Source organism: Eubalaena glacialis, chromosome 10 (assembly GCF_028564815.1).
Source record: "Eubalaena glacialis isolate mEubGla1 chromosome 10, mEubGla1.1.hap2.+ XY, whole genome shotgun sequence".
Taxonomy (NCBI): Eukaryota; Metazoa; Chordata; class Mammalia; order Artiodactyla; family Balaenidae; genus Eubalaena; species Eubalaena glacialis.
The window spans coordinates 93,267,153-93,339,241 of NC_083725.1; the positions used below are offsets into that span (position 1 = coordinate 93,267,153).

Consider the following 72,089-nt stretch of genomic DNA (forward strand, 5'->3'; position numbering starts at 1 on the left):
TCAGCAAGGAGATTCTGGGTTAGGGAAACTAAACACTCTATTTTTTTTAACTTCAAGACTCTAAAATGATGCATAATATTTATAAAATCTTTGGCATATGCATTATTGGACTCCAAAACCCGCCTTTGGATTTGCTAACTGAAGATCCTCACCTATATATCCCCTGGCACCTCAAACTCAGTATGTCCAAAAGAGAGTCACCATCTTCCTTCTCAAACATTACCTTTCCCCCAGTTTCCTCTTCTAGCCAATGGCATAAATGTGTTCCTAATAATCCAGACTTGAACCTGAAATTATAATTGACGCTTCCCCCATCAGTCCCAATAAGTCATATGCAAAATCTTGTAAATTCTGTTACTTGGTATTTCTCTCATCTACCCTATCATCTCTCCATTCCTATCTCACTACTTTACTTCAGAACTTCAATGCTTTTTGTCTGAACTATTGCCATAGCTTTTCCCCATTCTCCCCAACTCTACTTTCCTTGAGCACTGCATTTTATTTCACTGTCCAATGGCTCTTTTTGAAGCGTGAAAGTTTTAGTGCCCCTCTCCTGTTCAAAAACTGCCTCCTCCTCCCCCTTGCCAACTGTCTTACAAATTCAGGTTCTAAACTTACATTCTAGTTTATACCATTTCCTAGAACTATTCTTCAGACAAAGAATATAATGTCCCACAAACTTAGGAATGGTTCTGTACCTCTGGATCTTTGTTATAATTCCCTCAGCCTGGAACTATTCTTCCATGCCCATTCTCCAAAACCTACCAAACACTCATGGTCTAGCCTAGTGCCACCCTGACCCCCAAAGCCAGAGGTAAACTCTTCTTATTCTAACCTCCCAGAAAACTTGCCTGAATTTTTTCAACAAATATTGCTTTCATCGTATTATAATTATTTAAATATGTTTTTCTCCTATATGAGAATACAAGATCCTATAAGGCAGGTCAATGAATGTTTCATTTTGGTATCCCCATGCTATCTAAAACAGTGGGTACTCAACAAACAGAGCACTTCAATTTTTGAATGGCTTAAACTGGGAATACTAGCTACAGTATGACCTCTCCCAATATTACCTTCTTTGTTTACAGATTCAGGGACAGTAACATCACTTTTGGACGAATCACTTCTGTGTTTCTCAATCGTTCTTAACCTAAACCCTCTTTTGATACGTGCAAATCTGATATGTCACAGGCAATATGACATTCCTTTACTCAACACTTACCCTAGCATTCCAACACCTATCAATATCTAAGAACAGAACATGTGGTTAAGCTTTGCTTTCTATAACTTGTATTATGTATGACACAATAACTTAGTTTTGTCTCCCAATTATGAAAGTATTGTTTTCAGTACTGTCTGAATGTCCCTTATGTTGAAAAATCGCTATTACAGTCAGTTTTCATATACAAATATTGAACATTAATGATGATTCTTGCCTTGGCCTTGGATGGTCATAGGCTTATACATTCTCACTTAGCGTACTTGCAGAAATGTGCTCTCACCCTATTGATTTGGCCTGGTATACACTTCTGACTTTTATTTCCCTTTCATAACAGTGCAACAACAGCAGAAGTTAATCACACTGATGACTAGAGACCCTTTGTGTATTTTATGAATTAGTGATAAAGTGGAACAAATCTGTAAAATAAAGGAAAATGCCTCATCAAATTTATTCATTTATTTTGACAAGAGCAATTTTGTTTTAATTACTTATGATAGCATCTCAGTAAATGTGCTGTAGCATGTTTTCCCAAATTAATTAGGCCCCCTTTTCCCACCAAGGCCTTCTGCTTAGACAAGAAAAAGAAAAGGGAGGGAAAACCCACAAATTTAGTCATTTTTAGGACTTCAGGAGAATATATGAACATTTTTCAAAAGACAGTCTCTGTTCCTTTTGAATATATATTCTATAAGCTCATTTGGAGAGAAAATTAGGTATTGCTCTTATAAGATAAATTTGGATATGAATTGAATTTGGAGATGAATTTGCTTTTCTATTTGAAAAGTGTTTTGAAATGTGCTCTAAGAGGAAATAGTTTCAACTAAAACATTTTTACTAATTCATAGAATTTCAGGACTAAAAGCAATTGAAAAATTGTCTAATCTGATATATTAATAGATGCAATATTTTGTGTTTTACACCCCATGTATCTCCTTATGGAAGAACTGAATCCCACCACAGTTGAAATGAAGACTTTTGGTTCTGTTAAGAACATCTAATTTTTTTGGCTAGCTCCATATTAATACATTGGAGGAAGTGTAACATATCAGTTAAGAGAAAGGACCCTGAAGGCCAACTAACTGGGATCATATCCCATTTTCACCATCTCCCACCCATATGACCTTGAACAAGTTCTGAACCTCAGCTTATGATGTTTTTTAAATGCAGATAATAATAATATATTCCTCATTATATTGCTCTGAGAATAAAATGACATAATGCACATAGAGTGCTTTACACAGTGTCTGGCATATAACAAGCATTAATATACGTAAACTATTTTTAGGAAGTTGATAACCACACACTGTTGCCTTAAGGAGCAGCTTGATCCAAGCATAGAACTTAGAATATAATTTCTACTAACATGGATCCACTCACTGAGTTGGAGCAAATTAATGAAGTCTCTCAGTACCCTTATTTCTCACCCCTCAAAATGGGGTTTAGTGGCTAACCAAGAATAAAAATCTACACTAGATGAATTTAGGTCCATCATAAATGTCCAGGACTCTATCTCACAGCACTTAATCACAATATCCATTATCTTTATTTTGTGCATAGAGTAAAATACATCTTCCTAGCTGGGGAATCATAGCATTCTTTAACTCATTAAAGCCTTTCTCTGACCTTGGAAAAAGACGTTTACATGACTGAGTTTTATGTTTCAATTAACACAGTGGCACTGATTCAAATCTACTGCAAAAATTTTTTTAAGTAGCACTTTAGCAAACTCAATTAAGATGCATGGCTAAAGTTCCACACTCTATGTTTTCCATCATACTCTTGGAGCAAACAGAAGACAACCATATTATGGGTTGACCACAGGCACCAATTACATATGCATGATTAACTGCCTGGCATCAAGTTGTATTGTGAAAGCACCTTCCTGTTTACATAAAGTATTATATAATGATACTTAAAACTCTCTTTTATTTCTCTTTAAGGCAAAAAACTCCCATTTTGTTCACAAGTGGTACTGGCTTCCGGATAACTGAAAGCTGATTCTGCAAATGGATAATCCGTTTGTCTTAACTCTCATTTTCAGTGCTGCCTAAGAAACATATTCAAGGAAATTATGTATCTGTTTCTGACAAACTAAAAAAGAAAGGAATTGTATTTACATTTTAAAAGTAAGATTTAAAAACCTGAGCAAACTCAAATAACCAACACTTTATTTCAATCACTGATTTAGCACTTATTTTGACTGAATTGATGCTTTTGATTCTTTCTTCTCCCCCTTCCTCACCATAAATAATTTTGATCGACATATTCCCTTCAATTATTTTATGTTATAGACCTTGCTTACTGTCTTTGTCTGATTTTATGCCTACTTACAGCCCAAAGACAAATACACAAGATCTGGGGATTCCACAATCAATATACTTGCTCTGCAGGGAGCCCAGCGCAGGGTATTCAGGGAGAGAAATACAAAAGACATGGTCCCTGCTCTCAAAAAGGATTATCCACCATGCTACGATCTCTTCTCCCCCATGCATTAGACAATATGATTTGTATAAGGCTACATGAAACAAATTTCTCCATTTTTTCTGCCTGGTAATCTACATTCTCATCTTTTGCAATACATAAATGAGAAAACAATATTCTGTACACATATTTGAATTAGCTTTTTTATTTTCTTCAAATGCAGTGTCGTAATTATACAGCAACAGGTGCTAAATTTACAGTAGTACAACTATGATAGATTTTGCATTCTTATATTATATAGCTATGATACATACCTTCTTACAGCAGCCAGAGCCAGCCATCTAAATTTATGAAGAGGTGGACACAAAGTAGCCCAACAGATTATATACAACTCAGAAATGGGGGAGAGCTCATCCAGTTTTCTATCCTGACTTTCTACTACCAAGTTAGGAAAGCTCTTATTTGGATTTATATGGGGAACAAGAAAACAAAACAAAGCAAAACAATATACACTACCACCAATACAAGCACATATAGACTAGAATATGCACAAGTACCCAGGATATTTTATGTCACTCTAAAAATTGTAGTTTATAGTTGAGTAAATCACTAGATAATTTTGGATCTGTTTTTTCCCCACATTGGGTGTCTATGTTATGTTGAATCTCTTCTGCTCCAACAAACTGAGTGTAACGCGTGAAAGAAGCATCTTGATTGTTATTATTATTAGTGCTTTATTATACAATTCTAGGAATATAATAAAATCATGATTCAGACTCAATTAATTTAAAATGTTTGACATGACCAAGGATTAGACTAAAGCTTAACTTGTCACAATGAAGAAAGTGTTTGTAATCAAAACTGCAGAAAATATGTTTAACCCACTGAAGACAAAAGACTTTTAATGACTCCATCAATTGTTTGCAAACAGGAATTTCTAATTACAAATAAATCTTAACTAATTCACTATAACAGGCCCTCCATTACAAAGAATTTGTTAGCAAGGAGTTTGAAGAGTAATCAATCTAAGCACTGAGAAGGGACTTAAAGGAATAACATTGCATTTATTTTTAGCACAATCCAGATATTTTGCTGGAATCTCAGCCCAGTTACTCTGAGTACACAGATTAAAAAGCAATTGTAGTACTAAAAAAATAATAAAATGACATTTGAGGCAAATTGGTTTTATAATAGCTTTAACCAATATTTAAGTATTTGACAGTGGATGCTAACCAAATCACAGGGTGCAAAGATCATCTGTTGACAATGTGGTTTCAGCATAACCCAGTGCCTTATCAGCTCCGCTCCTGTGAGGATATTTCCCTTCCCATGACCAGCATGCACATCAGTAATCAATTGTGTCGCTCTTTTCCATCAAGCTCAGACCATAGCCTTGGAATCTTTCTACAGACATCTACCGAAGAAGAAATGAATGGAGTTAGTCCAAGATATGAATCTTGTTACTCCAGCCTTAGATTAAACAATGATAACCCTTTCTGAATTGCTGATAAACTTTCATACAGAGACTCAGTTAACTCTTTGTTCTAAACTGGGTGCATGAGTATTGAAATGGTTAGAGGGGTTACATGAGTAGGTCTAACTAAGCATTCTCGATGTGTATTTACCATTCAAAGTTATTGTTTACAGAACAGAGATCCAAACTCTCCCAGCTCAGACTTCTCAAATACACCATGAAATACTTCAGACACACACAGCAAGTGTCAAAGCACAGAGCTTTTTGCTACTTTATTCTAAATCTATGAATGCGTGTACCCCTCATAGCCAGGAAAAAAAAAATTATAAGAAAAAAATAAAGAGCATGTAAGTCATATATAAGTGTATTATCTGGCTTGCATAAAAACTACTTCCAGCTCAAACTTCAGTCCTGTGGAGGAAATGCCTTTCTAATCAGCTCACCTCCAGGCTCCAGGTAGCAGAGACCATTTTAACATTTTTCACCTGGGAATGCCCTTAAGCACTCAAAGTGTGTTCCAGAGGTCAGTAGCATCAGTATCACCTGGGAGCTTGTTAGAAATGCAAAATCACTGCCCCCGTTGAGACTAACTGAATCAAATTCTGCATATTAACAGGCTATCCAACAAATTTGCATGCACATTAAAGTTTTAGAAGCACTTATCTAGACTCTTAGAAGCCCAGACACAAGAGAGATGTTACAGAATTTTCATACAAATTTTCAAAAATTCTCTTTTCTAGATTCTATAAACAGTATGGACCAAATTCTGTTCTGTGGAACAAAAATCCAATGAGATTCTCTGAAAAGAAATAAAAGAGATGGCGGGGGAGCGGCGGGGGGATTATGTTTAAACATATGAAAGTCCACACATCAACCTTTTGGAAATTCACTATACACATTACCATATTGTAGGCTCTAAAAAGTACCATCACAAAGAAACTAGTTTCACTTTGTTTAACTCAATCTTTCAAAAATGACCCCTTTTTTCAACTAATAACTGCTTATGAGACCCTTTGGGAAAACCACTAGAGACCAATTTCCAGCAGCCCACAAAAGTATGCAGCACATGAAAGCCTCCTACTACTTCATCTTTAGGATCCATATTATTCAAAGATGAAGGTATAGTGAAGTCCTTTTGGTATATCTGCAAATTGAAAAAGTAAAAGAAAAATGAAAATCTTGGCTAGGGCCCCAGAATAACCTATATCAAAGTGAATTTTTGCTATGTAAGACTGTATTCACAAGCTCCTGTATATCTGCCTGGAGTCAAAGTACAGATAAAGATCTAGAGCTGGAAACTGACCCATATCAAAAAAGCAGAACATCCTAAAAACCTAATAATGAAAGATTCTGATGCTCTCAGCCTCATGCTTTAGAGTTAGTTCTTAGAGTGATCTTACTGCTCAAGATGATTCACAAATACTAAGAAGAGTTCTGTCCTTATCTATATGAGTATCTTTATAGATTCACAGTAAAAACATCATTGCTACCTGAAAACTGTAATCAATAAATTAGTCAAATGTAGGGTACTACGAACACTCAAATGAACTAGCCGTTCAGTACCACCCCAATCTATACATTTAAAGAAAGCAGAAAGAGCTTAAGACGGGGTGAAACAACACGTGAATGAGAAAGCGGGGTGATAACAGGCTAGAGAAAACCACTACCGGTCCTTATACTCCCCACCCAAGTCTTCCACCACCACACATGCCACAACCTGGTGACATGGACTCACACGTATTCTTGTCAAGTTCTCAACATTTCCATCTCTTCCAAAAGACGTTTCAAGTGGGTTCTAAAATTTCACAAAGCCCCAACCTTTTGTTGAGTTTTACTTTTATCTTCTGGACAGTTAGCCTAAGGCAAAACTTCAACCGGTTGTTAAGAGGAGCCAGAGCCTCCAGAGAAACCTACTCTTTAACCCGTGCATCACTAATCTACCCACTCAGATGAGCAACACCTGGTAATAAGATTAAAGGTACAGTCCCTTCTCTCTCCACAAACCCCTACTTGTTCCATCCCAAATGCAAAGAGAGGAACAAAATAAAACCACAGGCTTCTGCCTGGGGAGGCAGATGTTGCCCCTCTGAATCATTATCACCAAGATCTTAGAGACTGTGATTCTTCTTAAGGATGGAGGATCCCCAGCCAAGAATGGAGGACCAAGCCACATCAGCAAACAATTGTTTGATCCCAAACCAAAGTTAATGGAGCCCTTGGATATGTTTTATTATGAACCAGGAATAAACAACCATACAGCCACTTATCAGAACATTCCCCCAAATCTAAATACATCCTCCTATATCATGATTGTTATTAACAGCTATTAATAATTAAGAACTCTTAATACCTTATATTCTAATCAGATTTATCCACCTTGGGGCCAAAAGTTCAGTGCTGCAAATTAAAGGACACTAAACATTTTTTTTTGTAACTGAGATCCGAAGAGGAGGAAAGGGTCCACTTAATAGTAACAAAGGTATAGCAACCAACCAGGTTTGAGCTATACACACAACACACACACACACACACACACACACACACATATATATATGATATAATAGCCCCCAAATTGGATCCTACATCATACAAACAAACAAAAGTTCCAACTTTTGATTCAGAAAATACTATCACTCGAACATTAACTAGAGTTAAAGTATGTGAAGTATCAATATCTTGAGTCAAATTTGGTAGAGGTTACATGACTTTGGAGGTAAATACGAAAGAAAAGCCACATTTGGGACTCTCAATCTAGTTCAAGCTGTAAGTCACTAGAAGGCAGTACCTCCAAACAGCTGCTCGGTAGCCTGTGCAAAATGAGTCAGTTCTCTAAATCAGGTCTTCAGTGAAGTGCAGAGGCCAATGGAGGTTGCACTGCTATTAAGAGGGACTATGGTGCAGAGGGCACAAATGGAACCAGCTGCGTGGGCAACAGTGGCGAGGACTTCCAGCATCACACATCTAAAAGAAAAACAAATCTGACAATTGCTTTTTTTCTCTGAAAGAAAATCTTGATTCCAAGGGTCATGAATAATTCCCTTCAAGGGCTCCCCAAAAAACTCGCTTAGATCTCTGCCAACCAACCACATGAAATTACTGTAATTGGATCCATCTTACTATCAGAAGTTATTTCAGGGGAAAAATGACTTGTCTCTTAAAAACAAATAAAATTACTCTATTTATATTACATATAACTCTGAAAAGTATAAAAGCATCAGCCCAGACAGAGTGCCCTTGCAGGAAAGGATATTAATCCTTGATGATATATGAGCACAGCCAGAAGTCAGATCTAAAGAGACAAAACCGGAAAACCCAAGCACTGGATAATGCACAAGATATGGCACAGAAAGCAAGCTAGTGCGAGATCAACCAGGAGACAGAGCACAAATCACAGGGCCTGTCTCTTGACATGTCTAAACTCTCTCTCTTTTTTAAGGGCCAGCTAAGATGCCATGAAAGCACTCCAAGAAGCCCTCTCTGAACCCCCTAACATAGTTCATCTCTGACCTCCAACAGTTCCTTATCTGGACCTCTCTCGTGCCACTTATCACTTTTGCCTTGTATTACAGTTATTTATAGATAGCTCACCTCTCCTACTAGGCTGTGAGCTCTTTGAAGATGGAAACTAACATTTATAAAGCACCTGCTCTGCATGAGGTACTGTATTTGGTGTTTTCACATGCATTACTTCAGTTTAATCCTTGTAACCCCCCTGGGAGATAGGTCTCATTTTCCCACTTTTGGAAGTTTAAAGCAGTTAAGTATTTGCTCACAGTCTGACTTTTACTAAGGGCTAGAAAGAAAATAGGAACTAAAGTTGAATCCAAAGTTTATGGCTTTCCCATTATAAAAAGTTGTGTCTAATTCATCTTGATATCCCCAGCATGGTTCTTTGAACACAGGAGACGCTCAATAAACCCTTGCTTATTTGGTTAGGTAATGTCTACTGAATACAAATGAGAAGATCAGTTGTCTATCTTTCAGGTCATCTTCTAAAATGCAGCCCAGAAAATAAAACAGCATCAAAATGACTAAATTTATCCTCTATAGACTGTAAAAATTCAAACTTCAGAAAGAGTAAAAAAGAAAAATGAAATAGAGGCAGCGAGCCAGTTTCTAATTTATTTTATCCTTGGGTGAGCTTCATAAAAACCATATATACTGTACATAAGAACACACTGTTCTAATTGACTATAGCATCCTGGTACACTACACAGATGAAATGTAGGAAATTAAATGGTACTGTGAGTTTCCTAAACAGGCCATTAAATAGTCAATCTAAACAAGCAATAGCATAGCTCTAATCATGCCCACTTTTCATAAAAATCAATTGTTTACCTTTTTTAGTATGGAATTTTCTTAATTGTGGCCTGAATGAGAAGTATTCACAAAGATCATATTTTTCCCCTCTGAAGAGGAAGAATTCTGGGCTTCACAATTTCGACTGGAGCCACAGTTATACATTTTATAAGCTTCTTGGGAGCACCTTAAGTATTTTTCCCTTTAAAAAAGAAACAGTCACTGAACTAATTTTGAAGTATCCAGCTCTTTTGTTAAATGTGCCAAAAATGAAGTCCAAGAGGATAAACGGCCTTCAGATTTCAAAGTGGCTTCAAATCCCAAAGTGGCTTCAAATTCAGTCTAAAACTACTCTTTGGAATTTTATAATATGGCTTCTTAATAAAAAAAAGTAATTAATTGGCCAATGGGCACAGTTTTAAGAGATGCTGCATACAAACTGGAAAAGTCATCTGATTAGAGATCCAAGACCTGGGTTTTAGTCCCAGGTAGTATAATCCTTATCTACTACGTTTTAGTTTCCTCATCTCTAAAATGACTGATCTAATGTACCTATTAGATCTCAAGTTCTGTGATTCTACTCAACAGGTAATGGTCATGGTTTTCACTGGACCTTCCATCAGGCACAATAATGGACCCCAAATACATTCACATCCTGATTCCCAGAACTTGTGAGAAAGACTTTGTAGATGTGATTCAGTTAAAGCTTTTGAGATGGTAGATTATCCTGGATTATCCAGATGGGCCCAATGCAATCACAAGGATACTTGTAAGCGCGAGTTGAAAGGGTCAGAGTAAGAGAAGGAGATGTGAAGTGGAGGTTGGAGTGATGTGACTGCTGGCTTTGAAGATGGAAGAGGGCCAGGAGCCTAGGGATGTGGGAAACCCCTAAAAGCTGAAAAAGGCAAGGAAGTAGATTCTCCACTTGAGCCTCTAGAAAGAATGCAACTCTGCTGATACCTTGATTTTAGAAACTCTGATCTCCATAACTATAAGATAATAAATTTGTGTTGTTTCAAGACACAAATCTGTGGTAATTTTTAAAAGCAGCAATAAGAAACTAACACAGACCTGAATATGCTTCAGTACCATTTGTATCAGATATACCACAAAAATATGGAAAGATACTGTTATCTTTCTTACATTTGTCAATAGATATATTCAAAGGTGAAAATTTTCTATTGCTAATGATTATGAGGAATGGTGGAGAAATACTTAAACTATTCAATCTGACAATCATGAGACATTCATGTAAAAGCAAAGTGGAGTAATGAGGATAATAATCACAATAATAAACGAACATTGAGCATTTATTATGCACTGGGTACCATTTTAGTCACTTTGCATGTGTTATCTTGGTTGTGGCATGCTCTGATTTCTCTGACTCTCTGTCTTCTGCCTTCTCACCTGCTCCACAAAGAAAAGCAGCATTCAAAACCCGCAGGTGGGAAACCATGGAGGAGGAAGGCAAGGTAAGATTAGTTAGTACTAGATAATGTTCTTTAGAAAGAGGAACTGAGGCCATTTTTTCTGATTTAATTCAGAGGCAAAACTGATGCTACAATCAAGAAATATGAGGTCAGCCTTCTCATTAGACTCCACATCAGACCAGCCAGACACAGTCTACAATGTACCAGACAACCTCTCTTCCATTTGAGACTCAAACAGACAACACCTTGTCCAAAAGCCATCCCCCAGAAGCCAAGAGCAGAAATTTAAAAACAAATGCCTAATTGAGCTGCTTACCTGGAAATTTCCTATGAGAAGAATTACATTATTATTACTTAACTGAAGCCCATTATATTACATTTTGTGTGTGTGTGTGAGAGAGAGAGAGAGAGAGAGTGTGTGTGTGTGTGTGTGTGTGTGTATGTCAGAGAGAGAGAGGAAAGAGAGAATACACAGCAATTGATTAGGTGCTTTCTCATTTAATTCAATTACCTAGAAGAGCAAAATGCCATAAGTGAAATTTCACTGTTGCAAGAGACAGATGCTGAGAGACAACCAAAGCTGTATCTCTATGAGCAATATAATAATCAGCTGATGAAATACCAAGTTAGTGATACATGAAGAAATCATGGAGATTAACAAAGATAGACCCCCTCATTGTAAATGTCAATATCCAATTTTTAGAATCATATGCAAAGAAAATATGTCATCATTTGTGAGAATATCCCTGCTTTCACTCAAGGCTAATCAATTTCTCCCATCATCTCTCTAAATATGAAATATAAAATGCTTCTTTCCAGTAGCACCATTATTTCAAAAATAAGGTACAAAATTTAAAGAATATTAAACCTACAGTTCTAAATACATATTTGCAACAGTTTAAAATAAATAAGATCAAAGTTGTGTGCTTTCCTCTGAACAAAAATCTTCCTAAAATAACGGACTGGGTTTAGCTGACAAAATTAGTTTTCTTCCCCACTCCGCATTAGTTTTCAATAAAGGTCTGGTATAAAAGACATACCAAGTCAACAGGGAATTTAAGATTTCCATGGCACTGGATTTATAGCCCCATTCACATGTCTCACAGTGACTAACATGATTTGTTCCCAAATCTGTCTCTCTTACATGACTGTAAGCTCAAGGTGTAAGAATGAGCATCTTATTGATCTCTATGCATCTCCATAACATCAAATATTTGTTGGCCCATAATGAGTGCCTATAGGTACTCACTAAGAGTTTTTTGAATTATAAATTAATACACTAATGCCAAAGACTTTGACGGGAATACACATTAAAGTCAAGTGTATGCCTCATTGAAACTGAAGCCACAGTCTAATAAAGAGAGACCTGGGGCTTCCCTGGTGGCACAGTGGTTGAGAATCTGCCTGCCAATGCAGGGGACACGGGTTCGAGCCCTGGTCTGGGATGATCCCACATGCCGCGGAGCAACTAGGCCCGTGAGCCACAACTACTGAGCCACAACTACTGAGTCTACGCGTCTGGAGCCTGTGCTCCCAACAAGAGAGGCCGCGATAGTGAGAGGCCTGCGCACCGCGATGAAGAGTGGCCCCTGCTTGCCACAACTAGAGAAAGCCCTCTCACAGAAACGAAGACCCAACACAGCCAAAAATAAATTAATTAATTAATTTAAAAAAAAAAAAAAAAGAGAGAGACCTGTAGAAGATCATGAAAAAAACAATCAAAGATTTAAATGGGATGTCAGATGTGACCTTTTGAAGAATGTCAGTGAAGTGTTGTGGTGCTAGTTCTAAATACATCTATTTTCATATCACCACAAAAAAAGAGTATGCTTCATCCATGCCACTGACCCAGCACAGGAGTCTTCATATAGTATAGGCTCACTTCAAGTATTAGTTGAAGACTGAATTAATGAACGATTATACCATATGCTATGAGTGGGCTTTTTGAATTTTAAGATCAGTGACACTATCAAATTATAACACTTTTACAAGACCCTAAATGTCCACTAACCAAGTCTGATGTATTTTCTCCCTGATGTAAGAGTCATTGCTAATATGGTTGTAAATCAAATTAAAAATGGCAATTTTCTTTTACTAATGCTCAAAGACAACCTATGCCAGCATATCAGTACCTTTTTTCCCTACCTCTCCCACTGCCTCATTCACCCCTCCACTTAGCCAACTGGTTCACCAGGGTCCCAATCTGCAGTTGGAAGCACAAGTACAACTGCCTAATTGTTATATCATCACAACTAAGCTAAAGAATACATGATTAGTTGAACGTGAGATGGAATGAGATAGAATCCCAGGAGCCTTACACAGTCAGTGCAGTCAAAGCAACTATGAGTGGGAGGAAGGAAGTGCTTTTGGGGTAGAAGAGGAAGGTGCCTAAGGGGACTTACTTAGTTGTTTAGATATACATATGTTTAGAGTTGTGTGTGTGAGTATATATATATACAAGTATATACATACACCCACATATGTTTGTATTTTTATATACATAATCTTTACACTGATGAAGTGGTCACGTACTTTGGCAAAACATTTTAAGGAGATGCATTTGGCTGAAATTCTTTTAGGAAAGCAAACTGAACAATGCTACAAAGATCTTAAGGCAGCTTCTAAAACAGAAATCCCACTGGGACCAGTTCTAGGAGCTTTGCCAGGGTATAGGATACAGAACTCACTCTAGCAACATCTTTGAGATTTCTGGGTTAGGAAAGCAAAATTTCATAGGCAAGATGGTCAAAGCAGAGCAGAAAGAATTTCTCTTGTGGTGCTCAGTCCTTCCTTGGAGAATCTGTGGCTCGAGGGGGAATAGGAAGAAAAAGAGAGAAATGCAGACGAAAAATGAAGGAGAAAGAAAACTGGAGAGAAAGAGAAGAGAGAACAGGAACAGTGGGAGTCCCAGAGAACTTAAAAATGTGAATGTACTTAGACATTAAGTCTGGATGTTTAAAAGAAATGATCTAAAAGAAAGATTTAAAAGAACAGTCCTCCTAAACTCACGTTGCTCCTAACTTCGGTAGCTATACTGTTTGGCAGAGGCAAAATTGATCTTCAAAAATTTGCTTCAGTGGAGAGGCTGCAGCTCGCTCCATGAGTGTAACTTCCAGAAGAAGATTGTTACTTTAAAAAAAACTAATGAAAGTCTCAAAGAGTTTATATTTCAAATGGGGAACATAGAAAACTCTGCATTTCATTTATCAACTTTTATAACTGAAATCACTCTAATTGTCATGTACTGTTTCTTTGAAGCAAGGAAGTGCTCTGTCAGCGGACTGCTGGTCTACCTATATGTCAGCATGTATTTCTAGGGAAATCCTCATCATTGCTGCCATCAAAGTAACAAAAATGGCCCAGAGATAAAAGTGACCTCTGGAGAAAAAGAATACACATTCTTGATTAGAAGCACTTCGTTTCAGAAAGAAATCATTAAGAACTGATTTTTTAAAAATATTAAGTAATTCTACTGAAATATACATATCCTATATAAACTTTTAATGGTAGATTGGTTTCTTGTAGTATATAAAGAATATAACCAAGTAGTAGAGTAAATGACAAAAGATGAATGAAATTTAGGTTTAAGGACATGAAACAATTAGCGGGTGACACTAAGAACAAGATTTGGCAGGAAAAAACAAAACAAAACATCAAAACAGGGTTTAGAAAACCTAAATGTCCACCAAGAGGTGAATGGATTAAACAGAATGTGATATGTCCATACAATGAAATTGTACTCAGCAATAAAAAGAAAAAAACTAACTGCTGAATGATATATGCAACAACATAGATGAATCAAAAACATGGTGCTAAGTGAAAGCAGCCAGAAACAAGAGTCCATTTATACAAAATTCTGGAAACTGCGAAACTCATCTATAGTGACACAATGCAGGTTTCATTGGTTGCTGGAGTCATGTCTGCATCTTGATTGTAGTCGTGGATTCACAGGTGTATACATTTGTCAAAATTCATTGACTTGTACACTTGAGGTAGATACTGCTTATTGTACAAACGCTATACATATCGCAGTAGAGATGATTTTAAAAGAAAAAATAATAAATAGAAAAAACAGGTATGGGTTTAATCTTGCCATATTTTCCAAGATACATTAGCAAGCATTTAACATTTACCATAATAAAATTAATGAGTTAGATTTCCAGGGTGGGGCCTATTTCCTGAGTGCTTCACCTACTGATCAGTTCAGCTCCTTCACAACCATTGGATAAGTGAGAGTATCAAAATTCAATGGTTTCCACCATCAGAAGGGAAAAGACTGGGGTACGGAAGAGCTCATGAACAGGACAGCCAATGTAGATGAGTGCAGTGCAGCAGTAAGTGGTCCAAGAAAACAGTTTCTTGCTCCCTTCTTGCTTTTGAAATGTGATTTTTCACATTTTACAGTGATAAAAAAGAGATGTCTGAAAGTACCAGCAACATGGCAAAGGATACAGAAGCGTAAGTCTACCCAACTGTTTTTGACAAATATGCCATATCGAAAATTCTTCCAGATCCTTCAATCCTGGTCCCTGTCATCAGGGACAGGTCCCTGTTTCCTGGACATTTTTTCTTTGACTTTTTAATATTAGCAATCACATCACTGGGCAAAGAGCACACAAAAAAATGACCTATAAGCATGGTATGTGTTTCTTTATGAAAAGTTAAATAAATGTTATGAAACCAAACAGAAGGCAAATTTAGAAAGTAACTTTTGATTACTACTGTCTTCTTTCATTAAATATGCACTTATAATTTTTGTGATCTTCCTCTAGAAATCCCTGAAAAATGAAGTATTAAATGAAGTCACTCACACCAAGTAGTGGATATGCCTATTTTCTGGCAAAAAAAAAAAAAAAAAAGTGTTTAGAAAACCTTATTTATTATTATTGTTATGATTCAAAATTTAATCTATATACATCCAGAGAACACTACAAGGGCTCTGCTGCCTTAGGTATATGGAAACGTGACTGCTGCAAGAAATTTCATTGATGGAAGCATCCAAAGAAAAGAATTGCCTTTAATTATTAAAGAATCCTAATGTTACCCAAAGCATTTACTTTGCCATCTAATGGCTATTTGGAAATGAAAAGGCAATTTTCAGCTGTAAAATTTAAATATGGCAAAGGAAGCATCTAAAATCTTTTATGGATAGGAACAAGGAATTTAGACCTTTCAGCCAAAGGGAAAAAGATGTAACCATATACATGTCTATACACCGCAGCAAGGGAGAGAATTATTATTATATGACTACTATTATTATAGCAACTATTATTATATGACTATGGATAGTGATGAGAACTTTTCTATAATACATGGATTTATCTGTTCCACCAACAGTACCTTCCAAAGTCCCTGTAACATTATTTAATAATTTGCTGATAGATTAGACTATCATACGCATTTGGAAAGACATCTTAATACCATAGGGAGAGGAAACAATATAGTAATTCTTAAGTCATTTCCTCACAGGTACATTAGAAAAAATATTAGCTTCCTTGTTCTATGACTGCCAGACATCTACTATAACATGGCAAGAGAAGTACCAAGTTTAACATAATTATTATTGATATCAGTAATTAGCCAATAAGAATGCTCTGAAATCACTTGAAAATTTGTTACAAGATTGATACTTTACTCAATAGATATCAAATTGAGCACATTACACTATCAGATGTTTCACTGGCGGCTGACAGAACTGATCCAGCGTTTGATGAAATTCACGTGTGCTGCATGTAAAACGACAGATCCAAAGTTGGACATGCCTTATCAGATTTCACAAGAAATAAGCTTTAAATTCACAGTAGAAACCAATGTTCTTGGCTCAAAATTCAAGGCACAAATAAGCAGCACACGTTAATGCAAAGATTTATTTTTTCAAATAATTATTTTAAACAACTGCTAAAAAGCACTGAGTCACAAGCAAACATAACAAAATGATGTAAACATGCTTAACGTGAAAGTCTTGTCTATGTCTAGTCAGTGGAGGCTACAGTTTAGCCAATAACACTATGTGCAGGCTACTAGACTGGGAAAGAATACCAAAAGAAGTAATCAATCCTTTATCTCTTGAAGCTTATAATTCTCTCAGGAAGGAATTTTTTTAAAAAACCTAATAGAGATAAAAAATAACTTTAAAGCACTTGTTATAAACGACTTCCTTCACAAGCACATATAACCCAGAGTCCATAATGTCCCAAGGTGCACTAGGCAGAAGAGAGTTTGAAAAGTAAACTAAATTAAAATATTCTTTTTTCCATGCATTCTCTCTATAGACAAGGACAGCTGTCTCTAAAATATTTGTTCTGGGATAGATTTTTTTTGTTTGTTTTTTTTGTTTTTGGCTGTGCCACATGGCTTGCGGGATCTTAGTTCCCCAACCAGGGATCGAACCTGAGACCCAGCAGTGAAAGTGCTGAGTCCTAACCACTGGACTGCAAGGGAATTCCCATGTTCTGGGATAGATTCTTTATCAAAAGAAACTTGGTTACGTGCTGTTGTCATCAACTGAAAAAATGACCACAAATATTTCATAACTTCTCTAATGACAAAGAGAACTCTGTTTCCCTACCCCTTGAATCTGGGCTTGGCCATGTAACTTGTTTGGCTAACGGGATGTTAGCAAAGAAGATGCAAGCAGAGGCTTGAGAAGTTCTTACCTCATGTTTGCCCTCTTTTGCCACTTTTGGAACCCAGCTGCCATGTGAAGAAGCACAGACTATTCCGCTAAATGCTGGAGGCACATGGATTGATCACCCCCATTAATCTGAAGTTTGTGTTTGAGGCCATCTGGGATCAATCAGCCAGGAGTAGTCCACTCAGCTGACTGTAGTCACATGTGGGATCTCTGGTGATACCAAAATAAAAACCAACCAGCTGAACCCAACCCAAATTGCCAACCTACAAAATCATGCCTAATAACTCTGTTCTTTTAAGCCACTAAGTTTTGGCCTGATACACGGAAAATGTTAACTGATCTACATATTAACATGTAAACCAATTTATGATTAAAACCTTTAAGCACTGGACAAACTCCTGCTGGTATTTATCCATCCTTTCTATGAGTCTGGTTTCCTCAGATCCTGATGCAAATGGGTAGACTAAGGCATAGAAAAAGTAAATAGATCTAAAATACCCGAAGCCAAAGTTGGTGTCAGAACTAGAAACAGAATCCAGAAATGCTAGAACTCAAAATGCTAGAACTGCAGGATCACCTAAGGTCTGGTCTCGTGACCAGGAATGATATTTAAAATATATATACAACTGATAAAGCATGAACAATTAAGATAGATCACAGCCTTAGCAACAGGGTTGAGTTTTAGAGGTCCCCTGATATGCCAGGAGTTTGCCCATTCATTCATGGATCTTGAAGAGATTTAAGGGGAGGGGCCAAGATCTTGGGGCACTTGGTAAGCTCCACAGAGTCCACTGGATACCAATCAGTACAGACAAATTTCAACATTTAAACAACTGGTACAGCCAGGCCAGTGCACAGAAGTCATCCCCAAACACAACTAAATTTCCAAAAATAGAAGCATTATTCATAATTTCACTGTTTCACTTAGTGAGTTAAAATGTTCTAATCTCTTTGTTTCCTTGTTTGTTCTAGAAACTGAGATTTGGCTCCTGGCTTTATGACCTTTTTATTGGAATGACTGACCCTTAAAACCCCGTAGTTATGGTTTAAGATACCAAGACCTCTCTCTCTGAAAAGAAAGGTACAATTAGAAGAAATGCAGTAGGCAAACTGTCCACAAGATATTACAAATTGTTTCAAATCTTTAAAAAAAAAAACAACTTGTTTATTTCTACTATTTCTTCCTGAAACAAGAAGGGGTTCCAGGAATAATTGGAAACAGCTCTAATTTAATTGGATCAATTCTCCAAAAACCAGCATTTCCAAGATAAGCAGATAATAAGAAACAGTAAAGAGTTATGGGCTCAGAGTTTAAAATCAGCAAAGTTTTTCAAAAATTCCAGAAATCCTTTCAGGAGCCCTGGAAAAAGGAGATAAAAATGTGCTTTTAGCTGCCAAGGAAAAGAAAAAAAAAAAAATTATCCATTCCTCTTCCCCACCCCCCCGCCTTTTTTCATTAAAATATTGAATCCAAGAAGTTAGGCAAACAGATTATTCTTCAAGAGCAGGAATTAATATTCCCAGGAATAACCTGTATTATTTCCAGAGACAAGTACCATTAGAATATAACATTTAATCTTTATAAAATTCAGCAGTCTACACAGCTTGGTTCTCTTACTAGGAGACAGGCTGCTTAGCTTGAATATGAACAGTTTTAAACTCTTCTAAGGGACCATCCAATTCCAAGGTGAGAAGAAGTAGGCAGAGCATTTCCCATTTGTAATCTGTCCCTCAATATTGAAACATCAAGTCAGTGAAAAGTGAGATATTCAGTCAAAAAAAAAAAAAAAAAAGAGAGAGAGAGAAGAAAAGGAGTTGAAGGAAAAGAAGGAAGAAGAGAATAGAGAAAGAGGAGAAATGGAACTGGAGATAAAACCTGTCTCCTATAATTCAATATCCCATGATGAAATTACCATGAAAACATTCACAAGCCATACAGAGATTAGGAGTTCAGAAGAGTAGTTGTCTTAAGGACAGATGAAAGGCTGGAGTGATGGTAGAGTTAAGAGAGATTAGAGAGCTGAAGGCAGGCCCTTCAGGTAAGACAAAGAGAGAGAGAGATACAGTTGGGCCTTCATACTCATGGGTTCCACATCCTTGGATTCAACCAACCATGGATCAAAAATATTTGGGGGAAAAAACAAAATTCTAGAAAGTTCCAAACAGCAAAACTTGAATTTGCCACACACTGGCAACTATTTACATAGCACATGTATTGTATGTACAACTATGTACATAGCATTCACATTGTATTAGGTATTATAAGTAATCTAGAAATGATTTAAAGTATATGAGAGGGTGTGTGTAGATTACATGCAAATACTACACCATTTTATACAAGGGACTTGAGAATCCTCGGATTTCGGTATCTGACGAGAGTTCTGGAACCAATCCCCCATGGATACTAAGGGACAAATGTATAATTATCCTGATTACCATGAACCAAATGAAAAGGTACAGGAGTCTGCTTACAGTAGGAGACCAGAGAACTAACGTGAACCACTTTGTCATGAGCTGCTCAAGCAACACTTACATCTAAAACAATTTGCTATATGAATAGGCAAAGTTAAGGTCAGTGTATAGCCATTACATTATTGATAATATTTAAATGATTAATGTTTGCTAAACTGCAGAGAGCAGCAAATAAATTATTTTCAAAATTTATTTCTTGACCCACTAGATTCATTATTAATACATTATATTATATTGGAAAAGACTGTAATAGCATTTAAAATTAAAGTCCCTTTATTTAAAAACAAACAACTTCTATTGGGAAGCTAGCTTTAAAAAATAGTAAAAAAAATTTTTTTAAATATTATATTCATGAAGATATCAGTTTTATTTATAATGAAAAAATAAAGCAATCTAGAAAATATCTATCATACTGAAATGAACAAGAAAACTACGCACATTGATTTGATAGATTGTGGTACAGACACAAAATCATGGCAAAAAATAAAAGAATAATAAAAAACTATGTAGTGACACTAAGGAAAAGGCAGTGATATTATAATCAGGGAAAAACACAACTCAGATTATAAGTATATTATAATTATAATGAGGTAGGATAACAATGCATAGGAAAAAAGGAGTTAGAATAACAAAACACCTTCCCCCGCCTCACTCTGCCTGTTCTCTAGTCTACATATTGAGAATATAATAGGGTAATATTATTTTAGTTTAAAAAAATATTTAAAATAACTCCTCAAGCCTTAACTATGTCTGTTATTCTTTTTGTTATTGATCACATGTCATCATGGTTACATGTGATCATTATATTTCATTATACTCTGAAATACAAGCATGAGATAAACACACTTCAATAGTACTTTTAAAAGATATATAAAAGCATCTGCACAGCATCTACAAAAGCAATGAGTAAATACTTTGGTCAACCTCATCAACATAAAGGCACAATTCAAATGATTCCAGAACCTCTTACAATTTGCTGGAATGCATCTAGCACATCACACCCTCTTGAGTTTCCAACGTCATTAAGTAGCACAAGCCAGTCTGAAGTATGAAGCTTATCTTTCCACTAGCATGAATACAAATGATGACTTTTCTCAGTTGTTAATGAGTCTCCTTTAAAACACTTCACACAGATAAGAAGCACACATTAACCAGTTCAACCAATCAAGGAAAAACACATGTATGTTTTGATCTGGACATGGACAAACAACCTAAGTGGCCAAAACTACGAATAACACACAACTACTTCTCCCACACACTCTACTGCCACATGATCTCGATTTCAAGGATGGATTTGATAGATTCTCCTAAAAAATAAAGATTTCCTTAAATAAAATAAAATTAAATACTCTTCTCTGAGAACCTAAGAAAGAAATGAAAAATAAGCTTTCATCACAAATATGTTCATAGTACTAGTAGTGATGTGGACAGTGGCAAATTCTATGACCATGTCTGTCCATCTGCTAACCGGTAGCTGGCTGCAAAGCACACAACCTAAATTTACCACCTAGGCTTCCGTGGAAATTAACAAGTTATTAAAATGTGACGATATTAGCATGCTAATGATAGAAATTATAAGATAATAGGTTTGTGTTATAGCCACAAGCAGAAACATACCACAAAAGCAAATTCTGCTTATTCATGATTAATCTGACTTTGAACTTCTTGCTCTTGTTATCTGCCAGTCAGAAAATGAAACATCTCCTATAATTAGAATTTGTTTGCAGAGGTAGGAATGGTTTCAAAATTAAAAATGTTATTTTATTTAATAGCAAAACTCTCTATACCTCATTCACAATTTTTCATTTGACCATCCACTGACAAATAATTTTGTGCAACAATGTGATTTAAAAGACTGGAGCTATGGCAACATTCAACTTGTTAAGAATATGGGCTTTTTTTTTTTTTTTAGTGAAATTGAATCACTTAAGTTGTCTGTACTTTCCATTAAATACCCTAGAGCTGCGTACAATACCGTCCTTGAATACCTGCCATGGAACCATCTTTCTGGTGAGAGGTTTATTACAAGATGCTTTTAATACTATTCTATGGTGGCCAAGAGGTTTATTTCTCCATGGCAAACAGCCAGCTTTTGATAAATAGCATGAGCAGATTGCAATAAATACTTAGTAAAATAATGTGAGTTTCACATTTTTAAAAAGCAGAAAAACATAATTACTGAGAAATGGCTCTACATGACCAGTGAAAAGAGAAATGTCTGTTTTATGTACTAATTCTCTAGGGGTCAATCTGTACAAATTATTAGTCCTTATTTTTAAGGTAAAGTTTTATTCTAATAGGAACAAATAATTAATGATTACTTAATGCCACAGAAACCATCAGTTGATACTAGAAAAACGGAAACCAAATTTAAGATCAAGATCTAAAATAAAAGTTAAAGACAGAGTAATATATTTATATTCAAATGTGTACATAAAGAGACTTTTCTTCTGAAAACATATTGCTCATTCAGGGAAATAGGGTTTTAAATTGTCAAACTCTATTCTGAGAACACTCACACGCACCTGTTAGACTATTTAGTATGTTTTTTTTTTAAAGGCCTTAAATAGAGATAATGTTATATAATATGAATTTATTTTAAAATTTCAGAAATGTAATCTACTTAATATAATATCACATTTCTAAATTACACTCTGGTTAGGTATAGAAAAATTCTGATATATTGTAAATACAGTTGGCTTCTGTTAAAGGACTTCTGAATGAACCACACGAAACATTCTGCTATCTGTTACCTTCAGCCTCTTTCAGAAATTGTAAATAAATATATGTCTTTCCATCTCCAATATCTGATGTGTAAAAAAAAAAATTGTAAGAGTCATTTACTCCTTCACACTAAATAATGAGCAATTCAGCTATTTCGCTAAAAAAAAATCTTCAAATATTAACTATGTATTTGTTAATTTAGGCTAAATATACCTTTTTAAAGTTTGAAAATGCTTTCAGGAAAAATTGTGAAGGGAAAATCATCTTAGTTTTAAGAAATCACATAAACAATGGTTTTGTTTGCATTTAGTATGCAGAATGTCCTATTTCTAAGGCACAGGAATAGTTACAATTCGCTAAAGTAAAAAATAAAAATTCCACAAAATAATGGTTTTACGATTAAAAGTATTTCCCTGACAGAACAGATAGTACTTGAAAACTCCCCAAATTTAAAAAGAATCTAGGATGCGTTTCATACTAATGGCTTTAATGAAGCAGAACTGAATCAATGACTTCACAATGCCAGACAATCAACGTGGCTTTTTTTTTTTTCCTTCACTGACTCCACCAATTGTTTTGGCTTCAAGTTAGAAGGAGCTTCAATTAAAGATAATGGTTGTTTGGCTTGAATGAACACTGAAAGCCCGTGTCTCTAATGTATGTTCTGAAACACTCAGAAAACAAACAAGATAGTCCTTAAGACATATTTCATAGAAGTTTGAGTTGTTCTGAAGAAATTAAAGCTAGATAGAGAAAGCTAAACACGTTATTACAACCAAATTTCAAATGTGAAAGCCTTAACTCCAAGAGAAAGAAATCAAAAAAAAAAATAAAATAAAAGAGAGAGAAAGAAATCAGATAGCATCCTAAAAGCAAATAGACATCTGAGCAAACACTTACGAGATCTGAGCAATGCAGACAGAAGGCACCTCAGAAAAATCCCGAAAGTAGGCCTCAACTGCCCTCACTTAGCCTGTAATTGACACAGTTTCATTTGGCTTGCCTAGGTAGCTAGTCCACAAGAAGCACGAGCTTTTTTACGTTTATCCAAAGAAGAAACTCAGGTCTTTACTCAAGTCAAAATTTGAAAATGCACCATCAATAGCACTCATACCATTCCAAGGAGAAAGACAGATACAGATGTGTTTTAAAAAAATGTTCTAATGGAACAGAAGAACCATGGTCCTGGAAAAAATCTACTTTGGAATAAAAAATATGACTATTGTTTACTGTTTCACAGATGTTTATTATTTCAATCAAATCTTTGCTTCTCTCCTCCTCTCTGAGTTATAACTTAAACACATGCTATCAAATAGAATATAAATGCTGGGAATTAAAATAAGTAAATACTCTTTGTAGAGATGATTATTACCTCTACTGTTTGAAAGCACTGACTATTGTTATTACATGAGCAAGAATCCTAAAAATTTGGCAAGTTGAATTTGGTCCCATTTACTACGCAGTTTATACAGAAGATATTACAGAAATGGAAGCACTTTACAAACACTAGATAGAATTTATAAAAAGTATTATTAAAGCATGATAGCCTGGCAATTCACTCTCTAAGGAGAAACCAGACGCAGTCAAACATATAGATTCTAGGGGGGAGAGGGGGTAATAGTAATAATAAACAAGAATCCTGTTATTTAGAAGAATAAATCTTTCCGTAACTCAAAAATCCTTCTACGTGGATTGTGATTCTCTGAAGTGTTAGTACCTTTAGAGATTGGGAACACAGGTACAGCCCAGTCACCTGGCATGAACTTAACAAACCTCTGCTGAAAAAATAATTGGTGAAGGAAAGAAGTCAGGGCATTCTTTTTATTCTAATTTTAGTCCAGGGTGAGGAACCAACAAATTCAGTGGGTGAATTACATTTGTCCCTTTCACAACACCAAACAGTTTTATAAACGTGCAAATGTTCATCATAAAACACTGTGTTGTCTTCAAATTTCAACCCCTCTAGTCAGGGTTGAAGTTAGTCACAAAGGGACCAACCTAAAAATAGGCTGATGAGTGAAAGGACGGGAGCCTGCCTGCTCTGTCAGCTTCCGTTGCCAGCAGCAAATGGAAAGCTCAGGTGACGTCTCCTCATGTATAGACATTTCCCCTTAAGCAAATAAATGTAACAGTCAAAGCAGAGCTTCGGTAGCCTAAGGAATATCACGAGAGGCATTCAAAAAGTTGGTAAATCAACTGCTTTGTCCGGGAATGGAAATGAGCGCATCATCTCTAACAACGTGTTTGTAAAGTGAACAATTTGCCCTTGATTTTCTTCATTACATTCCTAATCACAACAGTTGCATCAGAGGAAGATTTTTGCTATTATACTTGCAGCTCATTCCACACTGGGGCTGTTTCTACACGGTAATAAAGCATCTGGGTGAAAAAATGGAAAATACACAACTAATCATCCAGCTGTTTCTAAAATCCCAGCTGTTCACTAATAGGCAGAAAATAACCTAGCATAATGACCGAACATAACAGACCCGCATTGCAGGTGATCGTAGAAGCTTTCTGGGTATGCACTGGCATGACCTGATTTATAAAATGGCAAGACATTTACCTGGATCACACAAAAAAAGCTCTCCCTGAGAAATCGGTGAACCTGGGATGGCAGAAGCCTTCCTGATCGGGGCTTTTGTTGAAGCAAAGGTGAGTTGGGCATGCAAGCATTTTACGTGGCCATCTCTGCGGTTTAAAAAGGGCAATAGAAAAAAATAAATAAATAAAAAGGGCAATAGGCTTAATAACTGAGGGGAAAGACTGAAAGGGGAAACCACAAAGGAAACCTTTGAACCCTTTATTTTGAACAAGTTTATATTTGGTTGGAACTTATATTAGAAACTTCTATTTCCTTTCCAAATCCTTTTAAGGGTACAGTAACATTTTTGAAAGTTGAATGACTTCATAATCTCTCTTTCAAAGCTTATAACACAACTACAGCTTTTCATAACTGAAACGAAAAAAAAAAAATGTTTCCAGCATGTAATTTTCAGCTTATTTTAGCAATGACAGCAGGATTTATCCCATGCTAGACTGATCTCCAACAGTGATACCACGGACAAACCGAAAAGAAACAGTAATTCCTAAACAGCCTCTCCCATCCAAAGAGTCAACTCAGTCTCTTGAGTGAATAAATATAGTTTGGTGTCACAAGACGATTCACACCTTACAATACTGTACTTTGCTTCATCTTCATCTGTCTAATCTAACCCTTTCTCCACTGTTTCTCACACTGCCTTGCAGCCTGTGAAGTATGTGGATTCTAGTAGTGAAATGACACCTCTTCTCTGTGGCTGAGCAGCAGCTAAATCAGCAAGGAGCATATGACAGCAGCAAGGAGTTCTAATTTTGTGACCGCACAGATTTTATGATTTTTCCATTCCTCTAAGAATTGCACACCGGCAATAACCAACATAAACACATCATTCAGCTCTGTGTTAGTGACATTCACTCTCAGGGCTTCAACTGGTCGCTTAATTCTGTCTTGGTTTTAATACACTACCACATTAACATTCTGTATTAGAATGAGAGGGTGAGGCAGGAGGAGGGAATTATCCCCTGTGAAATATAAGTGCCCAAATTGTAATCTTCAAGTTGTAATCTTCTGAGGATGTGAAAGAATCCCTTGCTCTGAAAGGAAAGGTGAGTTTTATCTTTAATAAGACATATAGCTTTAATTCTCAGCAACAGTTTTATGGTTTTGAATGTGAGTGCTCTCAAAGACTAAGAACGAAGGGAATTAGGGTATTGGGACATATACATACACATGCCTACTAAGTCTGGTACCAATACTAAGTGATCAATTCACTGTCCTGGATTTCCTGGATTAATACATACTAGTAGTTAACACTATCAAATGAAGCAGTTTTTAAACTGATCTAGCTATTTTTGCCATCCTATTAATGACTTCATTTAGGCATAACTCTTTGCCCCTTGCCTCCCACCCTCCCTCCCACCCCCTTATCCCCCACTTAGCTCTGATCCTCCTTATATCCTGCTGTTACTGCAAGAAAAAAAGCAGTTTACTAGCTTCTCATTGGCTGGATCAGATCTGGAGGAAACAGGTCAAGAACTCTGAGAATACTTCTAAAAACCCAGAAGGAAAATCTGTTCCTAATACTCCTGTGTCATCTAGATGGTAATATGGTATATATGCATTTCCCTATGTCATTTTTCACATATACTGAAATCAGCTTCTAGACCGATTAATAGCCAAGTTGCAAAAAAGATCATCAAACAATCCTGTCATTCTCTAATCAATCACAACCAACCCTTTCACTTGGTCTGCTAGAAGGTAAACATTTATATCCACCAATTTAAACATAATAACAAATTTAAATATAATGTGGAAAAGTCAAGGAAAAGGGAAGAAAAACAACATTATCCTCTCAAGAAATCTGAATAAATGAATCATTATTTATGGGATAAATCTCCCTCCAAATACATGGCTCTAAATATAGACTGCAATCTCCAAACCTCACATTAATTTCTTAAAGTATTTAATTAGAGATACTCCTGAAGCTAATAAGATAGTGTGGAACTTAGAGTCTCTATTTTTTTACCAAAAGTCATGTTAATCTTAGGTAAACCATCCTAAAACTAATATCCATCTCCCAGTAGTAAAGCCAATAAGACACCAATGAGGAACAGCAAATGAACAAATAAATATAAATCCTACTACAATCCCTAGAGATTCTATCTCCTCTTGATAGATTTCAGTCCAGGGGGAGCTTCATTAATTATTTCCTACCCTGCCTGATAGCAAATGAAAGCCTCATTTGGATCATGATCCTTACCAATTGAAGGAGAAAAAAAGACTCGCTCGGGTGCCATCAACACCATTAGTGTTCTCCAGGGGAATCATTCATCTATTCAGGTATGAGTGAATTAAGTTTATAAATAGAATACCATGCACCGTCCATGTAAACAAATGTGGCCCCCATCACTGAGAGAGTTCAGATAATATAGGCCTGGTCCCCAAGAGATATGGGATTTTCCAATTATTTTACAGTTTTGTATGTGAGTGCCCTCAGAGGCTGAAAGATATTAGAACATTCACCAAAAAACAAAAAAAACAATAACCTGAGACTTTTAATACTGTAACTGAACCTAAGAGAATTAAGGAAGTCACATCAAACAACAGCTACAACAAAAATGCAGAAAGATAATGGCTTCAAATCAATCTATTTCTAGAGAGCACAGAGTAGATCTATGCAGCCAAATAGTCCAGTTTCCATGTTATATGCATCCTTTATATAATGTCCATGAAAAATAAAATAAAATAAACATTTTGCAATGTTCCATAAAACATAAAAACCTTTCCTGGGAATGAATTCCACATCTCCTTATCCAACGGAATGTCTCAGAGCTTAACCCTAATACCGCTGTGGTTATATGGCATAAAAATCCAACCTAGAGTATAAAGAAAGGCTTTTCAATCCTTAAGTGTCACCATTTCCCCAAACCACATGATATTTACACACTTTCACTTCACTTCAAGAAGTCTCTTTCAGTGCCTCAGACCATTCATTTGCTTATATATCTTTTGCCAGAATAAAGGCAGAAAATGAAATATATATGTAAACATATGGATATATATTAATCTAATTATGTTAAAACAAATATAATTCTTTGGCTCAGCACTGGTACAACTTTAGTTGATATCCATAGGGACTATTTATTTAAGTGCTTTGACTGATTTAAGAGGTGACTGACCCCTCAACAGCCAGTAGCTTACTGTGGATAAAAATGCCTTCATGCTCTCTGGCTTTAAAAATATGTCCCTGGTCTAGAGAATCATGAAAAAACAATCCAAGTACATTTCCACATAATGCCAATAACTGGAAAAAACAGCATATTTTCCATGTTTATTAATTATTCCCAAAAATTACTACTAAGACCACTGCTAAAGTAAGTTGACATTTCTATCATCTTCACAGAAAATGTTCACATTGTATATTCTTTCAGTGACTTATCTCTGCTAGTGGTGAGAAGCCATGACAAAGGCTACCCCTAAATACTTTATATTTCATTTTGATGTATGTGACACATTGATTTGAACAACAGACTTGGCCTCCCAGTTAGGTTTTTCTTGGCTTTCTGGTTTCAGTATATTTGTTGATTCTTTGTACTGTATTATTTTCTTTTTATGATTTTGCATTTTCTGGACTGGCTGTTTAATGGGAGACAATGGTTCTGAGCCTTAGTAAAGCCAGCCTCAGATGAGAAACTAGTTATGAAAAAAATCTGTACAACAGATAATTTGCAGATAAGGAAGCAAAAGTTGAATGTTTGTGGATCAACTATCAAAATCATTTAGCTCCTAGTCTTCAGGATACAAATTCTCCTTCCAAGATACCAGTGACAGAAAATGGATCAAGAACTTAACTGCAGGTCAGCAACACCATGACCAGTGAATGTGGAACTATCCTTTCCTACATGACAGTAAGACTCCTTATTTAGCACATTACTTGCCTTATACATCAATCCCACCTAGTATTACTTACAGGCCTGAATGGGGATATGCTAGGGTCTCACTCAGAGCTGCATCTCATTAAATATGTGCTGTTTTTCAAATCACCCAACTCATACCCTGGGATTAATTTATTTACCCATAAATAAAGCCACCATATTTTCTTAACCTCAAATTGGGCCATATCATAGGGTCTGATATGTATTAGCATACTTCTTAAGAGGAGGATACTATGAGAAATTGGGACTGCTATGGAAACAGAAAACCAAGTCAGAAATAAAACTCATATCACAGTCCTAATCTCAATTCACATTTCAGAAGTACATATTCCCATTTACTGCAAAAATAGGTCTGCTCTCTTCAATCTTGAACACAGACCACTCCATCAACCTTCTTTCAAACAGGAATACTGATCGCCATACTAGAAAGTAGGATTGTCTTCTAACCTGTAGTGGTGGATAGATTGGTCTGGAAGACTCTGTGTTTTGAGTCAAGTTTCTTTGCAAGCAGCAAAACCAAGAGGTACCTTTTGTTCACACCAAATGTCCCTTGCAGAATTCAGAATGACTTTTGGGTCAGGAAGATTTCCTGGAACAGGCCCCTTTGTCACTGAATGACAACCCGTAATCATTCTAAACTGCATCAATAAAAAATAAATATATATATATATATATATATATATATATATAAAGAGGGATGTTACACTCTGCATCGTGCCCATGAACACCTCACATGTTAACTTAAAAATGTAAACTGAACCAAGGTGTATTTATTTCCCACTTTACCTAGGAATAGCTGCAATGTTAATGCTGAAGATGCATCACAATCCTGAAAATCAACAACAGAGAACACCCTTCCTGATTCTCTTGGGACATGGGGGTACTACTATTTATGATTCCAAAGCAATTAAAAATAATTTTCCACTGGTTAAAGTTGACTTTCTAAAATATGGGAAAATATATATATACATACTTTAACTCAGAGTATTTTCCTTAGATATTTCTTATTCATATATTGGATGCTATTTCAACATATGCTTAATGAAAAGATTTTCACAGAGCTTCAGCTATCCTGTTTAAAACAAACTGGACAAGGAAAGCAGTAGCACTTGTGAAATACTACATGTGTCTAAGCAGAAAATGAGTTCCCCAGCACAGGTCGGAACACTGCTTACTGACAAGACTGTACTTTAACAAAGCAAGAAATCAAAATGTTTACTTACCAACTTTCACCATGTGGATTCAACTGGAGACTGAGGAGTTATTTTTTATTAAGCGAATCCCTTCCCTTTAGAAGTTGCTAGAATAAATAGCTTCAAAATAAACCCCATTCATTCAGTTTAGTTTACATTCTAAAAGCTCAATCTCAAACTCCTGGTTCTGCATTTAACCTAACAGGGAGATTTTAAAACCATTTTGTTCTTACTACCTAACTATAAAATCAAGTCTGGTATGACTTGAGGTGTACTTAGAAAATATCAAGCTAATCTAGTGTTTTCTTCAACTCCACAGAATTTTGGTACTGGAAGGAATCAAGTGATAATGTAGCCCAATCACCTGATTGTACATTTAAAAACAAAAACGTGAGATCACGGAGATGAGATGATGTGCCCACAGTCAACAAGTCGGCTCTGGACCCCTAGACCAATTGTCACACCTCTGGTATCCACAAGCTCTCTTTTCACAGAAATTCAAAGGAATGTTTATCCCTCCTCTCTCCTCCACAACTGTTAGGCATAGCTGTTTCCTTTTCAAGCCTATGCAAAAGAGAACAATGCATCCACTCGTGAAAAGACTCTGATTAGGATGACCCTCAAATACTGTACTGTTGGTAACATTTATTATCATCTGAAAAGCAACTAAATGATCCCAGATCCCAAGAATTCAAATCTCTAAATGGGGTAATTTCTCTTTTATCTTACAGCCAAATGTGTATGGTGGCCTTGAAAAAGACACAGTTTCCTAAATAAGTTACAGATAGCCCCTGGAAGCATATTTCTTAGTATAAAACATTCACAAATGATACTAAAGCACTTTGCCTAGCTGTGACTTGGAAAAATACTACAAATCCACAGCTGTACTGAGGAATCTACCGTCACACATTATCTATAAGAGAAGTGTTCTATATAGAAGTGTTCCTATACAAGTCTTGAGGGCTTAAATGCTTCCTTCTCAGTGTGAAATCACGATCCAGACATGCTAAAATAAATGCACCTTGCAGGAAAAAACAAACAAACAAACAAACATTTAGTAATAATCTAATAATATTTGGTTTGGAAGCCCTTGCTGTTACTTCTTGACCCTTTTACCCTTAAGAAAACCATGTAAGATAAAGGAAAACCCCAGAGTCCCCAAATGACTATATTTCCTGGATTCTCAGAAATACCAAATTCTAATACATATCAATAAAATTTCATGTAACTTTTCAGATTTTAAAAGGAGATGTTGTGGAAACAATGAAATACATTTTCCCTTCCTAACATAGCCAAATCATTGCTATTGCTATTATAGAATAGTCAATAAACATCTAATACCAGAGAGCATTTAAACTATATTAAGATATAACCTGACCTAGTTGGGTACAGCAAAAGCTACACAGTGCCTTGTCCACAGAGCCAATTTTTTATACCATGACATGCCTGGGATTCTTCCCCAAAAAGAAGAAACTGAAGTAATTATTCAGTGGCAGGCTATCTTGTATCTGCAAATCAACTTCTGTAAGGAGCTCAAAATTAAAGAAATTACCCATTATTTTCACAATATCCTAATAAAGCAGATGTAACTCATGGGTTCTAAGTCTCTTTTTCTCCCAGAGGAAGATTAAACAATTTAGACATAGCATCAGGCATTTATACGGAACTCGGCATTTCAGAGGTTTCACACGTTCTCATTTGCCTCCCATAACAACCCTGTGATGTAACAAATGCTTTATGTGCCCTCTTTTTCACTAATGAGGAAACTGGGGTACAGAGATTAACAGAGTCACTTTCCCAAATGAACGGTGACCAACCCAAATAGTGTTACCCCTAGTCTAATGTTTGTTACATTTTTTGCTCTAAATCCAAAATATATTAAAATGTCACTTTTGAAGTCTTGTTACAAGATGGCATTTCCTTGCTCTGTCACTCTCCATTGTCCACTAGAGATCTTTGGTCTGCACTCAGTCAACAACACCCCCCCTACCCCTGGCAGTTTTTCATTCTCCAAAGGGTGTTCTTGAGAGGTGTTTCTCTAAAGTGGTTGTGAAGGGGTGAAGAGAAGGGGGTAGCTTTGGTTTTAAACCTAACATTGAATTTACTTTGAATTTTAAATATCATTCAAGGAGAGGTAAGATTTATATTATTGTCAAATGATGGCCTGGGATTAAAAGGCTTGAGAAAAGCTATTCTAGCGCTTTTTTTTTTTTTTTTTAAGTTCGCAGTTGTCAGAGTTCATTACGTGCTGAGATACCCTACATAGCATTTTTTCCCCAGACTTCAGAACAACAACTTTATAAAGAATAGAAGTTGAAATACTGGAGAATAAGGCCTCTTATGTACTCTGAGTTTGTGAACCTACATCTCATTATGACTTAACAGTGTAAGTTGGATTACTAGCTGTTACCTCACATTCTAGAACATCTTGTCATGAGTTAAATGCAGTTTTATGTGTCACTAATTCCTTTAATAAAAATGATAGGGCTTCCCTGGTGGCGCAGTGGTTGGGAATCTGCCTGCCAGTGCAGGGCACATGGGTTCGAGCCCTGGTCTGGGAGGATCCCACATGCCGCGGAGCAGCTGGGCCTGTGAGCCACAATTACTGAGCCTGCGCGTCTGGAGCCTGTGCTCCACAACAGGAGAGGCCGCGATGGTGAGAGGCCCGCGCACCACGATGAAGAGTGGCCCCCGCTTGCCACAGCTGGAGAGGGCCCTCGCACAGAAACGAAGACCCAACACAGCCATAAATAAATAAATAAATAAATATTAAAAATGTATATAGCAAAAATATGGCAAATATATATTTAAAAAAAAAAAAAGATAATGATGGTGATGTGGAAGCCAAATGTTTTGACACAATTCTTTCTTATATCAATTATAGCAAATAGAATGCTAAATTCTGAGGTGAATCCCCACATTCTGCACTTATGTCGCTACACAAATAAATAAACTTAATAAATCTAGAATTTATGTTGCACATTTAATAGAAAGCTCTTAAGCCATAATCACTGTAGCTGCTGGGCGTCTTAATTCTTCAAGAATTCTTTCAGTGCATGCATTAACTTTGGTTAAATTATTCTGGATTTAAAGGCAGAAGAATATTTAAAATAGTATGGTTTCAGAAGCATCATTGTAACAGAGCAATTTCAAAAGATTCAGTTGCTAAATTTGACTTCATAGTCCCTTTGCAGATCAGTTATTTAGATTTAAGAAGAGAAGGGAATCATGTGCTGTTATCTCTGTGGCCATTCTTCTCACACAAAGAAAATGAGAGAACAATAAAATAAGACTAAGAAATCATTCTTCCAATGATTGTCATTGAACTGTTACATTAGTAAACATTCACAGTATGAAGTCTCTCTCAATCTCCAGCATATAAAGTAGTGCAAAGGAAAAGAAAAAATAAAGAAAGGAAATTCCAGTTCTGTTATCTGTGAACAAAACTTGTTACATTTTCTCTGATTTCATTTCTTCCATTATTGTTAGGCATTTGCTGTCACATCTCCCCAAAATTAATAATAAAATATAATCAATTTCTAAAGGCCCCTGCAGCCTTTTTAAAAGTTAATTTCCAGTTAAAAATAAACTTTAATTAAATCCAAGATAAAATTGTAACCTATAGTCTATTAAATAATCCACTTTCTTTTTTTTCTACATAGTAATTCTTACAATTTTTAAAAAACAGCAGCTATGGAATCCAAAGACATGAAATGCTATTAAAGCACTGATAAATGACTGCTCAAATTCATTAGGTCTTACATAGTAAATACTTCAAAATGCCAACTTTTCCCATCACTGCACAATTACTAACAACGTTGACAATTTACTTACACATACACACACGCACGCAGCACTCACACACACACAAACACACACATACACATTCTCTCCACAGAACCATCTTTACTTTTAACATCTCCTCCAGTAAATGTGCAAAATTCTTGCATTCTAATAAAAAATATAAAGATAGATTTGCTCCTATTTAAGCCTCCCTCTTCTCCAAGATGTATCATTTGTTTGATATGTAATACAAGTTTAGTAACAATTATGCCATGTATAACCATTAAATGGCGTACTACTGTATGCATTGGATTCATTTGCATATATCATTTTCATAACTGCACTCTCTATGCATAAATATATTTGGAGATGCTGGGATTGGGGGGAGGGGCAGTGGCGGGTGGAGAACGAGATTCACACGTCGGTCTCCACAGCCTTCGCATTAGAACAGTTGTTTTTATCTGTCTCACTGTCACCCCCCTTTCCCTGACACTTCTCCTTTGCACACAGAGATTCCTTAACCCCTTCTTCCATCTCTAGATACTCTGACTTGTCCCCCAGGGAAGAAGAAGTAGAGCTTCGAAATTTCTTCAGCAAATTAGAAGGGAGGTACGGGCAACCGACTGCATTCTGTGTCAGCTGTGTCTGTTCCTCATTTTCAGTCTCTCTGTGGTAGAAATAGTTAAAGTTAGAGACAATCACTGGCACTGGCAAAGCAATGGTTAAGACACCTGCAATGGCACACAGAGACCCTACGATCTTGCCCCCCACAGTGATGGGCTTCATGTCCCCGTAGCCCACAGTTGTCATGGTCACCACGGCCCACCAAAATGCGTCTGGGATGCTTTGGAAATGGGTAGTCGGTTCATCCGCCTCCGCGAAATACACAGCACTGGAAAAGAGGATGACCCCAATGAAGAGGAAGAATATCAGAAGGCCCAGTTCCCGCATGCTGGCTCGGAGCGTGTGGCCCAGGATCTGCAGGCCCTTGGAGTGCCTGGAGAGTTTGAAGATCCGGAATACTCGGACCAGACGGATGATCCTGAGGATGGCAAAGGACATGGCCTGCTGCTGCTGACCGTTGCCACCCCCCTGCTGCTGGGCCAGATCCGTGCCCAGCGTGATGAAGTAAGGCAAAATGGAGACAATGTCAATGATGTTCATGATGTTTTTGAAGAAGAGGGCTTGGCTGGGACAAGCAAAGCAGCGAACCACAAACTCAAAGGAAAACCACACAATACAGACTGTCTCCACAATGAAGAAGGGGTCGTTGAATATCGTGTGCCCTGAGTTCTCTGGGTGGGGGGCCGAGGTGTCGTTCAACAACCCACTGTGCCCGCCTGTGCTCAGGGCCATGATAAGATCCCTGTCGTCCCTAAACTCTGGCAAGGTTTCCAGGCAGAAGATGACAATGGAGATGAGGATGACCAGGACCGAGACGATAGCTATGCCCCTCGCCGGACTGGAGCTCTCTGGATACTCAAAGAGCAGCCAGATCTGCTTTTTGAACTCGCTCTCTGGCAAGGCCCGGTCCTCCTCGTCTCTCACAAAGCCCTCGTCCTCCCGAAACTTGAGCAGGGCCTCCTCCCCCAGCTGGTAGAACTTCACCTCCTCAGTGAAGATATCAAAGGGGACGTTGACGGGCCTCTTCAGGCGGCCCCCTGACTGGTAATAATACAAGATGGCATCAAAGCTAGGCCTGTTCCTGTCAAAAAAATACTCGTTACGCAAAGGGTCGAAATACTGAGTCCTCTTCTCAGGGTCCCCCAACAAAGTCTCGGGAAACTGGGCCAGAGTTTTCATCTGGGTCTCAAAGCGCAGGCCTGAGACGTTGATCACCACGCGTTCGCAGCAGTCGCTGTAGCGGACCGAGCTGTAGCCGCCGCCGCCCCCATCGTCCTGGGGCAGCAGGTCGGTGTAGGAGCACTCATCGCCGTGGTCGTCCTCACTGTAGTAAAACCTTCCCTCCTCCTCCTCCTCTTCCTCCTCCTCCTCCTCCTCCTCCTCTTCCTCCTCCTCCTCCTCCTCCTCACTCAGATCCCGCAGGATCTTCTCCTCGGAGCCACTGGGCATCAGGTCGGAGCAGTGAGGAAAGCTGCTCTGCCGGTGGTGGACTTTCTTCTTCTCGGGCCGCTGTCGCCTCCTCCTCCTACTTCCCCGGCCGCTCTGAGGGTCTTGGGAGGTGCAGGCCCCACGCAACTGGTGGTGGTGATGGTGGGCGCCCCCTCCAGACCCCCCGCCGCCTTCCACAGCAGCTGTGGCCGCGGCGACAGCGGCCGCCGCAGCCGCCCTCGAGTGAGCCAGCCTCTCGCGCTCCCGGGCCCGGGCCTGCGCGGCATAACCGTAAGGCATGTGACTGTTGCACCCTGAGCTCTCCGCACTCACCATTGCAACCTCCATGGTGGTGGTTTGGGGAAATGGCTGGTTCCAGTTGGAGAAGAAGAAGAAGAAAGAAAAATAGGGCAGCTTCTTTTCTCACCAAATTAAGGTAAGTTTGGAACCCTTAAGCAGATTGCTTGGAAGACTAAGGATATTTTCAGTCCAACTTTGCATTTTCTGTTTTTAAATCAGCACACCCCATGCTCTCTCTTCCCAGGGATTCAGTGTTGCTCTCCAGAGCTTGGCTCCTCCAGAGAAACAGCCTGGCACTTTCAAGCCTAAGTCAGAAAATGTTGGGGTCTCCCAAACACTTATTTTGGGGGGGATGTTCAAAGCGGGAAATACGTCTAGAATGTGGTGTTGATGCTGCGAGATTTAAAGGCAGCAAGTATCCAACAGCCAGCAGTCGTGCCTAGAAAATGGAATATATTTTTCTGCCATGGAAATTGTCCAAAGCTCAGTCCATCAAATTTAAATAAAATGCAAATAAGCCTTTAAGTCTTAGCACTTGCCTTCTAGTGATGGCTTGACCCATGTTAACATGTGACTTGAAGTATGTCCAGACATTGCCACTCAAAGCCTATCAGGATGATTCTCCAGGCTTTCCCCTTAAATTCATCACTGGCTTCCTGGACCCAGGGGTAATGCCGAGCTAGCTTTAGAGGCAAAGACCTTGGGAGGTAGAGAAGGTGCAAGATGAGGTGTCAGTGGGGGCAAGCCCAGCTCTGAGGTCTCCATAGAAATCAAGGAAATGCAGAGCATCCTTCAGCTAAAATCATGCAGAAGAAGCCACTTCACCTGAAAAAGGAGGGGAAACAAGCATAGGAGAAAAATAAAAAGAAGAATCAAATAATAAAGAGTAAACTGAGCGTTTCCTTCACATATACTTTTTTCTCCTGTCCTCAAGCAAGCAAGCCATTATATAAAGCACCAAAGCGACTATAAATTTCCAAGGAGCAGTATGGGGCAGCTTGTTAAATCTCCTTCTCACTAAACATCCTTCTTTCCTTCTTCTTTGGATATATTTCAGCACTGTCTACTTTTGTGGCAACTCAAGTATTTTTTTCTCTCTCCACTCTTGACCCACATGGCTCTTCCTTCAATCCACCTTTTCACTAATGCCAGGTCTTAATTCTCACTGTCACTCTCTTCATTCCACAATAACAATGCTGTCACTTTACAGCTGCTTCCATCATTCATTGATCTCAAGGCATTTTTTAAAATTTCCACACAAAATATTTCTGAATTTAGTGGCCATCCACCCCTCTCTGTCTTGATTCAGGATTAGAGAAGTCAGAAAAAACAGTTTTCTTTAATCCAGGTTCCACCACTTAAACAATCTTCAATCACATCATCTACAAAGTGTAGATAATAATACAACCTCCCCCATCCCACTTTTGAGAGGATAAATGAGATAACTGATGTTGACAGAACACCACAGTGCCTTGTACATGAGGAATATCAATAAAGGCTGGCGGTTATTAACAACATAATAACATTTTATGGTCAATCTACCCACCCCCGAATGCATATGTCCTCATAGCACTGTCTAAGCAGGGGAAGGGCAGAACGTGAGGACATCCAGGACATTTTGAGACTCACCAATGGCCTGTATTATGTTGGCACTCCCTGACTCGCTGAAGCATGTCCCTGTTGTTGTTTTTCTGTTCCCCTGACTCCAGAACGCTCCCTACCACCCACAGCCTAGGAGCTTATCCCAGTTTCCATTTCTCTAATAATCATCTTCTCTCCTTGCAGTTCCCCCATGTTCACCTCGATGCTTCCTCCTACACTTTGCTCAAGGAACTATCTCCTTATGGTTCAAATCCCAGTTTGCGTGCACTTTGTTTTCAGCCTATGATACTTTCTTCCCTATAATTTAACCATAGTTCCCATCCCCCAAATTCCCCTCTCTTTTCCTTCCCTCCCCCACCCCCCCCTTTATTTCCAATCTGCCACTTCCTGATCACATCTTCCTTGCAGCCCTCCTCTGTCCCCACTGTCACTTGGTATTCCTGACCTTTCTTCTTCCTTAGTTTGCTCTCCGTAGGTCCAACTAACGCATCTCCTCTGCCAGGACCTGTAAATGCTCCTGCCCCAATCTTGCTTCTCCTGTCTCCTCTTGCTTCTTCCATTCACTCTGTCCAACAGGACTTCCAAGAATGCAGAGAGTGGCCGAGAGAATTGGGGAGGATAATGACAGCCAGAATTCAGGGCACCTACCGGCCTCTATTACCGGAAGTACTTGGAGCCATTAACAGGACCCAGTGCTTGACCACCTGCTGCTCCTTGCTGAATCGTGTCAGCCTAGAAGCCTAAATACACCTGGGTTTTATCAAGTGACAAGCAGGGAAGTGGCAAACAAAGGTCTTCCCAATCACACATTCTAATGTGATCATACACATTCTCCCAGGGCAAGAGGTGAGCCTGACTGGGGACACAAAACCCAGAAAATACACCTCTGAGGGTTTCTGGAATGACATCCCCCTTCCTTTGCCTGACTCCTAACATCATCTCATACTCTGAAATGTTCACTCTCACAAGGTCTCCAAATCTCTGTCTTCACTGTGGAGGGTCAGGCCAACATCCTTTAAAGACTTTCACACAAGCCAAACTGCCTGAGAGTTTGCTCAGTTTCTTCCCCAACCTCTCAAAGCAGTTATAATACACTATTTAAATAAAGCCCCAGTGTAACCAAAGTGCCTGTAAATTTGTATACTACGCACACCCCCTCTTCCACCCAACTGACTCACAGAAGGTCACGAGTTAGAGGGTCTTCTAATTCACAATCAACTCTTCAGGAGAGCTAGACTTGCCCTCTTCACACCAAATAATTTCTTATTTACTTGTTTACTTATTCATCTATTTGGGTTTGTTCATTTTTGTTTAACTCCCTCCCCCACTGTACAAAAAGCAAATCACATTCCTTCTAATTTGCTACCAGTTACCTCACTATCCCTGACCTTAGAAGAAGAAGAGGATATAAAAAGGGAGGGAGTGAAGAAAAAAAAAAGAAAGAAAGAAAGAAAAGAAAAAAAGAGAAAAAATCCAACCAGCAAATCAGACTAGTTTAAAATCTCTCTTCCTTCTCAACTCAAGGTATTCATGTTAGGAGAATCTATTCAAGCCGACTCTCAGGAGACTTTATGGGGGAGACCTTTGCAGGGTAATGTCCCTTCCTTTTAAACACCACCAACTAATAGGATTTTGCTGACTACCAATTCCCCAATCCCTGTGCCCCCAAACAAGAGCTAAGCATCCCGCCCCTCCTCCTCCTCCTCCCCGCCCCCCACAACAAGGCTGTTTTCATCTCTCAGTGCTAATTCCTGCAACTGTTTTAGGGTGGTACCTGAACCTTATCAGAGAGAGAAAAGGAGAAAGAGAAGACTGAGAGAGAGAATTCCAAGGGCCAATACCGTGAGAAATATACACTTCAACGCACGCCATTTATACAGTCCCTATGTGTTGCTCAAATGCTCAGAAAATGCACGCAAACCCAAATGTTGGGAGAAGCAGCAATTTAAACCCGTTCACCAGCTGTTCCCAAAGAAACGGAACCAGTGAGTCTGGGATGAGGCAAAACGATGCTAAATCTAAACCCCACCTCGTTGGGAAACGACATCTTTAATCGCGCCCTTGCCTCCAGACCTAGGTTCCCGCTCGGGCACATTAAGCAGGGCGCACGCACCCCATCCCTTGGGTTGGGAAAATAACAACTGTTGGCCCCCCGGAAAGCCGCACAGCATCTGCACCTCCCTTCTCCCACCTCCTGGTTTATTTTTAACCGCCTTCCATTCATGCCCTTCTGTCACATTCTCGATATTATTTATCCCTCGAATGTCCACTGTTTCTTAACAGCCAAAAGAGGAGAGTAGAGGAAAGATAAGAGAGGTATCATACTTACCATTCCCAGGCGGGGTGCAAAATAAAAAGAAAGAAAATCCCCGGTTGGCTTTTTTTCCCCCCTCAAGCTGCAACAGCTGGAGGAGGGGAAGAATGATCTTGGGGGTGGAAGGAATCACTCCGGTGTGGCAGGTGGAGGCTCCAAAATATCCACGGAACAAGTTCTATTGCCTGGCCGGCGGGGGTTCACAGAATCCTCGCTGCTGGAGCCCGGGGGTGGGGATCGGGGCTGCCCCAGGGAGGACCCCAAGACTCCTGCTTCCTCGGGAGTTCAGCACAGAAGGGCTCGACGGGGAAAGAAAGTCAAGGTTCCCCAGAGAAAGAAACAAAATCCTAGACAGCAGCGATCACTTGTTAATCCCGAATTCCTCCAATATCCTTCCCTCTCCCTCTCTCGCTGGCTGCAGAAGCAGCACACGCCTCCCCTGGCCGGGAGCGCGCGCCGGCCGGGGGCGGGGCCAGGGCCGTCCGAGGGTGTGGCGTTCACGGCGGTCACCGGGGGCGCCTCCCGGCGCGGCGAGGCGGGCGCAGTCACGACGCCGTGACTGCCGGCCCCCCGGCCGCGGCCCCCCGACAACGAGGCTCCGGGCAGCCAGTGGGAACCATTCCAGGATCCCCCGGCTTGCGCCCCCAGAGGCGAGGAGCTAATCCCGGAGAGAGAGGTGTCCCCTTTGGAGCTGAAATGGGATCCCGACGGCAGAGTAGGAACGCCAAGACAGGCTGGAAGGGGTGACTTCGACGGCAGGTCCAGTCTCGACCGCAAGGTGCTTCTGGGCGTCTTCTCCTCTCCCCGACCCGCTTTCTCTGCATCTCCCCCGGCACCCCACCCACCAGCCCCGGCACCATAACGGGTTTGTGGGTTTGGGAGCCCGGGTGCATCTCTGGCGAGGCCGCCAGCCCGCAGCTCTCTAGTCGTCTGCTAGCGCGCCCAGACCCCTCGGCCTCCGCCTCCCTTGTAGAGAGAGAGTCTGTCGGCCTCAACTCGGGGGTCGGGACTCCCAGGAGCGGAGGAGACCGACTTTACGCAGGTGTCCGACCCCTGGGAGGGAAGAATTACTGAAATTGGAATCGGGCCCAGGCTAAGGGCTGCGCAGGGAGGCTGAGGTCCGAGCTAGGAGAGAGTCGGAGCGCTAGGAGCAGGTTGCAAGTCCGCCCCGGGGGCGGGGGGCTTTGGGAGAATGGGAGGAGCCCTCGGCGAACCTGTTGCTGCAAAAAGAAATACGATTTGGCAAGAGGTTTGGCTGCCTGGAGGTCTCTAACGTAGTGGTCGGATCTCCAATGCCACCCACCTCCGTAAAACAACAAAAACCGCACTTCCCCAAGCCGCCCCGCGCCGTGGGCAGGCGAGTGCGCTCGCAGCGGCGTCCTCACCCCGGTGGACTCTCGGATTGCTTATTAGCTGGCTGGCGTGTGAAATGCCCCTGGACGTCGATGTAAATATGCAATTCTCACAAATATGCCAAAAGAAAGATTAGCGGTGGGGAGTCAGAATTTACACACGCACACACACACACACAAGCTCAGGTGGCGACGGGGCTCCGGGCACCTCTCCCGGCTCTCTCTCTGATGGGCCAAGCAGGCAGTGGCGGCGTGCGCCCGGACTGCTGGAGCAAACTCGACCTTGGGGGGTCAGGTGGCGCCAAGGCAGCCACTGTCGTCCTCAGCTGGCAGCTTTGTTCGAGGGCCCTGTTGGGCCTCCTCCTTTTGTGGTGCTCTATTAATTATTAAGAGAAATATTCCCGAGCTGAATTATAGATATGCGCTGTGCTCACTCACCTAACCGCTGCTGGCTTGGCGAAGGACAACAGGAGGGCTGATTTTCGTTCCTGTTTGATTTTTTTGGGGGGGGGGCGGGAAGGATCTTTTTAAATAACTAAAAAATTCTCATTGTAATCGGTGAAAAGGAAAAAACAAATTTAAACTGACATGGGGTCTGGTTTTCCTAACTTCTTCCAGTTAGTGACAAAAGTTAGAACCTTCGTCTTCAATGAATTTATCTGTGATCCTCTGGCCTCCACCGCAGGTGGAGGAACTGAGAGAAAGATGGCGTCCACGCCAGCTCTAGAGAGGCTCTGTCTCAATTCATGCCCCACTATAATCCATTTCTGAAAGTAGGGAGGGTGGATTTCTCCAAAAGTAAAAAACATCCCATGTACTGGCCCCAGACCCTCTCTGTACTGCCACAATGTGAAGTAGTCACTGTGCAGTTTCAAACATGCGAGAAGCAGATGGTTGAGTTTATTGTTGTCTCGTCAGAAGGATGTTTCTTGGGATGGTAGAAGGCAGGGCTGAGAGCACAGGATCTTGGGACTAGTTTCCCAAAAGCAATTTGTGAGATCAGTTGGAAGCAACTGTGGAGTACTCTCAGGGAGATGAAAACTGAGATCGAATGATACACAAAAGAAGACAGGTATATTGAAGCTTGGACATTTTAATTGGATCATGTTAAAACTTTATGAATTACGCTTCCATGTGCCATTTACTGTTTGTTCCTATCACAGCCCAGAGAATTTTAAAGTTTAAAATGCCTGAGGTCTTTATAAATATTTACACTTCTTAGGTATCAGGAATCTGAATAACTAAAGCACCACAGCAAGAACACAGCTGAGGAAAAACCACTTTCATGAAGATGTTCATTCAGGTCATACAAGGTATAGTTACTGAGAACTTGATCAAGGCTGATAACACTCTATGGAGTGCCCACCTAGCGGTTCTCTGGCTCTCTGCTAAATACTTTGCATACATATTGTTTAATTTTATCTGCATAACTAAATGCTTTATGTGATAGGGATTATTATTATCACTATTTTATAGAGAAGGAAATTGAGGCTTATGATGGTTAATGAACTTGCCCCAAAGTTACATAGATAATTATTTAGCAGAACTGGGCCTTTAACAGCTGACTCAGCAATGTGGACAATCCCCATGCTAGTGATGATAATGCCCCGTGATCTAATGCCCATTTGTCCTCACCAACTACTGGCTGTTACAGATACAGAGGCAGTTTAGGAAACAAGGGGGTATGTGCTTTGATGGAGGTATGAGAAACGTGTTCCCAGGATGCAATGAATGGAGTAGCATCTAATTTGGGGGAAGCAAGCAAGGATTGACAAAGAAAGGGGAAATGTGTCTGAGGAATGTGAGAATTGGAGTGGCTGTCATAGAGAATACCTGGGCATGTGGCACTGGCGTGGACGGAATAACTGGAACCTGAGGGGTAGGCGGCCCCCAATTGGGAAGAGCATGCTTCTCACCCAGGCTTCCCCCCATTCCCAAACACACACACACACACACGGACACACACACACGCACGCACGCACACAGACACACGCACACACGCACACAGACACACACACACAGACACACACACGCACACACACACGCACACACACACACAGACACACACACACACCTCTTTGAACTTTAAAAGAATTTCTTTATAAAGCAAACAAGAAACATTCCATTTCTCTTCCTGAAATTCTCTTAAGGATTCCTAGAAAGTCCCACAGATAAACAGTAGCAGAAAGATTCTTTGCTGTGACCAACAAAAATCTACCTTGTCTCAGTTTCAAACTGTTTTCTTTGGAGAGGAAAAAATTATTTTCTTGCCTTTCTTAATCATCAACTAGTCAAAATTCTTCAAGCCCCCTACACCCAAATATACCTATTACCACACATAATTCCTCCCTGGCTTTGAATTCTCTCAATGGTAATACAAATATTCCAGACCACACTATGAAGCTTATGCTTATATAGAAAAGGGCAAAGGGCAGCAGATCTTCCTTTGTACAAAGCAGATAGGAGGCCCTGTGGGATACAAACTAAGTCCATTATAAATGTTTTTGTTCTCTTTGGGGACCATGGTCTCCAGTGAATTGCAGCGTTCTGTTTACTTCACCTCTCTCTCCCCCAGAAGCCCACAACACCTCCCTGAATACAGGCAATGTATCCTGAGCAACCAGCGCAATACCTGATCCAGAGCAGGCATTCGATAAGAATGTACTAAAATGAATGAATAATGGAAGAGGCTTCCATTTGCCAAGAAAGCTCAGTGAATGTGTTGGGAGAAAACCCAGAGAAGATTGCTTTTTTACCTGCTTACCCCAGACTCTCAGCTATCGGCATTTTAAAGTTCTGAAGGGATGTGAGGGGTAAAGAGTTCTGGGGGACTTGATTCCATGCTTCCCATTCCCTAATGTATGGATGCAGATGTTCTGAGCAGCCCATAATTCCTTATGAAATGTGAGTCACTCAGCTAGTTTTTCCTTGTAGATGGATTTTTCAGTGACCTTTCACCACACCACCTTGCATTCCGTTTTATGCATACCAGTACTAGTCAGGTCTTAAGACCTCAGAACAGCATAATCACTTCTCATTAAAGTGAGGAAACATCAATCCTGGAGAGAAAGACTAACCACTCACTTCCCGACTCTCTGACCACAGCTCTGTGTAGGTACAGTGGGGAGTAAGACAGCTACTCTCTGCCCTGGATGGACACCTGCAGTCTAGAGGGTGAGAGATGCATCAACACACCGATGTGGTTAGGGTCTGATAGAAGTCACACGAGGAGCAGAGAGAAGCAGCACTAACTGAGGTTAGAAAGGTCCTCAAGCCAGAAGGAGCCACGGGGGCAAAGGCTTACTGAATAAGAATGGCAAGAATGAGTGTAAGAATAAGCAAAGAGAAGCAGAGGATCCGATATGGAATGGGAATGGGAAGCAGTGAGTGTGGACTTAGATATGCCACGCTCAAGAGTTTGAACTAGGGTCTATGACAAAACGCTGCATGAAAGGATTCTCAACCCTTTTTCCACCTCTACACACAGGACAGATGTGGTTCACATGCATGACACACTCCCCTGGGCAAACGCAGATGAGCAGCTGCAGCATCCACTAAATAGACTGAGTTGCAGGCATTTCCAGGCTTCCTGGCTACAGTGGCATCTTTCTCCTCCATCTATGAATGCATCTGAGAAGCCAAGTGAGTGAAATTGAGTTGGCAGAACCTTAAATCATCTCAGATTTAGATTTCTGAATGCAAATCAATCAAAAATGTCCTTCGTTAACTGAAGTAACTCAGAATTTGCAATGTACCGCATCTTTAATAGTAATATACCAATGTGGGGTGACACTGCTGTTGAGATCCACCCTGTCAGACCCAGTAGTTCCTCTGGTCCAGGATCCCCTGTGGATACCAAAATCTGAAGATACTCAAAGCCATTAATATAAAAATGGCGTAGTACGGTCAGCCCTCCGTATCTGCGGGTTCTGCATCCACAGATTGGTTGGTTGACTGCATGGATGCAGAACCAGTGGGTACTGAGGGCCAACTGTACACTATAACAAGGTGAAGTGGATTCATTCTTTTAGCTCTTTGTTATGCTTTCCTTATATGTGGTTAGAATATACAGCAGTTATGGAGACTCACTTAAAATGAAATATCCACCTTGGTGCAGATAAAAATCACCCACATCCTTGTGTGTGGGCACCAATCAATCAGGTGCAAACTTGGGGCAGAGATGAATAGAAGAAGGTTTAGGTATGGAATAGTTTTCAGTCCCTACAGACATTACCACCACCGTGCCTTCCATATTAACTCCTAATAATTTATGTCAAGGAGCTTTTCCCGTATAAGTAAGTGTGGGCCTTTTTATAAAAATAAGAGGTCATGGTATACTTCCTGCCAACAATGTGTTCCAGACTCTGAAGGTCCCTTTAAATATGGTCAATGACCATGGTACAGGCTGGATTCTACTCTTTCAAGAGTTGGCTGCTTTGCCATCTTCCCCATTTTGATTGTGATCAGTACCTTTCACCCCCTAGAACAGACATCACCAAGGCTTAAAACAGGCCTTTGCTCTACAGCCTAAGAATGTTAACTGCCTCCTCCAGGCTGCCAACACCCATCACAGCCCTGACCATCTCTCCTTCATCAGACCAACATTACTTCTCATTTGGTTAAGTACTAGAAAGACTTTGTCCAGCACATGCTTTCCAAAACAAGAGCCATAGTTGTAGGAAGGATGCTCTCATGTAGAAGAAATTTGTAGTAGGTACAGATTAGTTAAGAAATATACCCCAAATTATGTCTGCTCTTTGCTCACTTTTCTCCACTCCTGGCTAAGAGAGAAACACAATTCTGGGGATTAGCCAACTGATATACAGTCGACCCTTGAAAGACACAGGGGTTGGGGTGCCAACCCTCTGCACAGTCAAAAATCCGAGTATAATTTACAGTCATTCCTCCCTCTCTACAGTTGAGCTTTCGTGAATTCAACCAACCAACTACAGCGTATTGGAAAAAAATTCTTGCATAAGTGGACCTGCACAATTCAAACCCATGTTGTTCAAAGGTCAACTGTATTTTAGAACCAAAAGCACAAACAAACAAAGCTGAGAGTATGAGTGTCTAGGTTGTTAACTTACGGTTGCTGAGAACAACACATCAGCTATTAGGTTTTATATACACTAGAAGCCCCTCTAATTTATCTCTCAGTCAACCTCAAAAATCAGCTCTTATTCTGAGTAAACACAGAGAACATAGGCTGACAGCCCCAAAGTTCACACAGGAGTACAAAAACTGACAGTCTTCTTTAGATGGTTTTTCAGAACGAGTCCTTTTCTGAATTCATATATAGATTTGAACTTGAAAGTAAATTACAGTGAAATTCTAATGATTTACAATAGCCCTGGGGTGGGGGGGAAATAAACATTTGACTAAAGCAATTACTCTTGGACTGCTTGCAGGGCTGGAGCAGAGATCAGATGCTGGGGTTATAAGATTGTCTCTCCAGCTTCCTGGTTGCAGAACCTCCTGCAAGACACTTAACCCTTGTGAATCTCAGTTTCCTTATCTATAAAAAGGGGAACTGTACTATCAGTCCTCTTTTACAAGATCATGAGCGTAGATCATATAAGAAAATGTAAGAAAACTGTTCTACAACCATAAAAGTACAACATAAATACAAGACATTATTTTAAAGTAATAATCATCTGTTATGGACTGAATGTTTGTGCACCTCCCCGCCCCCCAAATTCATATGTTGAAGCTGTAAACTCCAATGTGATGGTGTTTGGAGATGGGGCCTTTGGGAAGTAATTAGAGTTAGATGAGGTCATAAGGATGGGGCCTGCATGAGGGGATTGGTGCCCTTATAAGAAAGAGACACCAGAGAGAGATATTAATCTCTCTCTCTCTCTCTTTCTCTCTCACTCTCTCAGAAAGATGGTGGCTGCCTACAAGCCCAGAGAAGAGGCCTCAGAATGAAACCTACCTTGCCAGCACCTTGATCTTAGGCTTTCCAGCATCCAGACTGTAAGAAAATAAACTCCTGTTGTTTAAGCCACCCAGTCTATGGTACTTTTTTTATGGCAGCCTGAACTGATTACGACATCATCAAAACTTGATAACAGATATTTAACCTGTCTTTCCTAGCAAACTTTGTTATGGTATTAGAAACTGGTACCTGAAACTCAGCAACATGTTGGGTAAGAAATGATCCTTACAGGTTTTCTTTCAAGGAATGGAAAGATTTGTAATCAACTTGCTAGTTGTTAACATGGTAGTAAAATTTTATTAGGCCTTCATAATCTAAAACTCACTCTAAACCAATTTGGAATTTTGGGAAGTTTTTCTTGTAAAATGGCTATAGATGACATTAGCTTGAATATCCTGAATATTGTTAACAGTATTAACTGTTCATTAATTCAACAAAATTTTATTGAGCACCTCCTTTATCTCAGGCATCAGTCTAAGCACAAAGCAGTAGCGATAAACAAAGACAAAGCCCCTGCTCTTAAAAAGATAAGCAGGACTTCCCTGGTGGTGCAGTGGTTAAGAATCTGCCTGCCAGTGCAGGGGACACAGGTTCGAGACCTGGCCTGGGAAGATCTCACATGCTGCAGAGCAACTACTGAGCCTGCACTCTAGTAGCCACAGATACTGAGCCCGCGTGCCACAACTACTGAAGCCCTCGTGCCTAGAGCCCGTGCTCCGCAACAAGAGAAGCCACTGCAATGAGACGCCTGCACACTGCAACGAAGAGTATCCCCGGCTCACCGCAACTAGAGGAAGCCTGTGCGCACCAATGAAGACCCAACACAGCCAAAAATTAATTAATTAATTAAAAAAAAAAGATAAGCAAAGTTATTTCACACAACATTAACTGTTATGAGGAAAATAATATAAAGTAATAGAGTGTCAGGAAAAAGGTTTTCAACTTCAGTTGGCTAACTACAGAGAAGGTGACATTTGAACTGAGGCCTACGTGACAAGAAAGCTTGCCATGTGAAGATTTAGGGCAGAGGAAAGAAAATCTGTTAGAAAAGGTCTGAACAGATGTGGTCTAAAAATTGAAAATGTCAGACAAGGGTAGCTAGAAAGCAAAGGCTTTCCCATAAGGAGTCTAGTGAACAGGTAGAATCTAATGCACGAGAGTCCTAATACGATTTAATTCTACATAGCACCACCTAATCATTTTAAGTTGGGATCATGGAAGTGCATCTCCCTCCTTCCTTCCTCAGACCCCAATTTCAGGCTTAGTCACTCTTCTAAGTATCTGAGAATAGATAGGAAGGAGCCTTCCTAGGGGGTTAGAGAGGTAGTCCTGGGCAGAGAGAAGAGTTCACAGTTCTACATCAGAAAACCGCTCACATGTACATAAGAGGTGATGATTGCTATCCCCAGGTGTCCTGAGTTGTAAATGTAGTTCCCAGATTTCTCTCCCTGGTCTAGTGCTGCCTATTCTCTAAAAGGCAGGATGTGCTGTCTCTGTTACAACTTCTGTTTTATTAACAGTTCTTTTCATAGCAAGGAATAGAAAGCCATTCAAGCTAGCTCATAAACAGTCGGCTTACAGTAAGGTTATTGTCAGATCTTACAGGAGTCCACAAAAGAGCTGAAGAACTCTTTCTCAGTAATGAGTCTGCTTTCCCATAATGTCCCCATACATGTGGCCCCACAATGGCTGAGTTAGCCCCATTGTTATACAGTCTTTCAGTTTAAAGGTCCTTCACATGCTCTACAATATCTAAAAGGAGGAATCTGATCAATTTAGCTCAACTTTTTAACCAAGCCAATCAAGTCACAAATTACCAGCTTAACTGGTCAAGCCACCAATGTCCCAAAGGGAAGTTCACTCACCTGAGTCTGTAGCTAGAATGAAATTTTCTGAACAGGGGCCAATACAAGTAAGTCCAGCTCACTAATTCTAATAGCAACATGCCAGGTTGTTTTAAGATCTTGGGAAACCCTTGCTACTCTTACTTAGAGGATCTTCCCGGCATCATATCTAGCATACTTGAAATGGTTACACATTCCACGTTAGAGATTATGCAATCTATTTTACAGTTGAGTTGCAGCTGACTAGTAGACAGTATTACATGGAAATTTTGCAGTATTTTAAGTTTTTTCTGTATTTCAGAGCTAATTTTAAGAGTGTAGACATTTCATAGCCTCCTGAAAAGCTTATAGGCACACAGGCATGGCCCAGAAACAAACCATAATCCCTGAACAAAGAAATAGCTCCTTGATTACTGTCAAGTACTTAAGAGTCTTGGCTTTTAAGGTATTATTAAATAATCACATTTTTGGCTGATAAACTCTGGATGAAAGATATCCTCACTTACCTGTTTATTCGTCTGCATGTGAATATGTGCTGACATATGTGAATGCATCCTGTGTTTATGTTGTCTTCTATGTTGTGTGTAAGCTATAATGGGAAAGCTAATTATTAAACTCTGCAAATGCACCCAGAGGCTACTGTGAGCGATGCATCCAAAAAAAAAATCTAAAAATAACTATGTAATAAATAACCATTTGCAGATGGGAATTTTTCGTGTGGTTTTCTAAACAACAGCGGGTTTCTTTAAGGCATTACGGAATTTTTCCTGATGTTTTACTAGGTGTACTAAATCTTCCATACTTAAAGACAGATAATTTGAATAAGAGTGTGATAAAATTGACTGGATCCAAATTAAAGTTATTTTTAGGACAATATCGAAAGCAATAGACAATTGCTTTCATCTTAGAATAGATTCATACATGCATATTCTCCTGTGTTAGTTAAAAGCACCAAGAGAGTCATTTCTGAGAGGCAGAGCATTCCAGCGATTATTTTAGAATACTACATTGCCAAAAATGTAAAGACCACTCTTCAAAATAATATCTTGATTGCTTAGTGTTTTATTTCTTCAGGTTCACTCTGAAGAAAAAATTTTAAAAAAAGGAGACTAAACAAGAGCTTAAAAGTTATAGGAATATGTTGCAGAAATATTTAAGTGAGAAAGCCGCAAAGTGTGCAGCAAGAGACTCACTGAAAAATGCAAGAGAATTGGGTGTTTCTTAGCAGGGGTGATATACCAAACTTTATAAACAATTAAAATAATATTAAATAATTGCCAAAATTTAAAGTCAACTTACAGAAGAGTGGGCTTGACATGTGATAATCTGAGATGGTTTCTTCTACCTGGGACCAAAGTATTTGGTGCAGCCTTTCAAGACAGCTCTGGTTCATACAATCTTCTGCCACCACTAATGTATATGTAGTTAGTGGTCTAGTCATGTGCCTCAAACCTAGCTCAACAGAGTCCCTGTACTAATAATATGTTTAATAACTATTAATTTTCCTGCTCAAGACAGAGCATCTCCATCAAGTGATGAACTTTGGCTCTAGTTTTAAGCTTAAAGAAAAATATACTATATCCTTCTCTTTAACTCATGGGAAGTTATTGAATATTTCATTTCTAAGTTGAATGTGATATATGCAAAGAATAATTTGACTTGTTTATGGTGATATACAGATTACAAGTTAAGAGCACAGCCTCTAAAACCAGCAAATCTCCATCCATTACTAGATGTATGACCTTGATTAGGTTTCTTAAGTTTTCTAAATGGAATGTTCTCATTCACAAAGGGAGAACAATGATACGTACTTGAAAAGGTTGTTGTAAGAACTGGAGGAGACAAATTATGTGAAAGACAAAATGCACAGGACAACTGAGGAGATGATTTTATTCGAGCCATTACAATGTGGAGATTATTCATTAATGAGGAGAGTCTCAAATAAAAGGAAGAGTGCTGGGGGTTTTATAGAAGCAGAAGCAGATAAACAAAGGACGCATCCTAGAATCCTATAGGGGTCATGAGGAAAGACGGAGGTGAGTCTTACCCTGTAATATGCAAATAGAATAAAAATCTATGTGTATATTATACTCAATGCTGATAAATCAGAGAAAACATAGCTGTTTTTATTAAACAAAAAAATATTAAACAATTCTCATTTGCCAAAGATTTACCTAAATTATGTGAGCTTGAAATCATAAAACATTTCTGATTTGGTTTCTGTAAGGATACTTTTAAAATTTGGCACATTGAAAATCTTAATAGTTCAATTTCCTTAATTCCTGGGAATTTTAGGAATATTCAACTTATATATGCAATAATTTACCTCTAAGCCAATCAGAATAGAACTCCTTAAGGAGCTCTTTAAGGTATAATCAAATTTGGTAATTCCATCTGGAGGTAGGAAATATTACACACTCACACAATGAGAGGTAAAGGCCTTTCTGAATAACACATAAATACACAGAAAGAGAGAAAGCTTATGACTTCAATTCTAAAATTTCTGTCACGGGTCAAGCATAAACACAGAAATGCAAAGAACTGTTCTCTTCCCGCTGGGTATAAGTTCTTAACTGATGTGCACTCCAAACAGACAAACAGACAAGACTAACAACCCAGAGTCTCTGTCGTCTTTCACCTGACAGAGACAAGACCTCTATAAACCATTAGTTTCTTTACAGAGACCACCAAATGGTCAGACGACAAAACCAAAAGAAGCTGGCAGCAGAAATCAGGCACGTGTTCAAAAAGAATCAAAATCAAATCCTTACCATGCTACCGATGGACACGAGTCTATTGCACAGGACCAGGAGTTGGACTTACCATTGGGTCACCAATCACTAGCCAGGAGCAGAGGACAAAGGGCTCCAAAAGTCCTTTACTGGGTGGAGTAAACAGGGATCCAAAAGTGAGGCCATCATATCAGAGTTACAGTACCAAACTGTGAAAGACAAATGCAGAAAAGGAGATTATTTTATATAAACTATTACAATAGGAAGAATATTCATAAATGAGGACTGTCTCAAAGAACAGGAGGGAGCCTGGGATTTTTTAGCGACCAATAAGCAAGAAGGTTATCGTGGAGTTTATGGGAGTCGTTGGGAAGGAGGCAAGTGGGTCTTAACTCAAAATATACCAGCACACGGTGGTCATTAAAGGGTAGGAAGATTTCTTAACTATTATTTGCTTTCCAGGAGCAAAGGGCTCAGATAAAGTTCAGCATTGTGCATAGCGCAGGGAGATCAGCTTGGTTTTTTGTGTCCACCTAGAGGGGTGGGATAGGGAGGGTGGGAGGGAGACGCAAGAAGGAGGAGATATGGGGATATATGTATAGGTATAGCTGATTCACTTTGTTATACAGCAGAAACGAACACATCATTGTAAAGCAATTACACTCCAATAAAGATGTTAAAAAATAAAGTTCAGCATTGTTAAATTGTCAATTTTGTAAAATGTTTACTCATGAAGAACAAAGTTTTGGCAATTATTGTTGGAGAGGGCAGTGCATTTAACAGTACACTTTACATATTCTGTGTAGAGTCAAATACTGACTATCCTTTACTAGCTGTATGACTTTGGGGAAATTACATAATTTCTCTGATTTTTAATTTTCTTATCAGTTCATTGGGCATAAAAATAGTGGCTTCTTCATAAAACTGTTGTGAAGAGCAAATAGGTTAAAAATGAAAAATTCTAAGACCAGGTTCTCACCTGGTGAGCTCTCATAAACAATGGTTAACTATTATTACTATTTAGAACTGAATGAATGCCATTAGAAAATGGTTCATTTTTTAATTTCTGAAACCCACCTGACAAAGTAAACATTTCTAGAACACAAGGATTCACTTTTTTATTTGCCAGATCAGTTTGGTAATTTTAACAGAAACTTTCAATACTTCTTAACATAGTATTTTAAATTTTTATCATTTCATTGAGATAGAGGGACATTTTGAATTTATTTCTTTAAAAAGTTCTGCTATTGTAAAGGAAACAGGAAATAAATTGTCCTTAAATAATTAACTGAATATTAACAAATTAAACCAAAATCAAAGTTGGAGAAAACTGAATGGCATTTGTCTCTGTTGTGTTAAAATCCATAATGCTGCTCTTTTCCAGCTGAGCTGATATAAACTAGAAAACTGATTGATCATAGTTTGAGAAAAAAATTTTTTTAAAGCTTGTCATCTTCTTTTCCTTTTAATGAGTGAAATTAATGGTAAAGAAACCTTATCAGATCATCGTTTATGTGAACTTGGTTCTGGGAGGATAAAAGGTTTTGCTGTTTAACAATAGCAAATAAAGCAGTCCTAGACATTCTTGAACGAACATGTAATTCTCTCCTTCTAGAGCATAGAGAGCTTTGTCACAGGGTTCAGAGTCTATCTCTAACAATTCTCAGCCTCTGACTGAGGCTATTAATGCTACCTCATTTAATGACCTTTAAAATACCAAGAAGGAAAACACTTTATGCTGATTTCCTTGACTCCCTATCTTTGATGAAGACTAGTTTAAAAGGGCGAAAGGCATGAGATGAGGGAGCAGTTTGTATTATTTTGAGTGGAGTCTCTCAATTGGTTTACATCTGCATTGCTGATGGGACCAAAATGATAGCTATTGGCTAAAGAACTCTTTAAATCATCCAGTACAAGACCAAAAAAATTTTTTCATTCTAAGGACTCAGCATCATAATAGACCATCATAGAAAGCACAAGTATGGCCTTAAGAAGCTTCAAATCCACCCACATGCTTGGGAAGGCAAGACCAGCCCTGACATGATACAGTGGCAAATATATAAGATAACATACAAGTTTTTCTGGTCTCTGAAGTCAGAGAGCTTTGGCTCAAATTCTGATTGCATCAATAATAGACCATCACTTGACCATGGACAATTAGGTGTAAAATTTATTTTCTTCATCTGAAAAGGGAGAATAAAGGAAGTACACACATTGTGGAATTGCTCTGACGATTAAAAGAGAAAATGTAAGTACTCAGTTCCTGGCCCTTGGTAAGTATTCTAATGAATGTTAGCCACAGTTGTAGTGGTATAGTAAAACAGCATATAAGTAGTGTATATTATAAAGAATTTATATATAGGCTATAGGCATAGCCTACAATTAATTTATCTGAGAATATATAATTAACTAGTGTTTATGGTGGTACAGATATAAATGTTATACGAAGTCAAAAGAAGGAAGAACAGTGGGGGTATCAAAAGGGAAATTAATGCTCTTGGTACCATGCCTGGCAAGTAGTAAGGACTCAATATATGTTAGATGCTTTTACTACCACTGCTAATTGATTTAGTAGGCTTTGTAGAGGAGGTTAAACTTGAGCTGAACGTTAAAGATGGGTAAGATAAGACTAGCAAAGCATCCCTCAAGTGAAGACAATAGCAGGAGTGAAGTCACTGATGTGGGTATTAGCATGACACAGCCCATCAAGGTAAAGACAGTAGTCTAAAGAGAACCAGTGGGAATATGCTCTGATTTCTCTATCAACAAGTCATTATCATTACTTTCCTCATTATTAAGAGCTGCTATTCCTTATAGTGTTTGGTGCCAGTGACTATATGTAGTGAACTGAACGATGGACACCAAAGAGATATGTCCTCCATGTCCTAATCCCCAGATTACCTGTAAACATTACCTTATTTGGAAAAAAGATCTTTGCAGATGTAATTAAATTAAGATCTTGAGGGACTTCCCTGGTGGTCCAGTGGGTAAGACTCTGCGCTCCCAGTGCAGGGGGCCTGGGTTCGATCCCTGGTCGGGGAACTAGATCCCACATGCATGTCGAAACTGAGAGCTCACATGCCACAACTAAGAAGTCCTCATGCTGCAACTAAAAGATCCCACATGCCGCAACTAAGACCCGGTGCAGCCAAGATAAACAAACAAACAAAAAAATAAACATTTTTTAAAAAGGAAAAATTGCAATAAAATTTGAAAAAAAAAGATCTTGAGATAAAGAGATCATCCTGGTTTATCCAGGTGGGCCCTAAATCTGATGACAAGTGTCCTTATAAAAGATACACAAGAGAGATCCACAGAGAAGGGAAGGGAACAACATGGCCACAGGGGCAGAGACTGGAGTGATGACGCCACAAGCCAAGAATTCCCAACAGCCACCAAAACCTGGGAGAGGCAAGGAACAGAATCTCCTCCAGAGGCAAAGCACTGCTGTCATGTTGATTTTGAACTTCTGGACTCTAAACTATGGAAGAATAAATTTCTATTTCTTGGTTTAACCACCAAATTTGTGATATTTTCTTACAGCTGCTGCAGAAAACTAATACACTATGCCAAACTTTTTCTTTAGTTAACGTAAAAGCCTTCTGCAATCTTCTACAGTCATCTATAACAACATAGATGTTATGATCACCATTTACAGGTGCTACAGCAATGTTTAACAGACATGTTAATCTAGTGGGAGGGTCAGGAAAGACTTCTTAAAGGAAGAAGTGTCTAAATTGTAATCAGTTGGTTGTGTAGGAGTTAGCTGAGACAGAGCTGAGAGGGGTGTTAAGTAGGTGGAGAGCCTAGATCAAAGGATAAGGAACTAAACAAAGTTTGGAGAGGCTGGGGAGCACTGGGGAGCATAACGAGGAGCATCTCAGATGCAGCACTAGGGCCTGACCAAGGGTGGAGGATCAGCCTGGGCCTGGGTAAGGTTCCCTAAAAACAGAAGGAGCCTGGCTGTAGGAGAGGCCACATATCTGAGACTCTAATAACAAGCAGAGGTCAGATTCTCTTTGTTTTATCAGCCAATCTACTACTCTTGTGATAAATAATTGATAGGTCTGGATTATTTTAAACCTGTGAGGGTATGGGAGGGGTAGGGAGAGAGAAAGGAGATAAAATACACATGGAAGTTGGCATATGCTCTCCAGGGTTTTGCAGAAACCAGGTGGTAGCCCCTCAAAAAAAATCAATAACCACTGCTTCTATTTGTGGCTCTGTTTCCACAGAAACATGTTTGTGGGTGAATTTGGAAGGCAGATTTACAATGCCAAACCACCAGTCCAAAAAAGAGAAAAATTCAGTTGGAATAAACTTTTTACTGTAGTAACAAATGTTTGATTTTACTAACTTTTTCCATTTAATTAACTGAATTTGGAAGGGATTATGAAATCAACTCAGCCATGCTCCTGTAGGCACAATAATACTGAAATCTGGAAGCAATATTAGCTTCAGTATAAGCAGAATACATAGAAGGTGTAGAAAAAGGTTTGATTGGCCTGTCAAGTGGAACTTATTTGCAGAAATAATGAATATAGTCAACTTTAAGACACTGTGCTAGTGAGGTTAACACTGATTAAAAGGAAAAAAACTCACTTCACTTTTGTGCCTTCCTAAATCTTAAATGTTATACCATGCATGTTGTAGGCACATGGTTAAAAATGTTCTTGAAATTATCTGCCACAAGTAATTTATATATGACTCTTTACCGCAGGCAATATAAGATCCTTCCTAATATCCATTCTTTAATACTATAGAATGAGTACATTTTAGTATTTTCATTAGTATCAAACCTAAAATACTAAAAGTACTAAGTACTTTTATCATCAAAATATGTGAAGTTGTCATAGTTCATTTTTTAAGGCTTTTTTTAAAGAGTAGTTTTAGGTTTACAACAAAATTCAGAGGGAGGCACAGAGATTTCCCATACCCCACGTCCCCGCACATGCATAGTCTCCCTCATTGTCAACATCACTCACTAGAATAGTACATTTTTTTTACCACGGATGAGCCTACATTGACAAAGCATAATCAGCCAAAGTCCTAAGTTTACCTTAGGGTTCACTCTCGGTGTTGTACATTTTACGGGTTTGGACAAATATATAGTGACATATATCCATCATTATAATATCATCCAGAGGATTTTTGCTACCCTAAAAATCTTCTGTTCTCTGCCTATTCATCTCTCTCCCTCCATCCACCCCTAGCAATCATTGATCTTTTTATCATCTCCATAGTTTTACGTTTTCCAGAATGTCATATAGTTGGAACCAAAAAGTATGTAGCCTTTTCAGATTAGCTTCTTTCACTTAGTAATATGCATTTAAGTTTCCTCCAAACATTTTCATGGCTTGATAGCTTATTTCTTTTTACTGCTGAATAATATTCCACTGCCTGGATGATATGGTTCGTTTTTAAACATCAATCTATTCCAGTCTCTAAAGGAAGTTATGAGCCTCACTTATTCAAAGTGTGCTTTAGCATTGAGTCTCAGATCTAGATCTCACTAAGTCCTCCTAACTTCTAAATTGCCCTAGACCCTGGGGTGCTGTTGAACCTACAAGAGGGCTAAGGGAGAGGGCAGGAGGAGGAAGACAATGTCATTGGCCTCAGCTGTGAATCTGTGAGGGACTTGAAGGAAAACAAGATAGGGATCCAGGTAGATTGATATATCCACAAGGAAATCTCCTTTTTGTCATAATAAACCATAATCTCCATATATTATATAGGATGAACCAGCTTCTGTACTTCCTCACTTCTTAAATCTGATTCTTCTCGTTATCTCACCCTCTATTATCTTATCTAAAGTAGATCTTGTTTGTTGCTTACCTACCATCCTTTACCCCTTTCCCTCTTAGAAACAGCAACCTAGGTTGAGTGGTCTTGTACCTGGCCACCATCATACTAATTCTACATCACTCTAAAAGCCTCCTAATATGTCCCCCTGCTTCTACTCTTCACCCCCTAAGTTCTTTCTCTTCACAGCAGAGTTAGCTTTTAAAACTTAAATCAGATCATGACACTACCCCTACTTAAATGACTTATCTATTGAGAACAATGTCCCACCTCCTTACAAGGACCCACAAGGGCCTAAGTGACTAGGCTATCCCTCCATCCCTGGCCTCAGCTCCTGTCGCCCTTATCATGGACCAATCACATTGGCCTTTTGGTTCTTTAAATACACCAAGGTTTTTCCAACCTCTGTCCTTGCTGTTTTTTCTGCCTGGGAGGGCTGACTTCAGTTCTTTGGGTAGTTGGCTTCTTACCATTCAGGTCACCAGCCGAACGTCTCAGGACTTTTCTGCCCACCTAACCTAAAGGAACCCTACTACCCAGTTACCATCACAGCCTCCTATTTTATGTTCTCCATGCCATTGATCATTATCAGAAATATTCGTATTTATTTATTATTTGTTTAATTTTCTAGAATGAAAGCTTTGTAAATGTAGGAAGCTTTTCATTGCCCCACCCCAGAGTTTAGTAAGTATTCAATAAATGTTTGTTTAAAAAAAACAAAACAAAAAGGGACTTCCCTGGTGGTGCAGTGGTTAAGAATCTGCCTGCCAATGCAGGAGACACGGGTCCAAGCCCTGGTCCAGGAAGATCCCACATGCCGCGGAGCAACTAAGCCCGTGAACCACAACTACTGAGCCTGCGCTCTACAGCCCGCGAGCCACAACTACTGAGCCCACGTGCCACAACTACTGAAGCCCGTCGGCCTAGAGCAAGCGCTCCGCAACAAGAGAAGCCGCCGCAATGAGAAGCCTGTGCACCGTAATGAAGAGTAGCCCCCGCTCGCTGCAACTCAGAAAACTGAGCCCACGCACAGCAACGAAGACCCAACGCAGCCATAAATAAATAAATAAATAATAAAAATAAAATGCTCCCAACCTTTAAAAAAAAAAAAAAAAAAAAACACGAAGGAAGGAAGCGGCGGGGGAGGGGGGAGTGAAAGGAAGGAAGAAAAGGCTCTAGATAGTACTTTGTACTGTACTTGATGGATAAGTAATCAATATACATTCTTAGACTTACCAGCCCCACTAGCTGAGGAACATGGAACTAGATTATTACCTTAAAAATATGATGATGGCGGATGAATGGATAAAGAAGATGTGGCACATATATACAGTGGAATATTACTCAGCCATAAAAAGAAACGAAATGGAGTTATTTGTAGTGAGGTGGATGGAGTTAGAGTCTGTCATACAGAGTGAAGTAAGTCAGAAAGAGAAAAACAAATACAGTATGCTAACACATATATATGGAATCTAAGGGAAAAAAAAAAAAAAAAAGGTCATGAAGAACCTAGTGGCAAGACGGGAATAAAGACACAGACCTACTAGAGAATGGACTTGAGGATATGGGGAGGGGGAAGGGTAAGATGTGACAGAGTGAGAGAGTGGCATGGACATATATACACTACCAAATGTAAAACAGATAGCTAGTGGGAAGCAACCGCATAGCACAGGGAGATCAGCTCTGTGCTTTGTGACCACCTAGAGGGGTGGGATAGGGAGGGTGGGAGGGAGGGAGATGCAAGAGGGAAGAGATATGGCAACATATGTGTATGTATAACTGATTCACTTTGTTATAAAGCAGAAACTAACACACCATTGTAAAGCAATTATACTCCAAAAAAGATGTTAAAAAAAAAAAAAAAAAAAAAAAAGATGATGGGCTTCCCTGGTGGCACAGTGGTTGAGAATCTGCCTGCCAGTGCAGGGGACACGGGTTCGAGCCCGGGTCTGGGAAGATCCCACATGCCGCGGAGCAACTAGGCCCGTGAGCCACAATTACTGAGCCTGTGCGCCTGGAGCCTGTGCTCCGCAACAAGAGAGGCCGCGATAGTGAGAGGCCCGCACACCGCGATGAAGAGTGGCCCCCGCTTGCCACAACTGGAGAAAGCCCTCGCACAGAAACGAAGACCCAACACAGCCATAAATAAATAAATTAATTAATTAATTAAATTAAAGAGCAAATCTTCAAATCAACCAAAGGGAAAAAAAGCTACATTAAAAAAAAAAATGTGATGAAATAAATACCTGAAGTAATTTTTTAAACACATGATTTAATAAACTCACTGATAATATAACCTTTTTCTAAGGGTTGCACTGGCTTCCTTCAACACTGTACCCTAGTTAGATACAATTGTTTTTAAGTAAATTAATTGGATACTTAAAAAAGTAGCATAAACTTTTTAGCAGAATGATTGGGGATAGTCTTTGGTGCCAAAGAGCCTAGGTTCACATTCTGGCCCTGGTATTTAGCAGGTATAAACTTTGGGCGGTTTACCTTACCTTTCGGGGCTCAGTTTTCTCAACCTACAGGATGAGGCTAACGCTAGTCCCTCCCTCACAGAGCTACCACTAGGATTAGACAAATGGATGCCAGCTTGCTTGGCATAGTTCTTGCACAAACTAAGGATCTGACAAATCACAACAATTATTAAAGAGTTTCACATTACACCTTGTCATCAACAGATTTTCTAAACAGGCACTTGGCTCTCCCATTTACAGAAAGACCAAACGAATGAGTCACCCAGCTTTGGTCCACAGGAAATACCTGATACTACGTTCTCTGAGCCTTTAATAATGACAGTAGCACTTTCTTCAGCTGACAGCCAGGCATGCCTGCTTGGCCTTTATTTCCTTTCTATAAAGCTCTCTTTTATCACAGCTTCACATATGCATCTGATTTGGTCTCTGCTCTATGTGGCTGCCAATATGTGGAATCTGCTTGATCCGGATGAAACTATAGGGGAAGGGATGGAAATTTAACAGAAAAAAAGACTTTCTTCTTTTTCCCCTCCAAAAAAGAAGGGTTGGGTATCATGAAGATAAAAATAAAGATGCATTATTTTCAGGTTGATTCCTAGAGAAAGTTTCATGTGAACACAACAGTCAACAAAAAGCATATAATGGGCCCCAAAACCTTTAATTATAAATATGTGTTTAAGAAAAGCTTATGAATAAAATGTAACAAAAAAGCAGATGCTGGCAGAGGCAGAGAATGAATTACCTAATTATTTCTGTGCAAGCCACCTATGTGCTCCCTACAATATGGCATTCCCACAGAGAAAAAAATATAAAGGTTCACATTAAACCAAAGTTCTGAATTTGACTGAACTCTAGTTTTACAATTCCATATTTTCCTGATATTTTTGTAGTCTCTGTTTATAAACTCATGACAGCCTATCATGAAATGAGGCATAAGCAAGGGAAAAAAATGTTTCTCAGGATACACTAAAGTCAAGAAAAGAAAAAAAAAAGAAATAAGAAAATGAAATTTGGAGGAAAGCTAATTCTCTTGGAATACAAAAAGCATAATTTTTCATTGTGATAAATAGCTCTTCCCCAATAAATGTGGTATAATTGTAAATCTTTCAGCTATAGGCAAAAGTTACAGATGAATCATGCTGTCATGGGGTAGCCTATTTGGCAATTCAGCTTCAGAGTCAAAGAACATTTACTATATGCCAAGTGCTGTGCTAGACACTGCCTCATATTATCACACTTATTTCTCACAATTACTATACGGAGAAAGCATAATTGTCCGCTTTTGTCATATGAGAAAACTGATACTCAGAGAAGTGAATCCACTTGTGCTTATTTGCACACCTCGGTTCTTGGATTCCAAGTGATTTGACTGACAGACTCATAACTATCATGGGAGAGAAATGAATATTGGAAATCTGGAGGCCAGGATGTGTGAATGCAGAAAAAAAGGTTACAGATGGAAATAAGGCTCTGAGGTTTAAAACAAAATTCTCAGAAAAAAAAAAAAAACAGAAGAAAGATTAAAAGGATTCTTACTCCTGAAAAAATAGTGAACATTTTACCCTTTTTGATCTATCTTGCTCTGCTGTCTCCACTTTTCATCCTGTCCGTAAATTTGGGTGATCCCCAAGGCTCTGCCTTCAGCTCCTCTCTTTACTTCCTTTCTCAGGTAAATCATCCACTCCATAGGCCACTTCTAAGTTCTTCCATGTAATACACAATCAATCAATAAATGAATAAGCTGCTTGTGGAAACTTAGCTCAGAAAGGGTCAGAGATTTGTTGAAGGGATTTTAGGCTCAGAATTCATAGGAGCAAGCAACTAATTGGGGTTTTCGTGTAGTTACAAATGAATAACCTTAGCCTGTACTGGATTTATTCTCTGTGTATATATTGTGTAATAGCATTTTTTTCTTCTCCAGATGTAGGATGATTCAAACAAAAGTGTACATATATCTAGACCACAGTTCAAAGCCTGAAATCCAAACAGGAAATTCCCTCTAATCCTTCAATTGTGAATAGTAGTAGATCACTAGCAGTGGTACACTTCTACAGGGGAACATCTTAAGTATTTTTTTAGTGGCTTATAATAACACACATTTATTATCTCACGGTTTTCCTGGGCCTAGAATGTAGTGCAGCTTAGTTGGATGTTTTGACAAGGCTGCAGTCAACTTAAGGCTCAATTGGGGATGCATCCATTTCCAAGCTCACTCCAGGAGTTGTTGACAGGATTCATTTTCTCACGCAGGTTTGGACTGAAGGCCTCAGTTCTTCAGGACCTCTTGGCTGCAGGCCTTCCTGGATTGCTTGCCACAAGAACCTCTCCATAGGTAGCTCATGCATCTGGCTTCATCAGAGCAATCCAGAGAGAGGACAAGTGAGAGTACTAGCAAGATGGAAGTCATAGGGAGTGATATCCCATCACTTGCCATATTTATTTCTTAGAAGTAAGGCACTAGATTCAATCCATACACAAAAGAAGACTACACAAATGCATGAATACCACATTTCTCCTTCTCCACGTGCCTCTTGGCCTCACTAGGACACCTGATATCATGATTCTCCAAGTTGGGCTCTTGCAAGATGCTCCAGTAAGAAGGCAGTAGAGGAGTGAGAAATGGTAACTTGGAGGAATGAGAGGTAGGTTAGGCAAAGCAAACCCTTCTGGAGGCAGGTACATTGGGAAAGTGACAAGAGGGGAAACTGACATCAAATGTAGTCTTATTACCATTAATGGACATTGCTTCAGTCAATTAATTGATTCATTATGTATTTATTATCACCCATATATGGCACCGATGAACCTGACATATTTTGTGAGATCTTTAATTCCTTAACTCCAGGGATTTTTTTTTTATTATTATCAAGATAACATTCTAACTGTATCCAAGGAAATATGCTAAACCTTTCTACGTTTCATGCCTTAATGTGGCCACTTTAATTTTCCGTATACTCATCCATGTTTTGTCCATATGTACACATTTTCTTATGTGTCATAGTGAGCTTGTAATTTTATGTTCTCCTTTTTTTCATTTAAAATTGTAATATAGGAACTTCTGTGAAAGATGTCTTACAGGTTTAAATTTAAGAGAAATTCCCTTTACCAAACACAACTAAAATAAGCCAAAAAAGAGTAAAAATAGCAAAGATATAATAACATTGAAAGCTCATGCCACAAACTGAAACTGAATAGTATCATCTATTACAAAACAATTTGGACCAAACTCAAATAAGACAGAATTTATAATGATAATGGATCCAATCCATGAGCTATAGATTCCAGTAAACTATAGCATCATTTGTATGGTAGGAAAATACAGTGGATAAAAATTAAGCAGATATATAAAGGGATAAATAATAGAATTACCAATAGAATCAGTAAGGGTGACTCAGTAGACCTTAAAAAGAAAATATCCACCTTTTTCTCAAATGCCACAAAGAAAATGACAATATATTTCCCCGAAGAAGCAATAGTACAAATTAGATTCTCTGAACACAAGCAATAAAAGATTTGAAAGAAAGTGAAAAATTTTAATTGTCTACTAACTAAATTCTGTCAAATATAAATTAAGGTAAAAATAAATAGAAATGAATAGAAAATATAACAATGACAGTACATTTCAGAGTTATGAACTCTAGCCAAGGATATACTCAGTGGACACTTCATAACAAAGAGACTATAATGCTACTCAATTAATAGAAATGTCAATTTTCATATATATATTCTTAAAAGAATAATACATTATTACCAGTGTGGTTAATTCCAAAAAGTCAAAAATAACCCTATATTAGGACATTATGACAGAGGTGACCAGCTAAAAATGATCCACTAAAAATTCTTGTTCTCCCAACCATGGTGTATATTTACTACTACAAATTAACTGCCCAAACTGGGACTATATTTCCCAGCCATCCTCACAATTAGGTGTTGCTATATGATGGAATTTTAGCCAATGGAATGTGAAAAAAAGTGGCACGTGCCACTTTAAGGTGCCTCTTACAAGGTACTCCTGCATTCTCTCATTCCCTCCCAGTTGGGTAGTTGGAATAGAAATGATCCCAGGACTTAGGAAGCTATATTTTGATGATGGCAGAGCATTTGTCAGTCTGAGTCTCTGAATGATTATGTGGAAGAGAATTGCCTTAACTTATTCATCCCTCCTGTTCCGTCCCATAAAAACAAACTTTTATTTGAACTATTACATTCTTTGGTTCTGTTCCTTACAGAAGTTAGCCTACTCTAACCAATAATATATCTATTAATAGAAATCATATAGATGACAAGAAAAAAGGTACAACTATTATTAATAAATTCTTATAAAAGCATTTGAAAAATTCAAATGTTCATCTTTGGGGTCAGCTATTTCTGAGGTCCAACAGATTCCCTGACTTTCTTGCAGTTTGGTTGTCCATTCTTATATTTCTAAACTTCCTGTGAGTTCCCCATTTTTGCTTAAGCTAGCCTGACCTAGCTTCTGTCTCTTGATACCATGGCCCAACTAATACAAATGCCAAAAGAACAAAATGCACTACAGTTTAAAAAATAAGTTTTATTTTCCACTAGGAAAGTAGAATATCTTCCTTCTTTAATCCAAAAAGAGTACAGAGTAAATTTATTAGTTTCCTAGCACTTGCAAGATTAAGGTCCTGTCAAGACCCTAACTTCAAATCCAAAATGTCACCTATTCTGTCACCCAGCAGCAAGAAATGGATTTTGGTGATGAACTGGCATATGCTGCTTTGATGCAATCACTCATCCAACACGACCAGTAAATGAACTAAGTGCCATCTCTCTCAGGGGAAAGAATCCAGAGCAATGGCAACATTTTCAGGCAGATACTATAACCCTTCATTATGTAGGCTTAGTGTGCTGTTACTTAATGCATGCTCCTTAACAGGAAAAAACTTTTTCTGGTTACAACTGTAAATTGATACATAGTTATTATCTTCCATGAAACCCATTATGGGTTCACAGCAGCCTTCTTCATAGAAATAAATCCTGCTTCAGGAGTTACAAAACTTGCAGAGGAGCAGAGCAAGCTCCATTCTATTCTTACAGAATGATCCCTACTAGAAGTTTTTACAAGCAAATAAGGTTAGACACGCTACTGAGAGGTAGAGTTAACATTTATATAATTAAAAATATGCTGTTCCCATGATCAGCCCTTCTGCTACAAATATTTTTAACTGCTTTCAAGGAATCCTGTGTTGTCCCTTATAGATTACAGTTATTCTCTGATTTGATGTGATTTCTGTATTAATCAGGAACTTTTGAAAACAAGTGACAGAAGCCCAACCCGAGTTTAAGGGAAAAAGCAGAGGAGAATATTTATACTGACTAACCTAAGAAGTCCAAGAGATTATAAAGGCTAAGCTAAGCTGGATCCAGAAACTCAAATGTCTTCATTTTTATATAAATTCTCCTCATGTGATGGCAAAACAGCAACTGTCAATTCTAGGTTTACATCACACTTAGACTAAAAAATGCCACTGAAAAGTTCGTTCTTGAATGTTCCAGTCAATGTCTTGGGTCTTGTGGTCACCCTGAAACCAGTCGTTATAGTGAGCAGATACACTTTGCTGATCTGTAGGGTCTCATGATCAACTCTTTGGTCGGGCTTCAGCACCAAAATATGTAAAATGGATTCTTGGTGAGAAAGAGGATTCCATCAGCAGAAAGGAGTGGTGATGAGCCACAAACCTTCTGGGCAGACAAAAATTTTAGATCCCACAATCCACAGTAGTTAATTTCATTTTAATTAACATTATGACTATTAAGGGGAAAAGCACCATTGTTTCTACTTACATTAAGAAGTCATGTCTGTGGAAGCAACCTAAATGTCCATTGACAGATGAATGGATAACGAAGATGTGGTATATATATACACCATGGAATATTACGCAGCCACACAAAAGAATAAAATAATGCAGCAATATGGATGGACCTAGAGATTATCATACTAAGTGAAGTAAGTCAAATGGAGAAAGACAAATATCATATGCTATCACTTATATGTGGAATCTAAAAAAAATGATACAAATGAACTTATTTACAAAACAGGAACAGACTCACAGACTTCAAAACAAACATATGGTTACCAAAGGGGAAAGGTTGGGGGGGGAGGGATAAATTAAGAGTTTGAGATTAACATATATACACTACTATATATAAAATAGGTAATCAACAAGGACCTACTATATAGCACAGGGAACTCTACTCAGTATTCTGTAATAACCTATATGAGAAAAGAATCTGAAAAGAATGGATATATGTATAACTGAATCACTTTGCTGTACACCTGAAACTAACACAACATTGTAAATCAACTATACTCCAATATAAAATAAAAATAAAATTAAAAAAAAAGATTAAAAAGAAGTCATGTCTGAAACTTATGATCCATGTTTTGCCTCAAGTACAATGTCAAGGGCTGCTCTCTATAGGGACATTTGTTGCTAGCAAGGCTAACTCATGTTCACAGGGACATACTTCTTTTGGTTATGGTTATGCATCAAATTATCTTCTAAAATTTCCTTTGACCAATCAATTCCTATTTGAGGAATCTGTGACTGATGGAAAATAACAGGGTTGGCTGTGGTTGTTGGGTAGTCTTTTTTTTTCCGTTCAAAGTTTTCTGGACAATGAGTGAATAAAACTGAGACCACTGCTCCATTAATACCAGGATCCAACCCACTGAGCTAATCAGTCCAGTAAGTCAGCAATAATTATGATTTAGATTGACTGAAGGAGGATACCACGATGGAAGGAAGGAAGGAAGGGAGGAAGGGAGGAAGGAAGGAAGGAAGAAGGAAGAAAGGAGGGAGGGAAGGAAGGAGGGAGGGAAGGAAGGAGGAAGAAAGGAGGGAAGGAAGGAGGAAGGAAAATCAATGTATATCAAGCTATGTGTCAGATTCTCAGCTCATGTTAGGGGTGCAAGAAATATCACTTTTAAATTTGTTTTCTGTCAACCTAATCTTGACTCTGGTCCCCAGTTTACTGGGTTGAAGGGTAATCTAACCAGTTATTGCTGGAGCATTCCCCATCCATCACTCCAGAGTTGTGCAAAATGCTGGGATCAAACAGCACTAAGACTTTGGGGAGGCTCAGCTGGTCTTCGGTCACCCATCCATACTGGTGCCCACTCAGACACCCACAATTACCCCAGTCCACGTGGTCACTTCAGGAGAGGTTGCTCTGTTGCTTTCCTGTGAGGCTTGAGGCATGTGACACTTAAGCAAGGTTAGGAGGCCTAGGAGATGGCAGCCATTTCCCTCTGAGGTCTTGCCATCATCCCAAAGGCAACCAAATTCCTGTCCTCCCAATTTCTCAGTAGTTCCCCTCCCTGCTCAGCTAACTTCTGACTCACATACCTGCTCCCAACTCTCTCCCATTCAGGACACTAGCATAAGCCCTCATGGCTTTAAGATCATAAAAAATAAAGTTTAACAATAGAAAGAGCACGTCCCACCTTCTCCTTTGTACAGAATACATTACAAATATTCCAAAGGCAAGAAATTACAAAGCATGGCTACTACCTTAAAATAAGAGGGAAGGGGAAAATTGAAGGAAAAAAATCACATTTACTGCTAGGTCATTTGTCCCTTTTCTTTAAAAGGAGGTGGAAAGAAAGAAGAGGAAGAGACAGAAGCTGAAGTTTAGAAAGTTTAAGTAAATTGCCAAAGCCCTTCTGTCAGTTAAGTGGTAGAATCTGGGTATTTTTTATCCAGTGCCTTTTGCAAAACAATCCTAACCCATCACATCATTCAATTTGAAACATTTTAAAAATTAAACTCCAAAATTAAAATTTTTAATCAATTTTATTGTTCTTTTAATTTTTTATTTCTTCAATTTTATTGACAGTTGCTTTAGAAATAGCCTTGGATTTCTCAGAAATATGCTTGATTTTAAGCCCTCAATCATCTGTTAGAAATGTCTCTTACAGCTGAAAGTTTCCAAAGTTACAATGGTATAGCTTAGGATTCAAAATGGTGAAGATACTAGAAGAGTAGAAAAAATAGAAACATCAAAAAATAAAATCCTTGAACTCCTATTTCTTATAACCCCTTGATAGCAAAGCAGGATTTGGGTGTCTTCTTTCATTTGCAATTGATGTCCCTAGCTGCCTTACTCATAAGACATCAGATATCCACAATAAAGCCATGGCATATTTCCCACCATTAAATCTGTAACAGCAATGAATCAATATGTGAATCCTCTGCTTTTACTATATATGTTCAAAGATGTGGGAAAGTTCCCAGAAAGTACGTGGATTAGCTGAAGTCCAAATACTATGGGAGAGAAAACTGTGCTGTCTAGAATTGCTTAGCAACAAACCAAAGACAATAGGGCCATTAGTTCTTTATAATAGTGGGCCTGCTTGATGACCACAAGCACTGAATCCTAGAATCCTTAGAATTTTTCCGAAATCCTAAGAGCAATGGAGGTTCTGTTTAAGCAGAGAATAATAATCCTAGAGGAGAAATTAGGGGAGTTTACAGACCATTAGACAACATATTCTCTGTAAAATAAATGATAATGGTCTTTGTTTCAAATATTATTACAGAATTTCAGTAGAATCACATCACTTATGCATTTAATTTACTGAAATTAGATATATGGAAAAATAATATATTTTTAAGTTAGTCATTGGTTTTTAAACTTCAAAGAAGCCAGAGCTTTCAAAGTCATTTTAGCCTTACTCAATTTCTGCCATGAGTTCTAAATCTTGAATCTCATCCCCACATAAGATGTTGCCGAGTATTGTAGAACTGGAACTGACGGCTGGCTGTGTGGCAGGATGAATTTATAGAAGAAGAATCAATAGAAGTCCTGCATCCAACACTACTCTCTCAGGTGACTCTAGGTAAGGAACTTAAGTGAGGAGACTCTTACTTTTCTCATCTGCAAAGTCAGGGTAACAATGATCATTTTCTTACCATCATAGTAGGGTTTTTGTAAAAATCAATCACATAATAATAGTAACTGGTAATATTTCAAAATATTTAAATTCAAGATATAAGTTATTGTTATTTACATGGTGGTTATTTTTATTTTTATTCTTACTACAATCAAGTCCCTGGTTTGAAGATTCATCTTGGAAGGGCTGTGAAAACCAAGTTTAATACAATCCACACTTATAACAGTCAGTTCAAAAGGGCTGTTGCAATCCCTCAGTTCAGCACCCTCAATCCAGTTCAGAGGATGAAGTTGCTATTAGTACCTACTACAAGGTTCTTTTGGTATTGTTACCTATGTTTTAAGTAGAGTTTCCCTAAGTGCTCTTAACCTGTCATTTAATTTTACTCCATAAGAAAGGTATTTAAAGTAGATAACTCTCTCTTTTTCAAAGATAATTTGCAGTAGGATAATAAGTGGGACTTTGTTGTTCCTAAATGAATCACCAGAACATAAATTTCTGAAAACAGACTGTAAGAATCCCTCTCAAAGGATGCAAAGCAATAGGGGGCAAGATAATCCCCTTCAAGTTTTATTAGGAAGCAGTCTAACTGAACCTGATACTCCCAGGGATCCACCTGAGGCCCTCCCACCCCCGACGCCACCTGGTATCTCCCAACCTGTATAAGAAGACTACAAGAACTGCAGGGGTATGAGATTGTACGAAGTCCACCTAAAGGAAAGTGCTGAGGCTTTCTCCTTAACTTTTCATGAGAGAGGTGACAGGTACGCATTCCTATGCCCAAAACAACAAGTGTGTGTGTGTGTGTGTGTGTGTGTGTGTGTGTGCAGGGCATGGGGCAGGGGGAGCAGGGGCTCTAAGAAAACTACTAAGAGATATTGGGCAAGCCTACTAGAAAGGGAGAGAGGCATCCCCTTCCTTGTTGGACACCTGCTTACACAGTGTAATGGCTGTTCTGCTCCCTGCCCCATTTGGACACTGGGGCAAAAAGGATTGCAGCAAGAGGGCAGATCAGAGTAGGAGTGGCAGTAGAACAGCCTCTTCTACCTTTGGAATGGCAAGGATATGTGACTTTTCTCTGGGACAAGTGGAAATTGTAGAAAGTAGCTATTAAAGAGGTACCTTTAATAGGTAAAAGTACCGATTAAAGAGGCACCAAACACAACCAGTTATAATCATAGTACCATTTGATATGTGTATACCACTTTCTTGTCTGTTTCTCTCACCATGAGGGCAGCAACGTTTTATATCCCAGTGTCTAGAAAAGTGTCTGGTACATGGTAAATATTCAACCAATATTCGTCTAATTAGTTAACATAAAGAGACCTATCCTGGCCTCCCATTCTAGGTTCTATCTACTATAATCTTCTGGCCTTCCAACTTTCTACTTGACAGCACTGGTTTACCTGTCCTTTCTGTATTTTAAAAATAGGACTTCTCTTTAATGTCTAAATTATCAAATCATAACAGAAATTGATCTCATTACATTATTGTTCTTATTCTATTTCCTAATTCTTCTTCCATTTTTTTAAGCTTGGTAGTTGGCTTCAGACACAGAAAAGTTACGTTTTTATCAATTGACGTATATTATAATGTATAAAACAAGCAATTGTTTGAGTCAATCAATCTTAAGATGCATTCCAACATTTGATCTCATACAATATAACACTACCTTGCCAGGGAAAATACAGCAGACCTCATTTCTGGGAAATAAATTAGTTTCATTTTGGTTGTTGCCTTGGCAGCTGGCCATGGGGGTAACAAAAAAGAAAAAGGCAAGAAAAAAATCAAAGGAGTTCAATGCTTTAAAAACTCTGAAGTACCATTCTAAGTCACTGCAAATCTCTATCCAACTACTAGTATCTGTGCAGATTTTGAAATGAAGCTATACTGTTTACTACAAATCTTATTTTAAACATGAAAATTGCAGTCAGTATATAGAACTGGGCTGAAACCATGAAGATGGGCAGTCAGGTCTAGGCTTTACAAAACTTTAAGCAAGGCTTCCAGACCTAACTGGCCCTAGTAACTTGTTTTCCAAGTCCTCTCCAAAGTAAAGAGAGGAGATAAGAATGAAAGTGGGACTTTTGTCCGTGATAATCTCCAGAGTATTAATTCCAAAATTCCTTTCTCTGTACCCTTCCGTCCTCCCCACAATGAGGTCGACACTCCTTTTTTCTCACCCTCTGTGATGGAGCCTATTGTACCCAACTCAGATGTACAAATGTCATTATTTTTGCCTCTTGTGCTTAGCAGGCACAAACCTAATCATCCCTGTTAAACAGAACTTAAACACTTCCAATGGAACTCATATACTTTTGGGTAGTCAAATGTCGGGTTTCTTCTGTTCCCCTTTTCTCTTGGGGGATTGTCTAATTTCCTAGGGGAATTACTCATCATCCTAAAATGAGTAGACCATGATTCTACTGCTAGCCATAGCTGCTATGCATATTATCCATTTTAATGGACAGAGGCAGTAATTTCACTCGGGAAAAATTGTCAGTCTCCCCTCCCCATCCTTGATGACTTGGGCCATGGCTCTGTTCTCATTGGCATCACTGAGCTCTAATGCCCAGTGTACCCTTAGAGGTCTCCCCTTAGTCTCTGCTAAGAGGTCTTTCTGA

General features: G+C 38.8%; 1 protein-coding gene and 1 long non-coding RNA gene across 2 annotated transcripts; one reads left to right on the forward strand and one right to left on the reverse strand.

Annotated features, from left to right (window-relative positions):
- Positions 1-34,543: 34,543 nt before the first annotated feature.
- On the reverse strand, positions 34,544-36,529 carry KCNA4 (potassium voltage-gated channel subfamily A member 4). The gene has a single exon (XM_061203195.1). It carries the CDS (start codon positions 36,527-36,529, stop codon positions 34,544-34,546), a length of 1,986 nt encoding a protein of 661 aa, XP_061059178.1.
- A 4,385-nt stretch (positions 36,530-40,914) lies between these two features.
- Positions 40,915-47,753, forward strand: LOC133099495 (uncharacterized). The gene is made up of 3 exons (XR_009702340.1): positions 40,915-41,175; positions 45,237-45,391; positions 47,632-47,753. It is a non-coding gene; the product is annotated as an uncharacterized LOC133099495 (long non-coding RNA).
- Positions 47,754-72,089: the final 24,336 nt, after the last annotated feature.

Coding starts and splice junctions, on each gene's coding strand:
- KCNA4 (XM_061203195.1), bottom strand. CDS start 36,529: ATGGAGGTTGCAATGGTGAGTGCGGAGAGCTCAGGGTGCAACAGTCAC.